Raw genomic sequence first — 62446 nt, forward strand, 5'->3', positions numbered from 1 at the left:
CTAGATAGGTACTGAATGATTGGTGAGCGAATGAATAAATGGGTGGATGAGCATCTTTGGGAACTTGAAGACACGGGCCCGGGTAGACAGCCTGGGAGAGAAACAGAGACTTGAGATTGGAGTCTCATCTGCTCCTCTCCATGGCTCTGTGATCTGAGCCCTCTTAACTTTTCTGAGCTTCTATTTCCTGCCCCATAAAATGGAAATGCGCATACCTATGCCATCGTCTTACATTGAGGGACTTTATAAGAAACATAAAGCTTGCATTCCCTGCATTTCACCAGGGTCCTTTTTTCAATGCCTGGGTGAAGGTTTTGCTGTCAGACTCAGTTCTGCCACCCTAAGAAAATTAGTTTGTCTTTCATATTCATAGGGTGAATCGTGTAACTGATGATACTTCTTGGAGTAGCTTCTAGAGAACCAGAGCGTGAATTTTAGCCTACGACCGGCAAAACAGGCAGGGCTGAGGCGTGCACTGAAGGGCTAGACCTCCTCCCTGCCATCATCTCTCACCCGGCTACTTTCCTTCTTACCAGTTACGTCAGGTAATTGGTTTCACTCTTAGGTTTGGCTATATTTTGGTGACTTGGCTCAAATTATCTTTGGAAAAAGACATTGGAGAGAGGGAAGGAAGGAAGAGAAAGAAGGGAGAGAGGGAGGGAGGAGGGAGGAAGGGGAGGTAAGAAAAGTCAGTAGCTAATACCTCCCAGGGGTTAATGTGTTTGTTTACACAGTTAAGAATTCAGCAGTTTCGGCTGGGTGTGGTGGTGAATGTCTGCAATCCCAGTACTTGTGAGGCTGAGACAAGAGGATTGCAGGTGTGAAGCCAGCCTCAGTAGCTTAGCAAGGCTCAGCGACTTAGCCAGACCCTGTTCCCAAATAAAAATTGAAATAGGGGTTAAAGGTAGAATATCTTTAGGTTCAATCTCTAGTACCAAAAAGAAGAAGAACCCAATGAATAAATACTTTTATAGATATACAAAGCAATAACGCTAAAACTTTAATTGATAGAAAAATGAATTATTAAATGAATTAAGATATAATAACATAATTCTGTGACTTTTCAAACCATGCTGTTTGGAGTTTCCGAAGATGAGTAAGGTTAGGAGGAGATAAGAGACCACAGCACAGGGGACGTTTGGAGTTTTTCAACCAATGACTCTGTTACTTTGTTTACTTTTTATTTTTGATGGTGCTAAGTATTTACATGTACAGTTTCGGTTAATAAGATTGCTTGGGAAATAAAAGTTTGAAAACACTGGCATTTGTATGTGGTGGGATATTTAGTTGGTGGGTAATGGATGTGGATTTGAAAACTGAATGTGATGTGATTTTGACCTGTAGATTTCAGTGTTAAAATCTTTCCTTTTTCTTGGTGTTTTTTTGCTGCCTTTGAGAACAAGTATGGCAACACAGAGTGATGTGAAAATATTTTTAAAAAGGAAATCAATTTAAAACATACTGTTGAATTTTTTTTTTCTTGTGGAACTGGGAATTGAACCCAGGGGCATTTTACCTCTGAGCTACATGCCCAGCCCTATTTTATTTTTATTTTGAAACAGGGTCTCACTAAACTGCAGAGGTCCCCAGTAAGCATGTACCACCATGCCTGGGAGCGTGTGTGTGTGTGTGTGTGTGTGTGTGTGTGTGTGTGTGTGTGGTGCTGGGGATTGAACCCAGGGGAATTCTACCACCAAGCTACACCCCCAGCCCTATTTTTATTCTTTATTTTGAAACAGGTCTCACTAAGTTGGAGAGGGCCTCACTAAGTGGCTGAGGCTGGCCACGAACCTACTATCCTCCTGTCTCAGCCTCCCAAGTACTGGGATTACAAGCGTGCACCACCACGCCCGGCTTGCAAATCTTAAAAATCTATAATTTTACTTAGATTCTCAAAATATAATTATATTCAGAAATATACCATCTTTCACACTTCTGCTCCACTATAACCTTTCCACCAGGAAACCTAGCTTCACTGAACTCCCAGATGACATGTGCTAAAGTGTCGAAATACCTAGGAACTAGAAGAATGTAACTCATTTTATATTTCGTATTTCATTCTCTTTCTTCCCGCTAGAGGGCAGCAATGATGCACAGGGACCAGGAAATACTGAAACACTAGCCTGTTTCTCAAAGAGTTTTTCTGAGAAAACATCTAGAAAGTGCCTCAGATTCTCATAAATGAATTACTAAAGGGTCAATTTCCTTTTCCCTATTCCTAAATATATAGAGAACTTAAATGAACTTTATAAAATGTATCTGTTGGAGCTGGCCATGGTAGCACACCCCTGTAATCCTAGTACTTGGAAGGCTGAAAGAGGTGGATAACAGGATCAAGGCCAGCCTTAGCAGCTTACTGAGACTCTCAGAAACCTATGAGACCCTTTTTCAAAACAAAGAATAAAATAAGTGCTGGTGGAGTATCTTAGAGATAGACTGCCTCTGGGTTCAACCCCCAGTGCCACAAAAAAAGAAAAAGAAAATGTATGTATTGGCTTGTCCAAACATATTAATTAACACATTAACATACTAATTAAACATCATAAACATTAATGAGCATAATCATAAAGATGTCCCTAAAAAGATTTTTTTTTGTACTGGGAATTGAAACCAGAGGCATTCTACCTCCAAGTTATATGCCCAACTCGATTTTATTTCCTATTTGGAAACAGGGTCTTGCTAAGTTACGGAGGGCCTTGCTAAATTGCTGAAGCTAGTTTTGAACCTGTGATCCTCCTGTCTTAGCCTCCCAAATACTGGGATTATAAGCATGCACCACCATGCCCAGCTTAAAAAGACATTTGAAGAAAAGCTAAGTGCGTTAGTAACAAGCTACTCCGAATCATAGTGGTTTTATCATCTCTTTTCTACTGGTTGACCAGTGCAGCTGAGCGGTCCTGTTCCTGGTGGTGCTGGCTGGGACCATGGTCACCTGGGATCTCAGATGGGAGCTCAGAAAGTCCAAAGTGGCCGTGGTTGATGCTGGCTGTCAGCACTCAGTCATTGGGTTTTTTATGTGGTTTAAACACCTCACAGCATGGCAGTTGGGTACCACAAGGGAGTTTCCCCGGGAAGGAAGCAGAAGTGCTGAGTCTTAGCATCCCTTCTACTACCTTCTGATGGTCAGAGCAATCTTGAAATTAGCCCACATTGTTCAGAATGGTGGTGCACACTTGTAATCCCCATACCTGGGAGGCTGAGACAGGAGGACCATAGGTTTGCTCCCAGCCTCAGCAGCTTGTGAGGCCTTCCACAACTTAATGAGACCCTGTTTCAAAATAAAGAATAAAAAAAAAAATTGCACTGGGAGTGGAGCTCAGAGGTAGAATGCCCCTAGGTTTAATCCCCGTATCACACACACGCGCGCGCGCACACACACACACACACAAGCCCTCATTCAAGAGAGGGAAACAAACAAACTCCACATCTTGATATAAAGAGTGGTGCATAGCCGGGCGTGGTGGCGCACGCTTGTAATCCCCGCGCTTGGGAGGCAGAGACAGGAGGATCGCGCAGGTTCGAAGCCAGCCGCGCGCACTGGCTTAGGAGACCCTGTTTCCAAATTTAAAAAATGTAAAAATAGGTCTGGGAGTGTAGCCTGGAGGTAGAAGGGCTTCCAGGAACCCCAGTACCACAAAAAAATAAAAATAAAAAATAAATAAAGAAAGAAATAAAGAATGGTGCATATACACAGAGACAAGAAAACACGGAGGGGAACCCTGGTAGACCACCACAAGACAAAGTGAGAAAAGGCCTATTTCTGACTTAACATTTTGAAAAGGCAGCTATGAATGCTGGGGAGATACAGGAGGACATTTCTTCATTTAATAAAAGGGATTTGTTAATAAACGTGGGACAAAAATAGTGAAGATGCACAAAAGTCATTCCTGCGTTCTCCTCCCCAGGTCTCCTAAATAAGGCAGTGGAAACATGGCGAGAGGATCGGTGTCCGACGAGGAGATGATGGAGCTCAGGGAGGCTTTCGCCAAAGTCGGTGAGTAGATGGGATTCTATGGAAGGGTAACAGGAGCAGAGCAGCGGCGACCGGGGAGCAGAGCAGCGGCGACCGGGGAGCACTGGGATGGGCGGAGGGCGTCAGGGAACTTAGTTCTGGAAGATATATTCTTTATTTTTATTTTTATTTTGGTGGTACTGGGGGTAGAACCCAGGGGCTTTCTGCCTCCGGGCTATACTCCCACACCTATTTTATAATTTATTTGGAAACAGGGTCTCACTAAGTTGCTGAGAGCCTCACTCAGTAGCTGAGGCTGGCTTCGAACCTGTGCGACCCTCCTGTCTCAGCCTCCCAAGCATGGCCACCTTACAAGCATGCACCACCACGCCCGGCTGGAAGATATGTGTTGAGAAAACTACTTTCCTTGGAGTCTGTCTCTTTCTCTCTCTCTCTCTCTCTCTCTCTCTCTCTCTCTCTCTCTCTCTCTCTCTCTCCTCTCTCCCTCTCCTCTCTCTCTCTCCCTTCTCTCTCTCCCTCTTCTCTCTCTCTCCCTCTCTCTTTGTGGTACTGGGAATTGAACCCAGGGGCATTCTACCTCTAAACTATACCCCCAATTCTATTTTATTTTTATTTTGAAACAAGGTCTTGCCAGGTTGATGAGAGTCTCACTACTTGCTGAGGCTGTGCTTGAATCTGCGCTCCTCATGTCTCAACCTTCCAAGTACTGGGATTACAGGTATGCTTCACCATGCCCGGCTTCCTTGGTCTCTTTCTCACTGGTAGCCTCTTCCTGAAAATGCATATACATCTATACATCTTTTATATATTGTCTGATTTCCTTTAAGAATATGACAGCCAGGTATAGTGGCTCATGCTTATAATCCCAGCATTTGGGAGACAAGAGACCAGAGGATTGTGGTTCACAGACAGCCGCAGCTACTTAGTGAGGCCCTTCACAACTCCGTGAGACCCTGTTTCAAAATAAAAATAAAAATAAAAATTACTAAAAAACAGAGCTGGGGGTATAGCTCAGTGGTAGAATGCCCCTGGGTCCCATCCCCAGTACCACACACACACACACACACACACACACACACACACACACACACACACACAGAATATGACATACTTTCTCTTAGTCTTTATCACTAAGCCCGAGATTTACTTAAGAGTTCTAACCAGTGTGGTGATACATGCCTCTAATCCCAGTACTTGGGAGGCTGATATAGGCCTCTGCAACAACTTTGTTCAACTAAACTTCAGCTGTTTAGTGAGACTCTGTTTCAAAATAGAAAATAGGGCTGAGTGTGGCTTGAAAGTAGAATGCTCCTGGAGTCAATTCCCAGTACAAAAAAAAAAAAGTTTCTATAAGACTTCCTTCAGATTCTGCTGCCAGAATCTCTGTTTCAAAATTATTCTTTTTTTTTTTTTTAACTGTGGATGTTGGAGGTGCTAGCATCTGTGTCCAATAGCAACAGGTCACTTGTGAGATCTTGACTCTGGTGCTCTCTCGCCTCTCTAGAGGCTGTGCCTGCATGGCCTGAAGCCTCGTTGTGTTGTTGTTTTTTTATAGATACCGATGGCAATGGATACATCAGCTGCAGTGAGCTGAATGACTTGTTCAAGGCTGCCTGCCTGCCCCTGCCTGGGTACAGAGTAAGAGAAATTGCAGAAAACCTGATGGCTACGGGTGATCTGGACCAAGATGGGAAGATCAGCTTTGATGAGTTTATCAAGGTATGATGCAGAATATAGGAGATGCCTTCGAAACTTGGAATTTTAATTCAGTTTTGAAAAATATCCAGAAAGCCGTTCTTACCCTCCTTCCTCCTCATCACATATTCTTGTCTTAGTGATTTTCTTAACCACTGCTTGAGTTTCTCAAAATAGATTTTTTGCAGGTTTTCCATGGCCTCAAAAGCACAGACATTGCCAAGACCTTTAGAAAAGCAATCAACAAGAAGGAAGGGATTTGTGCCATCGGCGGCACCTCTGAACAGTCCAGCATCGGCACTCAGCACTCCTACTCAGGTATGCTCTGCTGAGGGCTGGAGAGCAGACGTGGAGAGTGTTGAGTGACGAGAGAACTGAGGGTTGGAGGAGAAAGAAATGTGCAGCAGGATTCATGCTTTCTGTGGCTACAGACTCTAAACTTGGTGCTCAAACAAAGACAGAAGCAAACGGGATTTTATGATCTACTACCTTCTCTGGCCTGTTTTCCAACAACCTTCTCCTGTGTTCCTGGGCATAAGTGGGCCAGTTCGAGGTGGACAAATAATACCAGCACAGTCCTAGCTCCAGGCAGGATTCAGTAACAAATGATCTCATCAGCATTAGAAACAAATCTTTATAGGCTGCCAAAATTCCTTTGTAAACCTTATGGACACAATTAGCCAGTGAGCTCTTGTCTTCAATATAGTGATTATTCTTAACATCAGCGGAGAGGGCAAAACAAATGTGTTTTCATTGATTTGGAAGGAATTTGTATATTTGTTCCAAAGGCTGATATCTAAAAGCTTTAGTGGAAACTTTTACTAGCTCAAACAGTACAATTATTCAGCATTTCCCAAACTGAGTTCTTTAAAACTTTAATTGATCTTAAAGATAAGTTTGTCATTAAATACTGCCTATTGATGGTAAGACAAAGTTTAGCTATTTATTTATTTATTTATTTATTTATTTATTTATTTATTTTTGGTACTGAGGATTGAGCCCAGAGGCACTCTACCTCTGAGATATACCCTCAGTCCTATTTTATTTCTTAGTTGAAAACAGGGTATCACTATGTTGCTGAGAGCCTCACTCAGTTGCTGGGGCTGGCTTTGAACCTGCAGCCCTCCTGTCTCAGCCTCTCACATTACTGGGATTACAAGCATGCATCACCACACCTGACTAGCCTTTTATTTTTAGGTATAGGGATTTTCCAACAGCTTTGTCATGTCAAATGTGCACTATGAGTCTGCAAGAAGGTGGTTTGGTATGCAGTGTTTCTCAAACTTTGGTGATTCCGAATTCCTCTGAGGGACACTTGTTTTTGATGATACACGGTTTTGGAAGCAGTGTTAGGGTCTAAAACATAAATTGAGATTTTGTTAAAACTTTTAAGACCAACTCATGACAGCTTTAGTGATAAGAAAAAACGATTAGATCACAAATCACTTTATTTCATAACAACCTCATTATAATTACATAAAGAAGCTAAGGGATACTATAAAGATTGTCCCTAGTCATCCAAAATTTAAGTCAGCAGGACTACAGACAGAATCCTGAGTTTTATCCTGTAAGCATCAGACCATAGTTACATTTAAATTATACCTATGTGAAATATTTTTGTTTTTACAAATAGTAACATAAATATTTATATAACATAATTATATAAATGTTTGTATTTGCCTAAAGATATATATCTTCATTTTGTTATTCTGTTTTGTTCTGAACCTGCTTGCTTTATGTCTTATGACTTACAGTGAATGTAGATTCTGTTCCCAAATGATCAGAGATTTTTAAATATCAACAAGTATAAGATAATAAGATAATGGGCTGGGTGACCTTGTAAAGTCTCTCCCAGGCAAGAGAATCTAAGATCCATGTAGATAATTTTTCAGTATTACATAATTTTAATCATTGCCTCACAGAGGAAGAGAAGTATGCCTTTGTCAACTGGATAAACAAAGCCCTGGAACATGATCCTGACTGTCGACATGTCATCCCGATGAACCCAAACACCAATGACCTCTTCAGTGCTGTTGGGGACGGCATTGTCCTTTGGTAAGCAAAACTTCCTTCTTGGCTTCCAGAGAATTGCCCATTTTCTGAAGTGTTAGCAGTTAAGTGTGCTTATCCTGGGCTCACTTCTTTGAAAGCTCAGCTGTCCTGGGAATGCTCTTCTGGACTTTCACTTGGCCAGGTCCAGGAGAGCAAACTAATTTTAGATGCAATTTGTAGTGAAAAATATAAAACTAGTATTGTTTGGATAGAGAGGAGGGATGCACAACATAGAGATACTCATAAAGAGAGAGATGCTTTAAATTTGGGCATTACTATATTAACCTATTTGCCCTTTCTGCTAATCTTTCTTCCATTGTATAGATTCAGATTTCTATCTAGTATCGCCGGGCATGGTGGCACACGCTTGTAATCCCCGCGCTTGCGAGGCGGAGACAGGAGGATCTCAGGTTCAAAGCCAGTCACGCTGGTTTAGGAAACCCTGTTTCCAAATAATAGGTACTGGGAGTGTAGCCGGGAGGTAGAAGCGTTTCCAGGAACCCCAGGACCACCAAAAAAAAAAATTTCTATCTAATATCATTTTCCTTCTATCTGAAATATTTCTAACAGCTCAAATCTAGTAATGATTAAATCTTTCAAGCTGGGCATGGTCATGCATGCTTGTAATCCTAGTACTTGGGAGGCCGAGACAGAAGGATCACAGGTTTGTGGCCAGCCTCAGCTACTTGGTAAGGCCCTCTGCAACGTAATGAGACCTTATTTCAGAAATAAAAAATAAAAAATAGGACTGGAAGTTTATCTTGGAGGAAGAATGCCCCAGAGTAACACACACACACACACACACACACACACACACACACACGATAACTTTATTTTATTTTTATTTTTTATTTATTTTTATTTTTTTAACAATTTTTTATTGAACATAAGTAGTATACATTTATACTATATTTGGTGCCCTCTACCCCCCGCCCCCTTCCCCCCCCACCAATGGTTGTCCAGGTTAACCATGTCTTATTCATAATTTTACACATGTTCAGGTGTAGAACCTCATTAATCCAGATCGGCCTTTCTCCTCTCCTATCTTTCCATTAAAACTTAGCTAGTATTTCCCCTCTAATATCTGGGGTCCTACTGGTATCCTTTGTGTTTTCTAGTTTGGGCATATTAGAGGAAACATGTGTATCTTCTCCTTCTGTGCTTGGCTGATCTCACTTAACATGATGCTCTCCAGGGCTTTCCATCTTCTTGCAAATGATATAATTTTGTTCTTCTTTATGGCTGAATAGAATTCCATTGTGTGTATTTCCCACAGTTTTGCTCTCCATTCATCTGTTGATGGTGATCTGGGTTGGTTCCATATTTTGGCTATTACAAATTGTGCTGCTATGAACATAGGTTTGCATATGTTGCTGTATTTCTCTGAATTCAACCCCTTTGGAAAGATACCTAGGAGTGGTATAGCTGGATCATATGGTGGATCTATTCCCAACTTTCTCAGGAATCTCCACACAGATCTCCATAGTGGCTGAACTAGTTTGCACTCCCACCAACAGTGTAAAAGAGTTCCTCTTTCCCCACATCCTCGCCAGCATTTGTTGTTTGATTTCTTTATGCTTGCTACTCTGACTGGGGTTAGATGGAATCTCAGTGTAGTTTTGATTTGCATCTCCCTGATGGCCAGTGTTGTAGAACATCTATTCATGTATCTATTGGCCCTTTGTATCTCTTCTTTTGTGAAGTGTCTATTTAGTTCATTTGCCCATTTCTTGATTGGGTTGTTTGTTTTGCTAGTGTAAAGCCTTTTGAGCTCTTTGTATACTCTGGATATTAGCCCCCTATCAGAATGGTGGCTGGTAAAGATCCTTTCCCATTCTGTAGGCTTCCTCTTTAGGTTATTGATAGTTTCCTTTGATGAGAAGAAACTTTTTAGTTTGATGTTATCCCACTTGTTTATTCTTGCTTTAATTTCCTGAGCTTCGGAGGTTTTGTTGAGAAAGTTACTGCCTGTGCCAATATGTTGTAGTGTTGAACCTATGCTCTCCTCTACTAACTTCACAGTCTCAGGTCTAATTTCTAAGTCTTTAATCCATCTTGAGTTGATTCCTGTGTTAGGTGAGATATAGGGGTTTAGAGTCATCTTTTTACAAATGGTTAGCCAGTTCTCCCAGCACCACTTGTTGAAAAGGCTGTCTTTTCTCCAGCGTATGTGTTTGGCCCCTTTGTCAAAGATTAATTGACTAAAGATGTGTGGGTTTGTTTCTGTATCTTCTATTCTAATCCACTGGTCAGTATATCTGTTTTTGTGCCAGTACCATGCTGTTTTTACTACTATTGCTCTATAGTATAGTTTGAAGTCTGGGATTGTAATGCCTCCTGCGTGTTTCTTGTTATTGAGAATTGCTTTGGCTATTCTAGGTCTTTTCCTTCTCCATATGAAGTTCATGATTGATTTTTCTAGGTCTCTGAAGAATGTCACTGGTATTTTAATGGGAATTGCATTGAACATATAGATTGCATTGAACATATAGTTGAATTGCATTGAACATTTTTTGTGTGTGTTGGGATGAAACCCAGGGGCATTCTACCTCTGAGATACACCTCCACTCTGTTTTTTTTTTTTTTTTTATTCTTTATTTTGAAACAGGGTTTTACTAAGTTACGGAGTGCCTCACTAAGTAGCTGAGGCTGTCCGCAAACCATGATCCTCTGGTCTCAGCCTCCCAAATGCTGGGATTACAAGCATGTGCCACCACGCCCAGCCAAAAAATAACTTTAATGCAAGGACAGGAGCAATTTTTGTTGGAATATACTCCGGTTTGTTTTGTGTGAGCATAAGAGCAAATGGGCATGAGGATAACAGGAGCATAATTGAATCCATTGCAAGCTGTAGTCCTTAAGCAAGGAGCCTTTTGAGTGGCGCTTGTAAGTACATCACTTGCATATGGAGGGCACCTGGGAAAGGGGGAGTGCATTCTTTCCACGGGAGGCCTCTGAGCACAGTGCTGTGGGCTGCTCCGTGCCCTTGAAGCTGCTCCTGCCGCCCCTGCCTCTCTTGCTCCGGCAGCTTCTCCGTCATTTGGGCCAAGGTGCTGGTGTGGTGGCTGGAGATGCTGGGTATGTGATGAGCTTAGCAATCGAAGGGAAGGGTGGGTGGGCAAGATGGGTCTCTGTCCTCTGCTGCAACTGGAACATTCCTTTTATTTATTTATTTTTTGCAACACTGGGGGTGGAACCCAGAGGCATTCTACCTCTGAACTATACCCTCTGTCCTATTTTTTATTCTTTATTTTGAAACAGGGTCTCACTGAGTTGCAAAGGGCCACTCAGTAGCTGAGGCTGACCACGACCCCATATCCTCTTGTCTCAGCCTCCCAAATGCTGGGATTACAAGCGTGCACCACCATGCCTGGCTTCTGCTTTTTCTATTTTATTTATCAGAGTTAATCATGAGATTTCATATTTCAAAGGTGCCATTGCTATAGCTATATATATATATATATATATATATATATATATATATAATCCTAGCCTGCAGGACCAAGTCCTGCCTTCTTAGGTTGGCACCCAAGGCACCTCATGGTATTCCTTTCCTCTCCTACTAGTTTAACTTTCCAGCCATGGGACCCATAGGTGCCCAGCCCCGGGTAAATGACAGAAGACATCAGCAAACACGCACTCTCTTCTGTGCACCCTGCTTAAAACTTACTACTGTGGCTTTGTCTTTTATTTTCCTTTTTAAGAATTTCCTTTCCATTGGGCATAATTGCACATACCTGTAACCCCAGTGCTTGGAGGGCTGAAACATGAGGACCACAGGTTTCAGGACAGCATCAACAATGCAGTGAGACTCTTAACCACCTGGCAAGACCCTGTTTCAAAACAAAATAAAAAAGGGGTGGGAGGTGTAGCTTGGAAGTAGAATCTCCCTGAGTTCAACTTTTAGGAACACACATACACACACACACACACACACACACACACACACACACACACACAGTCCTTTCCCATCACCCTCTATCAATCTATTTACCAGGGCATTTTCTGGCCTATCCCATCCCCCAGTTATCTCTTCCTTTATTGAATTCCTAGAGAACATGTTACTGTAATAATTTGGGAACTATTACAGCATTTTACTTTGAACTATTATGTAACTTTTCATAGTCACACATTGGTCTCTGTAATGAACTATAAGCTTTGCAAGGAAAGAGATGTTTGCCAGTTCCTTCCCTTCACCACCACTCAGAGCTTCACTAGTTCACTACTAGTTTTATGTTTCTCAAATGATTATTTGAAGTGTGTTTTGCCTAAATTGTGCCTTTTATCCTTCCTTCCTTCCTTCCTTCCTTCCTTCCTTCCTTCCTGTTTTTCTTCCTCTTATGCTACTGAGATTTGAACCCAGAAGCATTCTACCTTTGAGCTACACCCCCAAATCAGTTTGCTTTGAACCAGTTTCTCACTAAGTACTAGAGGGCCTCACAAGGTTGCCAAGGCTGACCCTGAACCTTCAGTTCTCCTGCCTCAACCTCCCAAGTAGTGGGAGTAAAGGCATGCTCCACTGTGCCCAGCTGAAATTATCTTTAAAAATTAACCACACTTATAAAGGGTAGTGCTTTAAATTGTTAGGAAAATTTATTAATGCTGTTTTCTCTTCTCATTAAAAAGGAAATAGTCATAGTCACATTTGCCACTTTTAAAATTTTGTTGTTCCTCCTGTATACCTGTTTTCAACTTCTTTTCTTTAAATAAGATGAAGAGGCCAGGTGTGGTGATGCACACTTGTAATCCCAGTACTTTGGGAGGTCGAGACAGGAGGATCACAGGTTCGAAGCCAGTCTCAGCAACTTAGTGAGACCTTCTGCAACTTAATGAGACTCTATTTCAAAATAAAAAATAAAATAGGGCTGGGGGTCTACTTTAGAGGTAGAATTTCTTTGGGTTCAACCTCCAGCACCAAAAACTAAATAAGTAAGTAAGTAAATAAATAAATAAATAAGACAGATAATTTATTTGATAAGGAAACTTAAGTTTTTCAGGACCCTTGAAGGTTAAACCAGTACTAACCTGGATAAAATCAATTTTTCGTTAACAATAATTTGTTACTTTGAATGTCTGATAAATGTAGTAGATACTTACGTGAGGGAAATTTATAATGTACTGATGAAACAATGACTATAGAAAAATATGAAAAAAAAGTTGCCATATGACTAGTTAAAGATATTGATCTGGTTCAAATAGACACGTAGACACTGTTGGGGACAATTCTTATGTCTAAGAAAGTAGACCTGCTAATGGCAGATTTGCTTTGGTTATCTACTTAGACTCTCCTAATGTGCTAAGGGAACCTGGGTAATTTTCCCAGCCTTTTGAGCGAGTGGATGAAGTGGGATCCTCATTTCTCACTTCAGTATATTCTTATGCCTTCAGGAACATTATCCTTTCCCGCAGTTTGAGTCTAGTCAAAACAGCATAGCCAATTTTATATGTAAACACTTATTGCACATACTATGTTGCTAATGTGTTCAATTATGATGCTCCTAGAATTTAAATGTAATGTTACTGGGCTTGGTTACTCACCAGTTTGCTCTCGCCCATTTGTTCTCTCTCAGTAAAATGATCAACCTATCAGTGCCAGACACTATCGACGAAAGAACAATCAACAAAAAGAAACTCACACCTTTCACCATTCAGGTATGGCCCTGCTGCTACTGTGCAATGAAAGAACAGTACCTCTTGCTGGAGCTCAGAAATTATTTCCCGTAACAGGATGTGGTGGGGCATGCCTGTAATCCTAGAATGTGGGAGGCTGAGTTAGGAGGATCTCAGGTCCGAGGACAATCTCAGCAAGTAGTGAAACTCTCATCAACCTAGTGTTTCAAAATAAAAATAACAGCCGGGCGTGGTGGCGCACGCTTGTAATCCCCGCGCTTGGGAGGCGGAGACAGGGATCTCTCAGGTTCGAAGCCAGCCGTGCTGGCTTAAGAGACCCTGTTTCCAAATAAAAATATAAAAAATAGGTGTCTGGGAGTGTAGCCCGGAGGTAGAAGGGTTTCCAGGAACCCCAGTACCACCAAAAAATAAATAAGTAAAAATAAAATAGAGCTGGGGTATAGCTCAGAGGTAGAATGCTCCTGGGTTCAATCTCCAGTACCTAAAAAAAAAAAAAAAAAGAAAAAAAGAAATAAAAGAAATTATTCTCCAAACCTATGCTTTGAGATGGTAATCTGTTATCACTAGTGAAGATAAAAGGACACATTTCTGTCTTTTACAGCAGGTGGGAAAGGAGGTTTGTGAGGTGTTAGTAGCTGGAAAGGTTGTACGTTTGTTTTGACCACTTAGGAATAAAATTCACATTGGCTAATGTTTTAACTCCAACTTTTCCTAGCAATTTAACTTTGAATTGATGCCAAACTCGTATCATTTAGCTGAAAAGATAAGCCTTTCTAGGAAACGAGGGAGCGAAATGGGAAGAACCCTGGCAGCCTTCACGGTGATATTGGCCACAGTGGTGAATGTAATAAATATAACTTGCTTTCATTCCTTCCATTCGTTGATTAACTGGAACAGTTACCAGCAGGAAATAAGATATGTTTCTATCTTATGTTCCAATATTTATCATTAATTACCATAATTCTCTTGCTCAGAAACCATGTCTTCTTAAATCATGAGCAATATATTATCTCCTGTTTGGATTTAAAATGGTGGGCAAATTGAGAACAATGATTAAACATATAGGAATGTGCTTACTGTTAAATTTACTTATAATCTAGGCCATAAGAGCATTTTTTCATTAATTATTGGAGCTAAGGTAAGACCCCTCAATTCACCGGTGGCCTTTGTTTTGTTTTGAATTGATCATAAAAATAATTTTTATTCATCTCTGACACTGATCTCTTCTCAAGAATAGTCTTAGACTGAAAATTTTATTGACTATTCAAACTGTAAGTTACATTACATGCACTGTTGTTAGTCATAGGAGCATTTAATCTAAATACAGGTATGTCTGTGCACTCGAGTCCTGTAGTTATTATGGATCCCTAGTCAGTTGTCTTGTTAAAAACCCTTCATCGTTTCTAGAAATTTGATTTGTATGTTATTCATTCATTCCCATAATACCCAATCTGCAAATCAAAAAGCTATTGGTTGCTCTCTTTTCAATGACCTTAATTTACATCAGCAACTGTCTTCTTAATGACAGCCAGTGACAGGACAATGGCTTCCCTCAAATGTGCACCTTTGTTTCTACTAATCGACTTGCTGGATGTGGTGTAGGCTTTATGACAGAACAAAATGAACAGTTATGGGACCAGGATGACTTTAGAAGGATATGAAAAATGTTATCATATGATTAGTTAAAAGTATTGATACTAGGGTGCTATTTGATTGAGTAGGTAAGCTCAGTGTCTGGGTTACTGGATTTTCTCTTCTCATTAGTATTCACTGCTTTTCCTCGATGTCAGAACCAGGGAAGATTGTCCCTCTAGGCCTGTGAACATTCCCAAAGGAAAAGGCTGCTGTTGCCACTCAGTAATCAGCACTGTTCATCTGCAAAGAACCAAGTATGCGTATTTTTTCTCCCTCAGGAAAACTTGAACTTAGCTCTGAACTCTGCCTCGGCCATCGGGTGCCACGTGGTTAACATAGGAGCTGAGGACCTGAAGGAGGGGAAACCTTATCTGGTCCTGGGACTTTTGTGGCAAGTCATCAAGATTGGGTTGTTTGCTGACATTGAACTCAGTAGAAATGAAGGTAAGAGGCGAGTCTCAAATGAGGGGCCCAGTCCCATCAATGCCTGTGTTAGGGACTGTCGGGGGAGGAAGTCAGCAGTTCTCAAGTTCAGGAAACTGCACAGTTATATGGGATTGGTGGTAAGAGTTGTAGAAGATTCTAACCATACTGAGCAGACTTTCAAATGACAGAGCAAAAAACTTTTTTTTTTTTTTTTTATGGTCATACGAATTGAACCTAGGGGCATTCTTCCTCTGAGCTATACCCCCAGCCCTATTTTTTTTTTTGGAAACAGGGTCTCACTAAATTGATGTGAGCCTCACTGAATTGCTGAGGCTGGCTTTGAACCTGTAATCCTGTTTCAGCCTCTCGAGTACTGGAATTACAGGCATGTGCCACCACACCCAGTGAGCAAAAGCTTTTTAAGACCACAGACCAATAATAAAGCCTGTTTTGAGCTTGTAGCTCGGTCTTGCTCTCTCTGGGACTTCCATCCTCAAGAGATTCATTCAGAGCTCACTTTGCCTTCACATGCCGTGTAACAAATAGGACTAATTTATATTTTAGAAGCAAATCACATTTATATATTTCAGCATATGCAACAGATTAGGAGAAACATGGTTTATTTTTTACCAAGACTATAGAGGACTTTGTACTTCTGTAGGTCAAAAGTACAAAGATGCCGGGTATGTTGGCACATGCAACAGCAATTTAGCAAGACCCTGTTTCAAAATAAAAAATAAGCCAGGTGTTATGGTACATGCCTTTAATCCTAGTACTTGGGAGGCTGAGACAGGGGGATCACAGCCTCAGCAACTTAGCAAAACCCTGTTTCAAACTGAAAAACAAGACCCGTGCATGGTGGCACATGCTTGTAATCCCAGCATTTGGGAGGCTGAGACAGGAGGACTGCAATTCGTAGATAGCCTCAGCTACTACTAAGTGAGGCTCTTTGCAATTTAATGAGACCCTGTTTCAAAATAAAGAATAACAAAAAATAGAACTGGGGGTGTAGCTCGGAGGTAGAATGCCCCTGAGTTCAATCTCCAGTATGAAAAACGAAAGAAAGAAAGAAAGAAAGAAAGAAAGAAAGAAAGAAAGAAAGAAAGCAGGCAGGCGAAAAAAGGATAAGATAGAACTGGAGGTATAGTTCAGAGGCAGAATTCTCCTGGGTTTAATCTCCAGTACAAAAGGAAGAAAGAGAAAAAGGAAGAAAGAAAGGAGAGAAAGAGAGGGAAGAAGGGAGGGAGGAAGGAAGGAAGGAAGGAAGGAAGGAAGGAAGGAAGGAAGGAAGGAAGGAAGGAAAAAATAGGGCTGGAGATGTAACTCAGAGGTAGAATGCTCCTGGGTTCAATCTTCAGTACCAAAAATAAAATAAAGAAAAAAACAAAATAGGGCTGTGGCATAGTTTCGCGGTAGAATGCCTCTGGGTTCAGTACCAAAAAACATACAGAGCTATACTTATGTGAGATGAATGTGTCTAGAGATCTAGTATGAAGTATTAGGATTATAGTAAATAATATTGTATTCTGGTAATTTGCCAGTAAAGTAGATTTTAGGTACTCTTACCACCAAAAGAAAAGAGATAAAAAGGAAGATAGTTAGATGAGATGATGGGATATTAACCTGACTGTATCACCTCACTATTTGTATATCTAAAAAAGCATATGAACACATCATTATATATCTAAATTATACACAATATATATGAAAATTAGAAAAAGAGCATAGAAAATTACATTTAGGGTTTTAAAATTCTGAATTAAATATGCAGCTGCCAATCTGATTTGTGTTCCTTCTACGTGTGTGTGTGTGTGTGTGTGTGTGTGTGTGTGTGTGTGTGTGTGTGAAGAGAGAGAGAGAGAGAGAGAGAGAGAGAGAGAGAGAGAGAGAGAGAGAGAGAGATACTGGAGATTGCACCTAAGGGCATTCTACCTCCAAGTTAGTCTCCCAGCCCTATTTTATATTTTATTTTGAAATAGGGTCTCACTAAGCTTTGGAGGGCCTCACTAAGTTGCTGAGGCTGGCCTCGAACCTGAGATCCTCCTGTCTCAGCCTCCCAAGTACTGGGATTACAAGAGTGCGCCACCACGCCTGACTTCCTCTCTGCATTTAGTGATGGCCAAGTTGCTTAGATGAGGTAGGAGACCTTGACAGGTATTATACAAATCACAGTGTTGCCTTTTAGTGTTCAGGTGCAAATTCTACCAAGATGAAATCTGTAGCCAAATTCTAATATTCAGTTATACATATTTTTATATCATGATAACTGAAGTCAGGCATGGTGGTGCACACCTGGAATCCCAGTTCTTGGGAGGCTGAGATGGGAGCATTGCAGGTTTGGGGCAGTCTTAGCAATTTAGTGAGACCCTTTTTAAATATAAAAAATAAAATAGGTCTGGGGTTGTGGCTCAGAGATAGAATGCCACTGGGTTCAATCCTAGTACTAAAATATTGATAATAATATCCCAATAACAAATTAAAACTCTTGAGAACTCACTTTAAAACCAATATATTGAATATAATATAAAGAAGCATAAACAAAAAAAGCAAATAGAGATCTTAAAACCCACGAGAAAGAATATTGATTTACAGATTCAAATCAGCTAAATTTAAACCTTCTAACTGAGCAAAAAATAGTTTTTTCATCTGGAAAAACACAGAGGAGAATTGATGACATTGTTGAGTTGCTATAATTACGCAGGCGAGCATTCAAAGCATAAAACACTGCAGTAATAGACCGGAGAATGTTGTCATTTTCACAAAATCGATCTCTTACAAGCAGTAGTGTTGTCATGTCATAAAATGGGTCTGACAGACCAGGAAGAGCTTTCTGAGCCCAGAGTCTTGGTTATTTTTGTGACTCCATCCCATTGGGTTTAGGAGAAGTATGGCAATTCATTGGTGTCTTGTCTTCTCCATCTGAAAAATGGGAATAACAGTAAACTCACAGTAGAGAAGATTACCTTTAGGAAAGGATGGTGTTTATCGCATAGGAAGGCTATAAGAATATTTCAGAGAGATATGTTGCTATCTTTGGCTTCTAGCAGGGCTCCATGAAAATTATAACAGCTCCCCCCAAGCATCCCTGTGTTTATTTTTGTTTGGTTTCTGTCCTCTTCTTCAGCCCTGATTGCTCTGCTGAGGGAAGGGGAGAGCCTGGAGGATCTGATGAAGCTCTCCCCTGAAGAGCTCCTGCTGAGATGGGCCAACTACCACCTGGAGAACGCAGGCTGCAACAAAATCAGCAACTTCAGCACCGACATCAAGGTAGGAGGGATGTGGTTTGAACACGACTAACAGGAGCATGAAGGGGAATGTGGGCCTGTGCTTCCACAGCTCTAGGGCCAGTGTGGAGCCACTCACTGTCCTCGAGTCCATTTCCTCCAGTCCAGGCCCCACACACACCTCCCAAAGTCAGAGCAGTGTCCAAGGGGACCATTCTTGCCTCACGTCTCACTATCATGGAATAGAGGGACAAGGCTGAGACAGTGCAAAGGGCGAGAGATCAGATCGCTTTAGGTTGGGTTTGCATATGACTTTAATGTCTGCTTTTATAAACCGGGCCACCTAGTGGAGAAATTTTTTTTTTTTTTTTTTTTTTGCAGTATTGGGAATGGAACCCAGGGCCATTCTACCTCCTAGCTACAACCCCAGTCCTATTTTTTAGTCTTTATTTGAAACAGGGTCTCACTGAGTTGCAAAGGACCTCACTAAGTAGCTGAGGGTGTCTGCAAACTGCAAACCTCCTGTCTCAGACTCCCAAATGCTGGGATTACAAGCGTGTGCCACCATGCTCGGCTCTCCTAGTGGGGAATTTTTTTTTTTAATTACATGAGGTCAACTCTTCTAATTACACTATAAATAACAAAAATAGTGTCTGCTACATGCCAGGCATTGTTCTAACGGCTTTGTACAAATATTGGCCCATCTAATCCTCACAACAAGCCCTGAGGTTATTATTCTCTCGTTTTACAAATAAGGAAACTGAGATAAAGAGATCCGCAAAGGGGAAGACTGGGGACACACAGACAGTGGGTTTTAACTTTATGAAAAGTTCCGCGTCTTGGTAAGAGGAGATGGCTATTGGAGCTAATGGGGCCCCAAATGGAAAGCACTCAAGGAGCAGGTCAGGGACAGCAGAAAGTCGTTCCCATGGGGACCAGCGTGAGATGCTGAGATGCAACCCCAAGAAGATATTTCAGTCTTCACTTTCCCAAAAGTTAAGAAAACTTTCTGCAAAAAGAAAGAGTCAGAGGGAGGAGTGCATGACCTGCCAAGAGTCTACCAAGCTTACAGTTTTTGAATTACAGCTGCTGCTCACTGTGGACACAGTGGTGTCCAGCACTCAGGGGCTGCCAGGCACAGGACCAGAGTGAGATTATAGGTGAAAAGTTCCCCATTCCTTAGGATCTAAGTCAGATTCATTTTTCAAATATGCAACTGTCACTGGTTATCCACACATCTTCTAGCACTAGGCTGCTAGAAGCGTGTGGATAACCAGTGACAGTTGTATATTTGTGCCTAGCAGTTAATCCCTGCAATTGCTAAACAACTTTTCAGCCATTTAGGTCGCTTGATCTCAGCCATACATGGACCGGACTCCCTGTCACAAAAAGGCTGTGCTCTTTAGAATAATAACCATCCTGTCTGAAACAAGGAGTTGGCAAACTGAGCACTATTAATACAGTGGCTGTGTTCCTCGTGGAGTGGCGGAGAGCTGTGCTTCTGTGTGTGTGTGTGTGTGTGTGTGTGTGTGTGTGTGTGTGTGTCTGGGGAGGCAGCACTTGGAGATGTCTTTATGGAGAGAGTTTCAGGGTTTTTGTTTGGGCAGTATGGAAGATAGAACCTGGAGCCTCACACTAGGCGCTCTACAGCTGCGCTACATTTCCTGCTCCAAGGAGGTGTCTTTAAAGCAATAAAATCAGCAAGAATAGAGTCAGTAAGGTTTATTAGATTCATCTCATATGAAGTGATTCTTAGCAAAGTTAAAAAGACACAACACGTGGTAGGTAGATTTTATAGGTTCTTACCACCTACATGGAACTTTCATGGACTTCAAAAGGTAAAAAGCAAGAGGAAGGAGGGTAGAAAGATAAAAGGTGAGCATCCGTTTCCCCAGGTGCAGCACCAGTGGCTTCCATTCTCTTGTTCTCATTTGTCTATTACTATTTAGTGAGGCCCTTTGCAACTCAATGAGACCCTGTTTCAAAATAACAAATAAAAAACTAGGGCTGGGGTGTATCTCAGAGGTGGAATGCCCCTGGGTTCCATCCCTAGAGAAGAAGAAGGAGAAGGAGGAGGAGGAGGAGGAAGAGGAAGAGGAGGAGGAGGAGGAAGAACAGAGCAAGCCAGGCGTGGTGGTGCACGCTTGTAATCCCAGCTTTCGGGAGGCTGAGACCAGAGGATCGTGGTTCATGGACAGCCTCAGCTTTTAGTGAGGCCCTTCACAACTCAGCGAGACCCTGTTTCAAAAATAAAAAGACTAAAAAATAGGGCTTGGGGTGTAGCTCAGAGGTACAATGCCCTTGGGTTCCATCCTCGGTGCCGCAAAAAAGAAAAAAAAAAGGAAAAAAGAAACAAAAGAAAAGAAAAAAGAAAAGTAGTGAGCATACCTCTGCTCTTCCCAGACCCTACCCAGGCTGTAAAGTATTTAACAGGTGGGGGCCCACGCTTGTAATCTCAGCGTTTGGGAGGCTGAGGCAGGAGGATCACGGTTTACAGACAGCTAGTGAGGCCCTTTGCAACTCAGTGAGGCCCTATTTCAAAATAAACAATAAAAAATAGGGCTGGGGGTGTTGCTCAAAAGTAGAATGCCCTTAGGTTCCACCCCCAGTACCACAAAAATAAAAAATAAAAAATTAGTGAAAGAAAAACCTAAGATGCTTTTAGATGATTTGCATAAATTACTTGAAATTCTGTAGTGCTGTCATTGACTGAGAATAAATTTGTATTTTTAAGGCTGATTCTGACAGTTTCTTGTGTCAATAAGAATATTCCATAATTTAAAAAAAAACTTGAGAATTAAGTATTTACATCCAATCTGTTATAACTAAAGTTAACCATTTTTTTCTTGTTTTAGAGAAACATTAAGTTTACTTGTCATTGTAATACTTTTCCTTTTACAAAAAGACTTCTTATTAATGCTTTCACCTTATGTCTTTGAATCTCTTTTTCTTTTGCTTATTGTCCATTTAAATGTATTTTTAAACTCTGCTTTAAATTTCTGCTTCCTTTTTTGTCGCTTTTTAAAATTAAACCTTAGCTGACTGACTTCTACAGCAATATAAAGACATATACATATATACATATATATACACATACATATATACATATACACATTTCTTTTCATTCCTGTATACAATTTAATAATGTAAATAAGTTGTATTTCTTCCCCAAGGACAATGAAATAATATCTGCCTCTTTAGGTTGTCTCTTATGTATATCTGTATTTTTAATTGTTCAACACCTCTAAAGAGAAAAGCAAATGCAATATGCAACCAGGCAAATAGAACATGTAAATTAATGAATGTTTCTAGCTTTGTTAATTAAGTTACATTCTTGAATGATAGTGGAATAAAATATAAAATGCTTGCTTTTGGGAAATTGTTGTCATGCTAAGTATGTAATTAGCTATGCTATTTTAAAATTATGGTTTCTTAATTCTTCACAGGACTCGAAAGCTTATTACCACCTGCTTGAACAGGTGGCTCCAAAAGGAGATGAAGAAGGCATTCCTGCTGTCGTTATTGACATGTCTGGACTAAGGGTAAGGCCATGTGTTGAGCTGTGTTCCCCACTGCCTTTGTGTTGATTATCCCAATACAAAGGAAGACTTGCTCTCTGCAAGATGACTTCTCTGGAATTCTGTTAAAATCCCTGTCAAACTGTTGACAGTTATTAATAATAATTGTGGAAACGGAATCTAGAAACAAAGCATTAAAGAAAGAAACACCAGATGTCATACACCATGCTAAGCATTTCTTTGTATGCCCATCATTTCATAAGCTCTATAATACTAACAGAAGTCTGAATGTTAAAACAATTGTTTTATTTAGCCAAAATGGTAGTATTCTTGTTCATTTATTTCCAATCAATACATAATAATGGTACAAAGTTATGGGGTAGAAGTATGATATTTTGGTGCATGTACCCATTGGGTAATGTCCAAATCATGAACACACCCTTCAGTCTTGCCACCATTTTTAATATTGATCTTGAAAAGTTACCTTGTCCATTTTGTGTACCTCATTTAGTATCATTGGAATTAAATCCAATGAATTAATATTGAAGTCAGTTTATCCCAGAATGAGAAATAAAGTGAAAGCAAATAAGAAGTAAAGCTCATAAAATATATGATATATATAGTATTGACTAGAAAATCATCAGCTTAAATATTTCTAGTTTCAAAAGTCTATTTTCTGACAATTGGTAGTTTCATAGACTTTAAAAACAATCGGCCATATTTCAACAATATGTTGAACCATATTTCAACACAGTCTTGTTATAAAACCATGCTTACAACAAATACTGGAGATTCTTTAGAATTATTTGAGCACGTGAAATGAATGGTTCTCAATCTGAAGTCGACAAAAGCCAAACTGACAATATATTTTTTACTGGTGACAATATGCAGATAATCTAACTGATATTTATTTATTTTGTTTGTGTTGCAAGGATACCAACTCAGCATGGGAAAAGTGATTATCCTAGTCAATGTTCTTATTAACAGCTCTCTCTCTCTCTCTCTCTCTCTCTCTCTCTCTCTCTCTCTCTCTCCCTTGCACCAAGAATTGAATTCAGGAGCATTCTACCTCCAAGCCACACCCCCAGCCCTTTTTTTGTGTGTGTGGTACTGGGCTTCCTGGAAGCCCTTCTACCTCCAGGCTACACTCCTAGACCTATTTTATATTTTTGAAACAGGGTCTCTTAAGCCAGCGCGGCTGGCTTCGAACCTGCGCGATCCTCCTGTCTCCACGTCCCAAGCATGGGATTACAAGCGTGCGCCACCATGCCCGGCTAAATTTTTAAATTTTGAAACTGGGTCTCACTAAGTTGCTGAAACTGACCTCTAACCTGCAATCCACCTGTCTCAGCCTCCCAAGTCTTAAAATTACAAGTGTGTGTCACCATACCCAGATTATACATATATTTTATAAATTGGAAATAGGAATATACATTATTACTTAATAATATTTTCAATAGATAATATCTGATGAAATTTACGCAAAAATATAAAAAGTAAGATTGATGGCTAAAGTAAGATTAAAAAATATAAAAAGTAAGATTAATTAAGATGAATTCAATAAGAAGATTGTAGAAACCAGACATGGTGGTGCACACTTGTAATCCCAGTACTTGGGAGGCTGAGACAGAAGAATCACAGGTTCACAGCCAGCCTCAGCTGCTTATGAGGCCCTCTGAAACTTAGTGAGACCCTATTTAAAAATAAATAATAAAAAATAAGACTGGGTAGGTAGCTCAGAGGTAGAATGCCCTGGGGTTCAATAATCCCAGTACCACACACAAAAAATTGCAGAATATACTGATTTTATTTAAAAACAGCAAATAGCCATTCATATGAAATGATTATAGATAAAGATAAAAGATCTCAATAACCTAATTTTTCCTTCCTTCCTTCCTTCCTTCCTTCCTTCCTTTCTTTTTCTTTTTTGAGTGTGTATGGTACTGGGGATTAAACCCAGGGACATTCTACTTCTGAGCTACCCCCATTTTTATTTTAAAACAGGGTCTCAGCACAGACATGATGGTGCACGTTTGTAATCCCAGTATTTGGGAGACTGAGACAGGAGGATCATGGTTCTCGGACAGCCTCAGCTACTTAGTGAGGCCTTCCACAACTTAGTGAGACCTTGTTTCAAAATAAAGAATAAAAAATAGGACTGGGGGTGTAGCTCAGAGTAGACTGCCCCTTGGTTCCATCCCCAATACTGAAAAAAAATAGAAAAAATAAAACAGGGTCCCACTAGATTGATGAGAGTTTCACCATTTGCTGAGGCTGTCTTGGAACCAGCAATCCTCCTGTCTCAGCCTCTTAAGTACTAGGGTTAAAGTGTGCGCCACTACACCCAGTTCAATCGCTAATTGCTGAGATTTTTTACACTTGTGATGTTTTGATTCTGGTGCAGATACATGTGAGTAATAACGTGCCATAAATATGTGCCTACCTGTGATAAGTGCTAAGGATTTACACCGGATTCTCGTTTCGTTTTCACAGTATGCAGATCCCCTTTGTGCAGGGACAGCTCAGTCCTCACCTTAAGCCTCCTTTTATATTGCAGGAGAAGGATGAGATCCAGAGGGCAGAATGCATGCTGCAGCAGGCAGAGAGGCTGGGCTGCCGCCAGTTTGTCACCGCCACGGATGTTGTCCGAGGGAACCCCAAGTTGAACTTGGCTTTCATTGCCAACCTGTTTAACAGATACCCTGCCCTGCACAAGCCAGAGAACCAGGACATCGACTGGGGGGCTCTTGAAGGTAACTGTAAACCAGTTGCTTAAGATGTTCAGAAAAGAAATTCCCATTCCAGATCGATGGCAATTTAGAATCACCTCCTGAGTGGATACAAACTCTTCACGCTTGCAAAGAGGCCATCAATTTTCCGATTATAACAAAGGGAATAAATGAATAAGCCAAGTCAATTACAGCCAAGCAGAAATGATCAAATAGAAGTATATCATATCCATTATATATAGGCTTCATCCATTATCAGAATTAAATGTTTTGGAAAGACAATGTATTTAATTATTAGATAAAATAAATCCTGAGCTCTAAAACCCTAGTTTATGTATTTAATAGGCTATATTAATTTTTTTTTGGTGGTACTGGGGTTCCTGGAAGCCTGTCTACCTCAGGGCTACACTCCCAGACCTATTTTATAGGTTTTATTTGGAAACAGGGTCTCTTAAGCCAGCGTGGCTGGCTTCGAACCTGCGTGATCCTCCTGTCTCTGCCTCCCAAGCGCGGGGATTACAAGCGTGCGCCACCACGCCCGGCTAGGCTATATTAATTTCTAAAGGCAAGAAATGGCTACCACTCTCAATCTAAAAATGATATTTAATTTATACTAGGGTATGCTTACTGAATTTTTTTGTTTCTTTGATATGGCTTTCTGTATAATATCTATAGTATATACCGAAAATGTAAGGCAGAATGCTATAGAATTATAGAATACTACAATACATAAAAGTATCTTAAGGCAGAATCCTGACAGTTATGTTTTGTTATGTAGGTTAATGCCCTAAGATTGGACAAGGAGCACATAGTTGTAGTCAGCTTTTACGAGTAAAAGTGTCAGAACTATTTCCTTTTATTCATTATGAAATAGTCTCACTATTAAAAATAAAGTCAAAAGTAATGTTAAACGAGTAAAAGCAAAGCAGTCCATATTTAAAGTATTAGCTGTTCATTTCCCACAGTGCTTTCCTCTAGCTGGAAATGTGACCTCGATCCCTGTCTGACACTGCTACCACTGGCATCATCTGATAGATCGTGCTCAGGGGTCTATGTATCTTGCTGGTCTCTAATCTATATATCAAGTCCACTGATTTCCTATCTCCAGCTACTTATGGGACATCATTGTTTGGGTCCTTCACTCTTTTTTAAAATGAAACATATACAAAACAGAACTGGTCATTCTCCTGTCCCTCATTGCCTTTCCACTCCACCTCCCATCCCATCTGCTTCCCTTTGGAAATTCTCCATTTTCATTAATCATACCATTTGCGTTTCTTTAGTCACCAAAACTAAAGACCTTGGGTTCTACTGTATCTTCCTCTTCTTTACCCCTAAATCTACTAAGTCAACAAATGCCAATAATTTTTCATGTGGAATGCCTCCTGGATTTTTTTTTTTCTTTCTGCTCTTCTGGTCACAAACTGCCTTGTCCACTAATTATTTTAACAGGTCTCGGGGGCCTCTGTCCATCCATTCATCAGATATTTGCATGCGCCCCACATGCTGGTACACGCTTGATCTAAATGCATATTGCCTTCAGTAATTCTGCACACAGCTGCCAGACACATCACAGTACAGCTTTCATTATATCTCCACCTTGCTCAATAATTTACATAAGAATTTTTAAAAAAAGAGCCTATAATGACAGACATTGTCTAAAATACCAACCCAATTCTGCTCCCTGGCGTTCAAAGATCCCCAATTCTGGTTCCAGCCTCCAAAGAGCACTGCGCTCCACAGATCCCAGACTCATCAGTTCCTGGTATTCTCAGTGGAGACTTGTCTATTGCCTCCTTTGTGTTCAAATTTACACTATTTCCTGCTCCCACCCTTACCATCCACCAACCCCTGCATTCTTCTGTCGCAGCCACCTAGTTTCTACCAGCCCTACAAAGTTAGCCCCGCTGTTCTTTCTCCATCCAGATAGTGAATATACCTGCTTCCTCTGTGAGTCCTCCACTTGTGTGATCTCTGTTTGGTACCCCAAATCTTTCATTTTCTGCAAGAATGTCAGTCTTTGTGGGCCAACTCTGAACACTTCCCCTGCACAGGATCATGCGCACTAATAACAAATGCTATAGAACTATTTGTTGAGTTAAAATGGGAAAACAAAAATTAAACCAGAAGAGCAACCCTCATCCAAATCCTACAAGGTATATTTTATTTTATTTTTGAGGATCTGGGGCTAGAACCCAGGGGCATTTGACCTCCGAGCTACACCCCCTGCCCTATTTTTTTATTCTTTATTTTGAAACCGGGTCTCACTGAGTTGTAGAGGGCCTCACTAAGTAGCTGAGGCTGTCCGCGAACCGCAATCCTCCTGTCTCAGCCTCCCGAATGCTGGGATTACAAGCATGCGCCACCACGCCCGGCTTATTTTATTTTACTTTATTCATTTTACCTGTAGTTTTTACTGCAGCCTCTTTAGTTAAACTTAGATCATAAGAATGGCCTGTTTTCCAGGGATATAAAAATAACCAGTCTTTATTCATCTAGGCGAGACAAGGGAAGAACGGACATTTAGGAACTGGATGAACTCCCTGGGTGTTAACCCTCGTGTCAATCATTTGTACAGGTAAGAATATGGGGGAATTCATCCCTAATATGAGATATAGACACCACGACGATCATAGGATTTTAGGTTCCACTATGATGTACATTCTCTTCCAAACATGTACATATCTTGATATGGGGGAGGAAGAATGCCACATGGGGCTGCAGATGTTGAATATTCAGCTAAGAAACTCACCTCTGTGCCAGGCGTGGTGGTGCACACCTGTAATCCTGGTACTTGGGAGGCTGAGACAAGAGGATCGCAGGTTCACAACCAGCTTCAGCAGCTTAGTGAGAACTGTTTCAAAATGAAAAAATAAACTGGATGTGGTGGTACACTCCTATAACCCCAGTACTTGGGAGGCTAAGACAGGACAGCCTCAGCAAGATAGTAAGACTCAGCAAACTAGCAAGACCCTGTTTCAAAATAAAAAATAAAAAGGGCTGGGGTTATAACTCAGAGGTAGAATGCCCTAGGTCCAATCTCCAGTAATACACACGCACGCACACACATATACACACACGCACACATACACACACAATAAACTGTGTGGTGGTAGGTGCCTATAATCCCAGTACTTGGGGAGGGGGCTGAGATAGGAGGAGCCCAGGTTCTTAGACAACCTCAGCAACCTAGTACTGGCCCTTCTCAACATAGTGAGACCCTGCTTAAAAAAAATAAACTCTCATGGTGGCACACATTTGTAATCTCACTATTTGGGAGGCTGAGACAGGAGGGTTGTAGGTTCGAGGCCAGCCTTAGCTACTTAGTGAGGCCCTTCGCAACTTAGAGAGATCCTGTTTCAAAATAAAAAATAAAAAGCAGGGCTGGAGGTATAGCTCAGAGGTAGAATACCCCTGGATTTCATCCCCAGTAACGCAAAAATAAATAAATAAACTAATTAATTAATAAAAATATATCGTGGGGTATAGGTTGGAGGTAGAATACTCCTAGTTACAATCCCCAGTAACACACACACACACACGCACACATGCACACACATGCATGTGCACAATAATAATAATAAATAGAAATAAAATAAAATAGGGCTGGGGGTATAGCTTGGAGATAGAATACCCTTGAGTTCAGTCCCCAGTACCACAAAAAGAAAAGAAAAGAAAAGAAAAGAAAAGAAAAGAAAAGAAAAGAAAAGAAACTTACCTCCATGTACCAACTTCACTGTGTGTTTACTGTGTGCGTGTGCGTGTGTGTGTCTGTGTGTGGTACTGGGGACTGAATCCAGAGGCGTTCTACCTGTGAGCCACACACCTAGCCTGGATTTATTTCTTATTTTGAAACAGGGTCTCACTAGGTAGTCTCACTACTTGCTGGGACTGGCCTCGCATCTGAGATCCTCCCGTCTCAGCCTCCCAAATACTGGGATTAAAGGTGTGTGCCACCATGCCCGGCTCTCAGTGTGTTTAATACAAAAAAAGAATCATACCTCAGCAAAATGACAAGTTGACTATGTGTTGTAAGCCTATAACCTTCTCAAAATCAGGCAAAACAAAGGGAACTAACTTTGCAGTTAAATGTCTTAAGCTATTTGTGAAGCCGCAGTTCTCTTCCCGGAGGCGAGGTAGAGGCGTCTAGTCACGCCTGGGGAGGGGCAGTTCTGAGTTTCTTCACCTCTACAGATGGAGCTACTCCTACCAGTTTTGCAGGGTTACTGTGGATGTTACTGGAGCTAAATAAAATAAAGTACCTGGCCCCGAAATAAATGTTGGATATCTGAGGCTTCCTCTCTGTTTGTTTTGTCCAGTGACTTATCAGACGCCCAGATCATCTTCCAGCTGTATGAGAAGATTAAGGTCCCTGTTGACTGGAACAGAGTAAACAAACCGCCATACCCCAAACTGGGGGGCAACATGAAAAAGGTAAGCGGCCACTGTTCTGAGCGCTCCTTGAGAATGCTCTATCAGGATGTCAAGCTTAGATAAGTAATGTTTATCCAGGGATTAAATCATAGGACAGCAACCAGGAACTGGATTAATTCTATTAAAGTGAGTCATTACTTCAGTTGGTTACTTATTTATCATTCCATGCTGGATGTTTTTAAACATTATCACGCAAAAATCCTAATTAAGATAATTAGAGCAAGTGGAGCCACAGGGTTTTTTTTTTTTTTCCACCAGCAGGATCCTCGTCTAATTTTCTCAAGAATTGACTGGCGCAAATAGTTTGTGTATTGTGAACACAGGGGGAACGTTGTTTTGTAACAACAGGGGTTGACACAGCCATTTCTCACCATTTCTCTTCCGTGACTCTTAATGATCCATGAGTAGCCACAGGAATATCTGCCCTACGGGTCTATCTAATATATGCTCATTGGATGGAGAGTCCAAATTTTCCATGTCCATCTCGATGAATTCAGCTGTTTCAGAGATATTACAGATAGGTACCTGAGGATGGCTTTCCATTTACGTAGTATGGTATAGCCATGAGAATGTTCATAACAATGAATTCATTTTGCACTGAAGAGTAAACTATGAATATTTTTTGGTGGAAGCAAGGAGTTCTACATAAGGAAAGGTGGGAAATTCTTTAATTTAGAATCCTAGAGTTGCAGAACCACTTGAGACTTGAGAGATCATTCAGTCTTGCCTCATTTCATGTCTTTTTTTTTATTATTTCACCTGGTAGCCATCAAAATCAAGGTAGTGATATTAAATTGTCTCCCGTCTTGCACTTTAACAGCTTGAAAGCTGTAATTACGCCGTGGAGTTGGGGAAGAACCAAGCTAAATTTTCTCTGGTTGGCATTGGTGGACAAGATCTCAATGAAGGAAACCGAACTCTAACGTTGGCCTTGTTGTGGCAGCTCATGAGAAGGTAACATGACCCAGGAGAATGTTGAATGGGTTGATTATCTACTTATAAATATACTCGCAGCTGGGTGTGGGGGCACATGCCTGTAATCCCAGTACTTGGAAGGCTGAGACAGAAAGATTGCAGCAATTTAGCAAGGCTCTCAGTAACTTAGCTAGAGTCTAATTTTCCAAATTAAAAAAAAAAATAGAACTGGGGGTGTAACTCAGAGGTAAAATGTCCCTGGGTCCAATCCCCAGCACCAAAAAAAACAACTTTTTTAGTAAGAATGTTTTCTTTCTTTCTTTCTTTCTTTCTTTCTTTCTTTCTTTCTTTCTTTCTTTCTTTCTTTCTTTCTTTTTTGGTGGAACTGGGGTCTCTGGAAGCCCTTCTACCTCCGGGCTACACTCCCAGATCTATTTTTATATTTTTATTTGGAAACAGGGTCTCTTAAGCCAGCGCGACTGGCTTCCAGCCTGCGTGATAATCCTGTCTCCGCCTCCATAGCGCCAGGATTACAAGAGTGTGCCACCACCCCTGGGGAAGAATGTTTTCTAATTCAGCAAAACTATGATTTAAGTTAAACTTAGTAGCCAATGATGTACTTTTTGTTTTCTGGCTATTTTTTCTTTCTTCTAACACTTTTTGTTTCCACTATCTGTTATTATGTTTATACACATTCTCAGCTTTTGTTCTGTCTTAATGAACCACATATTTATCATTATAGAACGACTCTCTTTATACCTAGTGTTATTGTTTTCTCTGAAATTTACATTTTCTGGTATTAATATCAGAAAGCTCTGCTTCTCGATTTATGGTTAGCATGGCATATCTTTTTTCATCATTTTACTTTTAATTGATTTGTGTAAATAATAGCCAGTTGCCCTTGATAGGTATTTAAAAATAAAAGGAGGAGCTGGGCATGATAGCTCACGCTTGTCATCCCAGTACTTGGAGGCGGAAACAGGAGGATCGTGTGGGTTCAAAGCCAGCCTCAGCAATTTAGTGACGCCCTCAGCAACTTAGTGAGACCCTGTTTCCAAATATAGTGTATAAAATAGATCTGGGAGTATGGCCCCGAGGTAGAAAGCCCCTGGGTTCCATCCCCAGTACCATAAAAATAAAAAATAAAAGGAGAATTACTCTATTTACTTACCTATTTGCCATTTCTTTACTCTTTCTTACATTGTATAGATCTGGATTTCCAGCTAGTATCATTTTCATTCTCTCTGAAATATTTCTAACAGCACAAATCTAGTTATGATGGAATCTTTCAGCTTTTATATATCAGAAAAAGGTTTTATTTCATTTTATTTTTGAAAGATTTTCTCTGAGTATAGCATTCTAGGTTGGTAGTTGGGTTTTCTTTTTCAGTACTTCAGATACAGTTTTCACTGTCTTCTTGCCTGCAGTCATTTAAAAATTCTGTTCGTTCTTATTTTTGTTTCTCTCTATACACTATGCTCTTAAAACTTCCCTCTCAGCCAGGCATGGTGTTGCACGCTTATAGTCCCAGTACTTAGGAGGCTGAGACAGGAGGATAGCAAGTTTATCACCAGCCTCAGTTACTTAGTGATGCCCACTGAAACTTAGTGAGACCCTATTTTAAAATAAAGAATAATAATAAAAAAAAAAGACTGGGGTGTAACTTGGAGGTAGAATGCCCCTAGATTCAATCTCCAGTACCACACACACACAAAAATTCTCTCTCTCTTTCTCTCTCGATATGGTTGGGATTTAACCCAGAAGCACATTTACCTCTGAGCAACACCCCCTTTTGTATTTTGAAAGAGTTTCATTAAGTTGCTGAGGGTCTTACTAAGTTGCTGAGGCTGACTTCGAACCTTCTATCCTCCTGTCTCAGCCTCCCAAGTACTAGGATTACAGGTGTGTGCCCATATGCCTGGCAAGATTTCGATTTATCACTAGTTTTAAGCAATTTGATAATGACATGCATTGTTGCTTCTTGTGCTTGAGGTTTCTTGAGATGATTGGATTTGTGGGTTTAAACTTTTCATCAATTTTGGAGAACTTTTGGCATTTATGTCTTCAAATATGTCTTCTGTACTCTTTTGGGGGAGACTCCAAGTCCATTCATTTTGTCATTTGAAATCGTCTCTGAATTTATTTACGCTCTATTCATTTATTTTCTCTATGCTTCATTGTTTCTCTATTGTACCATGGATAATATGTACTGCTATACCTTCAGGTACACTAATCATCTATCTGTCTGTCTGTCTGTCTATCTCTCAACACCGTTTCCTATGCTTTTCATTGTATATCAGGTATTTAAGTCTTGTCTTACTTATTCCATCATAGCCCAAAGCAGAAGTACTTTTAACGAACTTTTAAAGTACTTTTAACCAACACTGAGATTTTCTATTAAAGTTTATCTCCATGAAGATTCTTAATGGAGATATTCTTTAATAGGGAGCTTTAAGTACCTTTTGAGGCTGAATATAAACTTGATTAATGTGAGAACTATATGATGATAATAGTTAAACAATAATAAGACGTAATAAGGCATATACATAGAAAATAGATTATAAGAAAAATAAACAATTGGGGTCATAAAACTATATATCTGAGAAGAAATTTGGATAGTTATTTACTTATAAATGCGTCCCCCTACTCTGAAACCTCTGGCCAGGCAGAAATCATAGCCTTCAGTCAGAGCCTATTGTTAGCATGACTTAATATTTTACCTGGAATGAAGTCCCCAGAAGCTGCACGTCACATTATGTTCTGTGCAGAAGGTCATGGCAAAGTCAAACTCTGCAGTATCCCAAGGCTCTTAGCTTTAGTCCCACTGTCTGCACACCCTAATATTCATGCTTGTTCTTGATGTAATTATGCCAGTGTTTCCAGATGATGTAAGATAATCAGCAGTGATCATAACAGACTCCACTACCCGCTTCACATTTGCATTACCAAGCATGAACTTCCGCTGCCCATCTTGAAACAGGGGTCTCCTTAACGATAGAAGGCAGATGCCTCTGGGAAGGTCCCTCTGACACAGCAAGCTCCAGCACTAAGGAAACCTCAGCTCTAGCTTCTATTTTATTGAATGTATTTAAACCATCACTGAAATTTCCTCAGGGCCATTCTCATAAACCTATTTTCACAAACTATTTATAAATGAGTTTCATTGTTTTTCACATGTATTTTATTTATTTGTTTGTTTGTTTGTTTACTTATTTATTTATTTTTGGTACTAGGGATTGCACCCAGAGACATTCTACCTCTGAGCTACAACCCCCGCCCCCCAACACCTCTGTATTTTTTATTTTGAGACAGGATCTTGCTAAGTTGCTGAGTCTGGTCTCAAACCTGCAATCCTCCGATCTCAGCCTCCCAAGTGAGTGCTGGGATTAGAGGCATGGGCCACCATGCCTGGTGTGTTTCTAATTTTTAACAAATTGTTTTTTGGCACTCATTGCTTTAAAAACCAAAGTGAGCTGGGCGTGGTGGCGTACGCGTGTAATCCCAGCATTTGGGAGCTGAGACAGGAGGATCGTGGTTCGTGAATGAATAGCCTCAGCTACTGAGGCCCGCTGCGACTCGGTGAGACCCTGTTTCAAAATAAAGAATAAAAACTAGGGCCGGGGGTGTAGCTCGGAGGAAGAATGCTCCTGTGTTCCATCTCCAGTCCAGCAAAACAAAACAAAACAAATCAACAACAACACAAAAACAAATTGAAAGTCTTTTGTTATAACACTTAGATTCACTCATGGCTTACAATACAATACAATCTTTGATACATTCTATTTTAGTGATTAAAAAATAAAGGCCAACTCTATTTTGTCTTAAATTTTATAATATATGAAAATCGCCTTGTAATATAATTTTTGTTCTAGAAGTTTTTATAAGAATGTGGCCCAGCCGAGCATGGTGGCTGGCAGATGCCTGAAATCACAGTACTTGGGAGGCTGCAGCAAGAGGCAAGTTCAAAGCCAGCCTCAGCAACTTGATGAGACTGTTAGAAATTTAGCAAGACCGTTTCTAATAGTAAGTAAAAAAATCAAAACAAAAAAACAACAACTGGGGGTTTGGCTCAGAGGTAGAATGCCTCTGGGTTCTATCCCCAACCACAAAAATAATTTTTTTTTCTAAATGTAGTCCAGCCGGGCGTGGTGGCACACGCTTGTAATCCCCGCACTTGGGAGGCTGAGACAGGAGGATCGCACGGGTTCGAAGCCAGCCTCAGCTACTTAGTGAGGCTCTCAGCAACTTATTGAGACCCTGTTTCCAAATAAAAAATATATATAAAGGTTTGGGAGTATAGCCCGGAGGTAGAAAGCCTCTGGGTTTCACCCCTAGTACCACCAAAAAAAAAATAATAATAATAATAATAAAATAAATAAATAAATAAATAAATAAATAAATAAATGTAATCCAAAGCCAGATCTCAGGACTTGCATATATGTGATAAAGTCTCATCTGCTGCTGAAGCCTTCAGTTGGTTAATAAGTCAACTATCTCATGAGTGTTTACTACCTAAGAGTTGTGCCTGTAAGAAATTAGACAGAGCCAGGTGTGGTGATGCATACTTGTAATCCCAGTACTTGGGAGGCTGAGACAGGAGGATCACAGGTTCGAGGTCAGCCTCAGCTACTTAATGAGGCCCTCCGCAACTTAGTGAGACCCTGTTTCAAATAAAAAAATAAAAAAATAGAATGCCCCTGGGTTCAATCCCTAGAACCACAAGAAAGAAAAGAGAAAAGAAAAGAAGGAAGGAAGGAAAGGAAAGGAAAGGAAGAAAGAAAGAAAGAAAGAAAGAAAGAAAGAAAGAAAGAAAGAAAGAAAGAAAGAAAGAAGACATAGTAATACATTACTGTTGAAGGGGAAGAAATGGCTGGTAATTATTTAAATGGCACCAGAAGGGATTTTTTTTCTTTTCTTTCTTTTTAAATTTTCTCTGCATGCCAGAAATTAACAGATCCATTAAATTTCCATCTAGTTCTAGCTGAAATTTATTTTACTGGATTGCACAGATGTGTTCATTTGGTCATTTATCTGGGCAATAAACGGCATGCCATTGTCCCCTCTAAGAATAAATAAGAGATCTGTGTTTAAACCTCCTTTCCCCTTCAGAAGCACGAAGATTTCTCTCAGATTGGACAGCTGGCAAATAGCGTGTGTATAAATTCGGAGACAAAAGCCTGAACAAATACGCCGCCAGCAGATGCTGATAATAGTGAGATTCCTGGACCGAGTGAGCAGAAGGAATCAAGGGCAGGCATGAAAGAACTCCCCCAGTGGAACAGGCGTGGGTGTGAAGTCAGGACAGGTCCTGGACAAAAAGAATTGTTGTAGAAGAGCGCTTCCCACAGCCGGCTCTCAGGGACAGGAGGAAGACTCCAGAGGCCAGAAGCAGGATATGCCGGTCCTTCTTTTAATCTGTAGCTGATGGCCCAGGCCAGCAACTTTCCCAACACTGGGCCTGAACAAAGGCATTACAACCTTCTTATATACTTGGCTACCTAACTTCTAAAGGAAAGGAAGGGAAGACAAAATTTATTACACCTAGCAGAAGCAGAAAGTGCTTGTTATTGTTATTGGAGGCCTCATCTCTCTCTCTCTCTCTCTCTCTCTCTCTCTCTCTCTCTCTCTCTCTCTCTCTCTCTCTCTCTCTCTGGGCCATGCTGCCTTGTTTGTGTTTAGAGAGCGTCCTGTCTCCCGGCACACAATAGGGAGGGACTAGTCCCATTGACTTGCATACACTGTTTTTCTTTATCGCTGACTCTCAGGACTCTCAGCTTGCTGACAGATAGGGGAGAGAACAGGGTCTTCTAATTTTCCCTAGCCTAAGTCTAAATTCCTAACTCAATATTTCTAGGGTGCTGACTGTTCTTTCTCATATCAAAACACTGGGCTGGGGCCCTCTCTGCCACTTAGGTGTGGGAAGCTCAAGAGAGGTGTAGGAACGTTGGCTTCCGCTTTTATGTCAGCAAAGCAGGGCTGGAGCCCTTGACCAGGGGAATGAGAATTACATCCTGAACACTGAAAGCTGCTAGAAGATTACACTTAGTTTGTTCCATCAGGTTATATGTAGACCAAGAAGACCTAGTGAAGCAAGCACTTATCTACTGTTTCTTACTGAGAAGTTTATTGGGTAGAAATTCTTAAATATTATGCTAAATGCTAATCATTTAACACGTATGCTAGCTATAAGGAAATAAGAGCCATTAGGCCAGAAAGCACAATCTTTATGAACAAATCAAAAGTGGGGCCTTTTTCTTTTTCTCTTATCTTTTTTTTTTCTATTTTTATTAGGGATTAAACCCAGGGCTTTGAGCATGCTAGGCAACTGATCCACCTCTGAGCTGCACCCTTAGTCCTTTTTTAAATTTAATTTAATTTATTTTATTTTATTTTACTTCAGTCCTGGGGATGGAACCCAGGGACATTCTACCTTTTAGCTACACCCCAGCCCTATTTTTATTCTTTATTTTTTAAACAGAGTCTCATTGAGTTGAAAAGTGTCTCACTAAGTAGCTGAGGCTGTCCTTGAACCATGATCCTCCTACCTCAGCCTCCCAAATGTTGAGATTACAAGTGTGTGCCACCACACCTGGCTTATTCTTTATTTCTTATTATGAGATAGGTTCTTGCTAAGTTTTCTAGGCTGGCCTCACACTTGGGATCCTCCAGACTCAACCTCTGGAGAGCAGCTGGAATTATAGGCATGTGCTACCACTCTTGTACACAGGGTCTTTTTCAAAGTAGGAATATTTTGAAAATCTGCCTGGGATGTATGCCATGTATGCTCATCATTCCTTAGCATTTTGGACCCATCTTTGAGCTAAAACAAACATTTTTTATCTTTATTGTCTCCTTGCTTTCCCAGGGAGAAAATCACTTTACTTTGCTCACCATTTTGCACTTCTATTTACTCCACACCCAGCATGTTGTAGACATGCTGCTCTCCATGAAAGCACCCTGGTGAGCCAGGAACATGGGCCTATCCAAGGGACTTGGTGGGCATCATTTTCATCAAAATTTCTGGGAAATATGCTGGAAGCAGGTGTAAAAATAATAATATTTGGTATGGATTATAAAAGTGGTGCTTGAGCTGGGGATTAGTCAATGGATTAGAAATTCACTACAGGCAGAGAGTATCACAGGCAGCAAATGCAGCTGAATGCTAAATGCTAATAATTTAATACATATGCTAGCTATCAGGAAATAAGAGGCCATTAGGCCAGAAAGCACAATCTGGCCTAATCCCTGGAAGCAGGAGGCAGGAGGATACATGGTTTGGTTGGGTAGCGCCGATAGTTCTGTGTGGTTGAAATACCAGTGTGTGTGTGGGGGGGGGGAGAAGCAAGGGTTGAGTGAGGAAGAGGGGAGGGAATAAGGAAATCAGAGATGTGCTGAAAAAGATGGATGAGTAGGGTCAAATTGTGACTTGCCTTGTACACCATACTAAGTTTGACCTGTATTCTTTGAGCCATGGAGGGTCACATTAAATGACCTGACCAGATGAACTGTACTTCAGAAGGGAAATTCTGTGACATGAAAAATGAAGAAGGGTCAGTTGACTTGGGGGAGACTTTGGAGGTATCATTAGGAGGATGTAACTACCAGTTTGGCTGTAGAGGCCATTTTCCTCCCCATCTACAAGGTTGGGAAGTTGCTTTAACCCAGAGGAAACAAGACATCATGCTTATCTCAGGAGTTAAACTCCAAATCCATGTGGGAAATCGTCGTGGGAAAATTTTGCTTTATAAAGGAGCAGTAACTGGAGGAAGATACCCAAGGGATTATGTAAGCCAAATCCTGGGGTTCCCAAGTGGAGGGTGACCTCCTTTAGACAGGCCCTTCCAAAGGAGTCAATCACAAGCTTCCTGGATTTCAGTTTGAAAAAAGCAAGTAACATAGCCCTGAAAGCTTTACTTGAGTAATATGACCCCTTCCTGCAGACTGACCAGGAGGTCTACAACCTTCCTGGGGCTCAACTGCTTGGTTTTCTTCTTTTATGAAATGGTGATTCTTCTCTGCTCTCTGGAATTTTTTTTTCTATTTGTACTGGGTATTGAACCCCAAGGGCATTCTACCTCTGAGCTACATCCCCCAGTCCTTTTAATTTTCATTTTTTATTTTGAAATAGGATCTTGCTAGGTTGCTGGGAGTCTAACTACTTTGCTGAGGCTGCCCTCAAACCTGTCTCAGCCTTCCAAGTATTGGTATTACAGGTGTTCACCGCCACATCATATTTGCTCCATAAAATTTTAAGGGGCTTGAAATATTATCTCAATAAATGTCCTTCCTCCTTAGAAAAAAATTCTAAAAACAGTGGTCAGTGTTCTCTTAACATTTCTACTTATATAAAAAATTATTTTACACTTTTCCTTTATTATGTTGGCTACTGGGGCTTTTCTTTTTTCTTGTTTTTTTTTTTTTTTTTTGTGTGTGTGTGTGTGTGAGTGTGTTTGTGGGGTGGGGACTGGGGATTGAACCCAAGTATGTTCTACCTCCGAGCTATACCCCCCAGCCCTATGTTGTTGTTGTTGTTGTTGTTATTATTATTATTATTATTATTATTATTATTATTATTTTGAAACAGGGTTTCACTAAGTTGCTGAAGCTGACTTCAAATCTGTGATCCTCATGTCTCAGCCTCCCAAGTACTGGGATTACAGGCGTGAGCTACCACACCCAGTTTACTAGTGCTGCAGGAGACTCATTTTCACCCTCTTCAGTTTCCCCATGATACCCAAGACAGGATTTCCAGAGAGTAAAATATTTACTGGGAAATGGCTCAGTTTACAAACTCAAGGAACTTAGCCTGGAACAAAGAGCTCACAAGACTCTTATACCCTTGATCTCTCACTTTGGAGAGGGGAGGGGTAAGTGTGAGATTTATTATACCTAGCAAAAGCAAAGTACTTAAGTTACATACCATCCCCACTCTCTCCATCCTTTTAACTGGCTCTCTCTTGTTTATGTTAGGAAGAGATTCTGGATAATGACTCTGGGTTGCCTTAAGAAATAACTCCCTAGCCAGGTGTGTTGACGCACACTTGTAATCCCAGCATTCAGGAGGCTGAGACAAGAGGATCATAGTTCGTGGACAGCCTCAGCTACTTAGTGAGACCCTGTTTCACATAAAAAATAGGGCAGGGGGTATAGTTCAGAGGTTGAATGTCTCTGAGTTTCATCCCTAGATCCTCAAAAAGAGAAAGAAAGAAAGAAAGAAAGAAAGAAAGAAAGAAAGAAAGAAAGAAAGAAAGAGAGAGAGAAAGAAAGAGTTCCCTTATCTTTTGGAAGTGTCTGCTTGGTTGCTTGCAGGCAACTGGGGGAAGGGTTGGGAAACTCTTACTTTTCCCCATATTAAGTCTACACTCCTAACAATTCTAAGGCTCTGACTGTGTTTCCTACCTCACTGGGGCTTTTCCAACATTGAGTTGTTCCTTACTAGTTGGGATGCTTTGCTTTATTTTTCTTTCCTCGAATTTCTTCTCCTCTGCTCACACTTCGTGACAGTGTATAGAGAGAAATATTTTCTTTGTGTTTCATTATAACAGCCACATGTTTACATTTGATGTTGATCTAAAAGGAACCAATGTCATTACATATTCTTTTTCTCCAAGGCAATGGTGTTCAGAGGCTCTCCTATGACATATTTAGAAAGAGAATTTCTACGCTACTTATAATTCTTTAGCAACTTCTCTCCAGAAATCAATCTTGATTTTGTTCAGGTACACGCTCAACATGCTCGAAGAAATTGGTGATGGGCAGAAGGTCAATGATGACATTATTGTCAACTGGGTGAATGAAACATTGAGGGACGCAGGGAAGTCCTCATCCATCTCCGGTTTCAAGGTAAAATTCTTAAGTCTTTGGTTGGAGGCCACCTGAACCTCATGCTTATCTTTATTGTTTCCATTATATATTAAGTGACCTTCAGTGTTAGAGATTTGAGGCTCCCCTTTCCATTTTGATTTTTCTTAAATGATTCATTAGTTTTAATGTTCATTGGCCATTTCACTGACAAATGTTTTATTACTTTCTTCCATAATAGTCAATTTTAAAAGCCCATCATTTCAACATTAACGTAAAATATGTTTTTACTTTAACATAAAATATGTTTACTTTCAAAGTAACATAAAATATGATTTTTAAAATATGCACACTTCCATGGTGAAGATTTTAAAAATAATTTTACTAGTGCATTGCAATTATACATCAGAGTGAGGTTCAATGTGATATAAAAAACCCTACCTGCACACGGCTCTTGGTATATTTCCCTCCATGTCCCACCCTGTTTCCCACTCCTCACTCCTCGTACATTTTAGTGAAATTGGTAGTGATGTCTTCATATACTGCCATAGTATAATTTGAACTCTTTCCTTTCTCAATCTTCCTCTTTCCCTTCCCTGACCAGTCCTTCCTCCAGTCTCCTTCTAGTATTCTATAGGTCTTTCTCCATTTTATCTACAGTTCATGATGCAGATTTTTAACATTATAATGGTGAAATGTAAAATGAAAAAAAATTCACATGCAATGTTTTTGGAAAAAAAGTGGTATACTTGTATCCAAATCCCATTTTTATTAGTGACAGCATTGTACTTTATTAAATTTCTTAACTCTTGATTTATATATTAGCCGGATACTTCCTCAGGGGAAATGCTCACATGATCTACATTATAATAACATCTATGCATTTTAACTACATTCTTCTAGTTTAAAGGTTAGGATTGGAGCTGGAGGTAGTAACATATGCCTCTAATCCCAGTACTTAGGAGGCTGAGATAGGAGGATCACAGGTTTGAGGCCAGCCACAAAAACTTGGCATAATTGTCAGCAACTTAAAGAGACCCTGTTTTAAAATTTAAAAAAAACTTTAAAAAAGGACTGAGCATGTAAACCTCCATCCTATGTCTTCCTTAGACATAGGATGTACCCTCACAGTATGAGGGGCTTGGACACAGTTGCACTCACAGGTCCCCCAGACTGTGCTCCCTGTTGAAGCAGGAGAGTAGAAAACTCACACTGCAGGGCGCTGTACTCTCACATCTGAGGAAAGTTTACATCTCTGGGCATGAACATCATAACCATTACAAATGCCAAAGAGCCCAAGGCTTTAAACCAAAAATTTAAGTTCAAATCCAAGCACTACCACTTCCCAGGATGTTACTACCCCTCAGAAACTCCTCTACTCATTTGTAAATTAAGCCCACATGTAAAGCCTGGGGTGTAGTTCATTGCTACACATGAGCTTAGCATGTGTGAGGCCCTGAGTCCAATTCCAGCACCAAAAAAAGTTAAAAAGATTAAATGTGCATATCAGATGTTCCCAACACACACACAAAAATGACAACTTGGTAAAGTAATACTTTCACTAATTATCTAAATTAAAGCATCCCATAAGGTATATATGTACCTATTATATATATATATATATATATATATATATATATATATATATAATGTGTGTGTATAAAGTACATATACTTCAAAACATGAGGTTGTAAATAATACATGGGTAATATTTTGTGTCAATTTAAAAAATAATCTTGGAAATAAAATTTGAGCCAAAAAAAAAAACCCCACAAAAACTAAAAACCAAAAAAAGAGAAAAGAAGAAAAATTAGATGCCTACATACTTATAAGGTTTGTGGCACCAATCAAGTGAGATAACCCACCAGACTGTACCGGGCAAACTGTGAGGTACCAATGAATGTTCGTTCCCAGCACTTGTGTTTGATTTTTAATTGCATTCTCACTGTTACTGTCTGCCTGGCAACAACAATTCTCTCTCCCCGAGATCTCCAGGAAAGGAGGCTCTGCTGGAGCCCAGGTCCATCAGCATCCCCATCACCATCCCTGTTTCTCACTCTGGGGTATTTCCCCTACATGAAGCACTGTTTTCCTGACATCTTTAGTCTCTTCTGATGGTTTCTCAATTAAATCATTCCTTCTTCTATGACATTACTGCATCACCACTAGTTGAAAGACATCATATTTCAACCTTGATATTTTTCTCTACTTGTGCTAACTTCCTTTCATCTATTATTTGAGAATGACTCCTGCTATCTACAGAAACTGCAAGCAGGTTTGAAGCATTCTCTGGACTACCCTGGCATTTTCCAGGCCAAGCTGTGTATATTTCATATATATATATATATATTTTTTAAAATTTTTTGGTGGTACTGGGGTTCCTGGAAGTCCTTCTACCTCCGGGCTACACCCCCACGGGCTACACTCCCAGACCTATTTTTTAACTTTTTTTTTTTTATGTGGAAATAGGGTCTCTTAAACCAGCAAGGCTGGCTCCGAACCAGCGCGATCCTCCTGTCTCCGCCTCCCAAGCGCGGGGATTACAAGCGTGCGCCACCACGCCCGGCTTATATTTCATATTTAAGAAGCAAGAGCCACCCACTTCTCTTCAGCCAAATGGAAGTAACCTTGGGACACGTTGATGAAACTTCCTTTCTCTCTGTGTAGGACCCAAAGATTAGTACAAGTCTTCCAGTTCTGGATCTCATTGATGCCATTCAACCAGGTTCTATTAACTATGACCTCCTGAAGACAGAAAACCTGAATGATGAGGAGAAACTCAACAATGCGAAGTACGTAAATAAACCTGAGGTCGGGAGGGAAAGGCCCAACTGGTGACTAAAGTGTTAGATTCGAAGTCTAACACTTGTGCCTTTGTGCAAACACTATTACATTATTCATGCTTTTTTTCCCCTCATGATTCAGTATGGCCTCATCGTCAGTATTTTAGATATGGTGCAATGGCAGTTTACACCCCTCATGTTTGAATGGGGAGCAAGACAAAAAGAATATTCTGTGTCTCTTCTCTTCTTGTCTCGTCTCATAAGGATGTCAGCTGTATAAGATTAGGCCCCCACCAGCATGACCTCTTCTTAACTAATTACATCTGCAACAATCCTGTTTCCAATAAGGTCACAACTAGAGGTACTGGAACTTAAGAACTTCAACATACCTATTCTGGTGAAGAGACACAATCGAGGCCAAAGCATAGTTCAGTTCACAAGTGTCTGGCGTCCTGTATCCCTGCTCTATAAGGCCAAGGGTGGCCTTCTTTCTGTTTCCATTTGGGAAGTGGGGACCTATGCTCACAGTATGATGTTTAGTACAATCTAACGAAGAGACTAAATACTGTGATTACAACAGAGCATGATGGGTGGTGTGGAAAGGAGGTTATGTGAGTTCATGGGAGGGACAGGAAGGAACTGAAGTTCTTCAGAGCAAATGACATCTAACCTGAGCTACATTGAAAGGATAAGCAAGAAGGAGGTAGACAGGAAGAGGAGATAGAATATTCTGGATAAAAAAAACACATGTGGAAACTCAGAAATTAAAAAAAATTAAACATTAAGCCCAGCTGGTCAAGGGATGTGTGATTAGGTTTACAGAATTTGGGGGTCATGCAATTTTTAAGCTGTGCAGCTGAGATTCAAAATCTGGCTTTAGAGGCCAAGTTCCAGATCACCCCCCTCTATGGGCATGGCACAAAATGACTTAGAAAAATGGGTAAAAGGAGTCCCATGCAGTGCTATGAATGATTATACATGTGATCATGGTAAGATTTGTGGAGTATGGGGGGTACTGGGGATTGAACTGAAGGGCATCTACCTCTGAGCTATACCCCACCCCTATTTTATTTTTATTTTAAAACAAGCTTTCACTAGATTGCTAAGTCTCAGGACTTGCTGAGGCTGTTCTTGAATCCACAATCATCCTGTATCAGCCTCCCAAGTACTGAGATTACATGTGTGTACTACCATGCCTGGCTATGATTTGTGGTTTTTGAAACTTATTTATGGCTTTTTTTTAATGGTACTGGGGTTCCCAGAAACCCTTCTACCTCAGGGCTACACTCCCAGACCTATTTTTATATTTTTATTTGGTAACAGGGTCTCTTAAGCCAGCACGGCTGGCTTTGAACCTGCACTATCCTCCTGTCTCTGCTTCCCAAGTGCGGGGATTACAAGCACGTGCCACCACGCCTGGCTTATTTATGGCTTTTAAAATAACTTTTTAAATTTTTTTTGCAGTGCTGGGATGGAACCCACATGCATTTTACCTTCAAGCTACACCCACAGCCTGATTTTTGTTCTTAATTTTGAAACAGGGTCTCACTGAGTTGCAAAATACCTCACTAAGTAGCTGAGGCTGGCCTTGAACTGCGATCCTCCTGTCTCGGCCTCCCGAATGCTGAGATTACAAGTATGCACCACCATGCCCGGCTATTTTTTAATTTTCATAATGGAAAATTTAATCTTACTTCACTAACAACTAATATAGAGGAAGTTACTAAAAGGTAGAAAAGGAGAAAGCAGGGACTATTCTTGCTCTTTATTTAAGAGTAAGTTTTTTTAGGAGAGCAGGACAGAGTAATGAGGCCTTGGGTGTTATGGAAAATCTCTGGAGCAGTCATAGTAAGAGGTTATTAGGAGGGAAATGAGGCAGAGAAAAACTGATGGTGAGTAGTGTGGGAACATTTGAAAATAGATTGCAACTAAAAAAATTATCTTTATATAGCTACATATAAAGCAAAAATGTCCTAATGCAGCCATCGTAATTTTATGTGAAAAATATGGGCTATAAAGCTTTGGCTATTTCTAATAGTATAGCCCCATGAATAAAAATGTATATATATATATATATATATATATATATATATATATATATATATATATATATGGTTAAGAGTTGATAAATAAGATCAACTAGCACAAATTCTCGTTCAGTTCTCAGACTTCCTCTGTGATGCTCAGTTTCCCAGGAGATTACTCCTGGTGTGGGTATCAAAAGTAGCGGGAACCCAAGAGGTCTCCAGGGACAGAGAGTACATTCGGCAATCATCATGAGGCTAGACGGCAAGACCAATGCTTCGCTGGGAGCTTTAGCCAGCCAGGATTTGTTTGCAAACACGAGATGCATGCTGGTGGCTGGAACCAGCGATTCCACAGCTGGCTTCTGTCCAGACTGTGGTGTGACTGTAACCAGGGCCCTGCGGGGCCCCCTTCACACACTGCTGCTCAGCCTCTCTTCATTTGTCCTCTCTTTTCCCTTTTAGGTATGCCATCTCTATGGCTCGAAAGATCGGAGCCAGAGTGTACGCCCTTCCGGAAGACTTGGTTGAAGTGAACCCCAAAATGGTCATGACAGTGTTTGCCTGCCTTATGGGGAAAGGCATGAAGAAGGTGTAAGGCCCCGTGAGACAGGCTAGGAGGCCACATGCTCGGTCCTGAGGGCCCCGCGTAGGATGTGCCCAGGATGCATAAGGACCAATCAAGCCATTCCAGAGTTTTCACCTTGGTGACTTTATATTATACAAGATTCCAAAAAGTGCATATTTGTTCAGCCAAATAGCCTCTCCTGTATGTAACCAAAAATATACTTCATTTATTTTCAGAAGACCCAATCTCCTAAGAAAAATTATTTTATTATTACTGATTTTTTTTTCTGCTTCCTTGAAAATCTAGAGGGGAAAAAAAATGTTATTTTCCAGGCACTCTTCCTGCTTTTGCCATTAGTCAAGGATAGAACTGCATGCAGTGTTAATAATTTTGACATAATCTTTCAAACCAGTTTAGTTTGGTTGCCTTTTCCTAGCTCAGGACTAGAAGGGAGAAATCATCAAAGCTGTCCTAAAGCCTGTTGGTAGAGAGAGACATTTGATCTGTTTACAGTCTCTTTCTGTCCCCTTCTTCTACTCTAGTCCCAATGATTTTGGTCCACTCCCTCTCAGAACCATACCTCTTTTATGGACCACCTCCTCCTGCCATCCTTGTCCACGGGTCTCTTGGAGCCTACGGCAAATCAGTCAGGCTTCTTGGGTCCAAGGGTCTCTGGTATCTTAAAGAAATAAGCCTTATAATCAGAGCCTTTCCTCATAACTGGGGTCCCAGATGTCATCTCCTTTCTCCCACCCATCTCTGTTTTTAATTTTTTAACTCTAGGATTCGAACTCAGACCAGATCTAACATCTTGAATACTGTACCCTCAGGTAGATTCTGAACTCCTTGGCAGAAGTCTGGACCCAGGGCAGGTGTAATAGAAAAGAGAAGCACTAGGGGGCAGCATGGAGCTATCACTAAGCATCCATCCTTTATGGTGCTGCCTTTCCATATATTTATCCCAGCTTGTTAGATATGTAGTTAATGTAATGTGACTAAATATCTGGTGACATTTAGAAACAATCCTGCTCAGCTTTCATTTGTTCTTACATATCAGCTTATCTGATTGCTGCCAAGCCATATTACCAATGTTTACTTTTTTGGTACTACAAAGCTTTTTGCCACTCCTAGTCCCCCAGAGAGGGCAATATGTGCCAAGGAATAGCACCCCTGCCCCACTCCACATGCACACACACTCATGCAAGCCAGAGGTCAAGAACTACCAGAACTGCTTTGGAAAGAGCTAATTTACTGGACATTTAAAGAATTTCAAAGCAAAGCCTGAAGAACAGTATGAATTTGAATAGTTCTAATAAATTAAGCAATTTCCATGAGAACCTACCTACCCAAGCAACGTTTGAACCAACACTGGATTCCTTTGTCATGGTGAAAGGGCTCGCTAATGAGCTATCTTCTTTAGGGGTTGAATGTAAAGGAACTTAGCCATTTTCCCAAGCAATTGAAATGCATCAACCTGGATCCATTCCTTGGCAGTTAGCTTAGGAAGCCAACAGAGGGCTTCTTCCAGCTCATAAGCAGTATTTCTGCTGCATCTGAATGCAAAGTGGTTGGCTTTGACTTTAGTCTGAACTTGATATAGCCTCAGATGATCTCACCCCCCCCCCCATCTGCTTCCAGGAAGGAAGAATGCTACTGCCTTAATGTAAAATGAAGATAATATAATGCTCAAGAACTTTCCAAATAAAGTATTCCCATTATTGGGTGTCTCTGGATATTTACTTTTGAAAGTTTAATAATGGTATACTGTGACTCATTCATTAATTCATTCAGTCAACACTCATTGAGTGGCTAATATGTTCAAGACACTGCCAGGTTCTAGGAATATGCGTAAAATGAGACAGCCTTTGCACCCAGTGGATGAGGACAGATGTTCCACAATTAAAATGCCAGGTGTGGCAAACAGGAAAGAATTGCAAGGTGAGATGTGAGCTTATGGCAAGAAACTAACAGTTTAAGCTGGAAACTAAGGAATAATGTTGTAATTGGTTAGGCGAGGAAGGTTGAGACACGAATTCTCAGAAACACATTGAACTCAATTATAAAGATCGATCAGACTTGGGGATCGGGTCTGCGTGCGTGTGTGGTGGGGGTGACGGGTTTCAGAGGAGGCGCAGGGGGCCTTGGCTTCCATGGCAGAAAAGAATTTCAGCATGCGCCAGTCAGAGACAATGGCAGAGATTTATTTAGGTAAGTGGAAGATATACGTTCAAAGGAGAACACAGGCCATCTCAAAAGGGAGAGAGTACCTTCTGGGTCTCACGGTTATTTTATAGGGGACTCCACTGAGGGGCAGGTAGGGCACACATCAGGGGTGGAGGTCTGGGCTGGGTGGCACCTGAGCTTGTTCTTCCTTATGGATCCTTTATTCACTGAGCATCTCAGGAATCTCAGGTGGGGAGAGAGGCCATTATGATTAAGGGTATGGGCCTAATGAGGATTTTTGCCTAAGAAGGAAGCAGGCCCTAAAGGGTACAGGTAAAGATTATGAAGTTTCTAGATTTTATAACCATAATTTTTTATTTTTTTCAGTTTGTCTCCTTTTTTACCTATTATTTTCTATTTTTTCTATCCTACTTTAGGTCTACATGACTTCTAGAGTAAATTGAGAAGAGATCTGGGGTTGACAGTGCTTGGGTCTTCTCTTCCTCCTGGCTGGGCCACACTTCAGCAGGTGCACAAGGGGGCATGCTGAGGGATCCAGTGGCAGCTAGTATGGGCTAGAGAGAGGAGCAAGCCTGCTACCGACTTGGCATGGTCAAACCTTGACCTGCAGAGGAGCCACACCTCTACTACCCCAGCTGGGAAGATGGGTTTTTTTATCTAAGCTGCATGTCCCAGCCTCTCTGGCAGTTCATTTTTGAAGGTGATTCTTTCCTGGCCAGAACATACCTGCAGCTTCTACATATCAGGAGACTACAGATATTAGAGATTAGGTCTGATAACATTATAAATCTCATAAATAAAAAAGACTGGTCGGGTGTAGTGGCACACATCTAAAATCTCAGAATTTGGAAGGTGTGAAACAGGAGGATCACAGGTTGGATGGAGGCCAGCCTCAGCAACTTAGCAAGGACCTCAGCAACTTAGTGAGGCCCTCTTTAAAACAATAAAAAGATAACTTAAAAATAGGGCTGCGGTTGTAGCTCAGAGGTAGAATGTTCCTGGGTTTAATCCCCAATTAGTACCCCAAAATACACACACACACACACACACACACACACACACACACACACACACACTTTTATTACACATATTAGTTTATAATGTACATTATTCTTCATCTCACTTTTTCACATAACACCTTATCTTAGAGATTGTTCGATAGATCTGCCTCAATCTTTTCAAAAGATGCATAACATTCCAACTTATAGGCTTGCCAAACTGTATTTATCCAGTGACCCGTAAGTGCACATTTAGGGTGTTTCAGGGTTTTTTTTTCCCCACAGCAAATAAAGCCACTAGGAATAATACCATTCCTACTTCTTAAGCACAGGATATTAATTTTAATCCAAAAGATCCTTATCAAGTTTCTGCTGTAGCAAAGCTATTGCACTGTTTGGTAGTAAAACACAGATTCTTTTAACTGTCCTGAGATTATTTTATGAGGAACTTAAAACTGGGACAAATGCTTGAGCTAATTCCAGCTTCTCCATTTCATATGTAAAGGAGAATGTTAATTCAGCAAAGAGAGAACGTGCACACACACAGGGCCATAATGAAAAGCAGAAGGTGATAAATGCAATAGAAAATTCATAAATGAAATATTATGATAGCTCAGGGGGGAAATCAATTCTGAATGAAGAAGCAACAAACGTCTGCTGATGCACTCAGGTCTGATGAATGAGACATGGGCAGAAACCATGACTTCCCCACGTTGATATCCTGCAGAGCCAGGAGCATTTCTAGATTTTTAATAAGATCTCAATAACCATTTAGAAATTGATTTATATTAGTTAAACAAAAGTTACCTGACTCTAGGAAACACTGAACAGCGTGAAGAAATAGAAAATCTGTGAAACACTTACCTGGAGAGTTTTTAGAAGAAAATGGATTGCTGTCTTGTCTGTCCTGGAGCCATGACATTGGAGCCTGCGTGATGCAGTGCATTGAGTCAAATGACCTCGAGAGCCTCAGCCAACGTAGTCATTCTACCCGCTTGGACATGGGCCTGTACACGCCTACACACACAGCTAGTCTGTCCCCAGAAGCACAAATATGGTCTCTATTGTAAAGACTATGTAAGCGCTTAGCCCACCAAAGACCAGCTCATCTCAGGCTGCCGCTTAACGTATGGGAGATGTGTTCGTGTGTCCCCAGCGTCCCTGGGACAACGCCCCAATCTTTCCTTAATGTAACCATATCTGCTGTCATTGACCTTTGTTCTCTGTCCAACCCAGTGTACCAAGAGGCTTGGAGTAAAGGGCAGTGCTCTCCTGGTCAACTTGACATTGTTTTTTCCCAGCATGTCCCTGCCAGCCTCATGGTCCAGAAAGCACATCGGATGCTCAGAACAAGCATTAGCAGTGTTGACTGATCCTCTTGTGAAATCACATCAGTTTGACAGTTTCCTAATAAAATTCCTTTAACTAAGCCCTTACCTGCTTAAGATAACTTATTATTCAACATCCTTCCTCACTTGTATGTATACATGTGTGTGTGCATGTGCATGTGCATGTGTGTGTGTGTTACTGTAGATTGAACTCAGCAACATTCTACCTCTGAGCTACACCCCAGCCCTACTTTATTTTATTTTTTTGAAACAGAGTCTCACTAGGTTGCTGGGGCTGGCCTCAAACCTGTTATTCTCCTGTCTTAGCCTCTCAGGTACTGGGATTGCAGGTGTGCGCCACTACTCCAGCTCCTCCTTACTATTTCTAAGTGTACCAATTGCATCTGTGGGTGAATGAAAAAAGAATATGCCTAAAGTCTACATATGCTTAATAACCAATCTTATGTCAGGCACAAAAACATAGATGATCTATCTAATTAACATCTGTTATCTCAGCATTAACAGCCTAGACACAGGTAAGCCAAACTGTGATAATGTTAATGTATCTCATGTTTCAAAATTGGGAAGTTATATTTAAACAAGTGTACTAGTTAATAGAGAGTTATCACACATTGTTTTGGGAATGAAGATCTTTAGAGAATTAGAGCCAGGCATGGTGGCATAGGCTTTTAATCTCAGTACTCGGCGGCTAAGCAGGAGTATTGCAGGTTCAAAGCCAGCCTCAGCAGCTTAGTAAGGCTCTCAGCAACTTATTGAGACCCAAATAAAATATAAAAAATAGGGCTGAAGGTAAATCCTGGAGGTAGAAGACCCCTGGGTTCCGTTGCTATATGGAATTTAAACTAAAATTTGATGATTTTTGTACATGTTTCTGGATTCAGCTACAACACAGGCCCACTGTTCTAAATCCCAATATTTAATACTCCTGATTCTAAATATGGTGCTCCGAGCAGGGGAATCCAGAAGCTTGATAGAAATGCCTAATGTCAACCCCAACCCTAGACCTACCCAATTAGAAGCATTTTTATAAGATCTAGTTGATTTGTGCTATGGTTTGATCTTCCCCCATGATTCATATATTAGAAATTTAATTCCAAAGGTTAAGGTGGTTTGGAGCTGAGACCTTTGGGAGATGACTTGGGCAGAGCACTCATGAATGGGTTAATCTATTTGTGGATAAAGGGTGATCGTGGGAGTGGCCTTGTTATAAAAGCAAACTCTCAGCCTGGAGTGGTGGCATGTGCTTGTAATCCTAGTACTTGGGAGGCTGACATAGGAGAATAACAGGTTCATAGCCAGCCTCCACTACTTTGTGAGTCCCTTTGTTACTTAGTGGGGCCCAGTTCCAAAATAAAGAATAAAAAAATGGGGCTGGGGTATAACTCGGAGGTAGAATGTCCCTGGGTTCAATCCTCAGTACCACAAAAGTAAATTAATTAATTATATCATATAAATAAATAAATACGTTCTCTGGCACACTTGTTCTGTCTCACCATGGCCCTGCATCATCCTAGGACTCTGCAGTGTTTCCACAAGTGAGAACGTTCTTATCAGTTGTAGCCCCTGACCCTGGACTCCTCAGCCTCCAGAACTACAGGAAATATATTTCTTCTCTTATAATTACCCAAGTGGTTGTATTCAAATATATCAACAGAAAATGGACCAAGACAATTTATATGCACATTAAAGTTTGAAAAACACTGTCCTAGAGGAATAGAGATCTCATTAAAAGATCTATGGTTGATAGAAAACTAAATTACCTAGCTTCAAATTACACTTTCCCAATTACACTAGGCTTGAGGGATTAAAATAACTTTCCTCTAACATTTTTTCCATCATCAGTATTCATTTGAGATATCCAGGGTACCTCTTACCTCCATTTGGGTGCATCCTCCATCACCCAGCATTGGCCTTTGATGTCCTTTACTCCTTGGTCTCTCCCTTCCAGCATTACACACTCCTTGGCACAGTTATAAGGAAGTACATCTTCTGGTCCTGTTGGGTATGTTCGAGGCATCTCTTGGCAAGACCTTCCCCTAGTGCCTGTTCAGGGATGCCTCTTTAATGAATCTCATCCAGTTGGTCCACATCCCTGAAGTGTTCCATTCTGTCCCTCCACCACCCACATCCAACCTACTGGCTTTTCTCCCACCATCTCCAGAGCAATCTTTCAATGGTTTCCAGTGACAGATAGGTAACTTAGTAAAGCAAACTTTCCCAAGAGCTGTCAGTGTTATTCTTTCCTCCAAAACACACATTTTGCAATGACTTCCTGGAGTTAAAACTTCATCATTGTTATCTCTGTCAAATTCCTAATGGCAAAAATAGAGAGGAAAGCCGGGCGTGGTGGCGCATGCTTGTAATTCCCGCGCTTGGGAGGCGGAGACAGGAGGATCGCGCAGGTTCGAGGCCAGCCGTGCTGGCGTAAGAGACCCTGTTTCAAAAGTATAAAATAGGTCTGGGAGTGTAGCCCGGAGGAAGAAGGGCTTCCAGGAACCCCAGTACCACCGAAAAAAAAAATAGAGAGGAAAGTGTCTATCAAGTATGGTGACTAGAACGGGCAGAGAGTCTGAGGACAAAAGAAGATTTTGATATCTTTGAGAACTAAAAGACCAGTATGGAGCCAGACACAATGGCACAAGCCTGTAATCTCAGTATTTGGGGAGTTGAGACAGGAGCATTGCAGGTTCAAGGCCAGCCTTGGCAACTTGGCAAGAACTTGTTTAAAAAAATTTTTAAAGGGGTGGGAGGATAGTCAAGTGTGGTGGCATATACCTCTAATCCCAATATGTAGGAGGTTGGAACCAGAGGATTGCAGGTTTGTGGCCAGCCTTAGCAATGCAGTGAGAGAAAAAGAAAAAGAAAAAAGAAAAATATTGGAGAGGGGTCAAGAAGGCCGAGGCGGATGCCAGGATACTAGAGATGCAGATAAAACTTATCCAAATGATCTAGAATTTTTGGAAAAATTCCCCGTGAAGGAAGACTGCTTCTTCTCTACATTGTTAGGAATCTTGGACATCACCTGTAAGGAGAGAGGTTAGTGGAGACCAAGGAGAAAGGCGGTGTTGAAAGCGGTCTCCGCGATGGTGGTGGAGACTTGTATTCAGAAGAAGCAGAAATCATATCCTACCAACCTTATTTTTTTGGAGAAATTACACCAAATGTCGAATGCTACTGTCACACATGCTTAGAAACACTGGACAACATTAAAAAAAAAAAAAAGAGCTTGGGAAAGATTTGAATTGGTGGAGGCAGTGGCAATGGCAGTGGCCAGTACTCAGGGGAGGCAGAGATCTGATGCATTACACCTGGAACCTTTGAAGTAACAACCCCAGAGGCAGAATGCTACCACCACGCACCCTCGAGAATGGGAGACAAATCGCTGGGCGAAGAGGGTGCTCGGATTGGAGCCTGCCGAGGGGTGAGGCCAGTGCCGGGGCCAGCAGGCCAGGATCAGAGCCTGCCATGAGGCAAGGCTGGTGCTGGAGCCTCCGAGGCCGGAATCAGAGCCTGCCAAGGGGTTAGGCCAGTGCCGGGGCCAATGGCTGACATTGGAGCCTGCCGTGAGGCAAGGCCATTAATGGGGCCTCCAAGGCCGGGATCAGAGCCTGCCGAGGGGTTAGGCCGATGCTGGGGCCAGTGAGACTGGGATTGGAGCCTTCTGTGAGGCAAGGTCGCTACTGGGGCCTCTGAGGCCAGGATAGGAGCCTGCCGAGGGGTTAGGCCATTGCTGGGGCCAGCAAGGCTGGGATTGGAGCTTACCGTGAGGCAAGGCTGGTGCTGGGGCCTCCAAGGCTGGGATGGGAGCCTGCTGAGGGGTTAGCCCGGTGCCGGGGCCAGCGGCCAGCATCGGAGCCTTCCGTGAGGCAAGGTCGTTACTGAGGCCTCCGAGGCCAGGATCAGAGCCTGCCGAGGAGTTAGGCTAGTGCTGGGGTCTCCGAGGCCGGTATCAGAGCCTGCTGAAGGGTTAGGCAGATGCCGGGGCCAGCGAGGCCAGGATTGGAGCCTGCCATAAGGCTAGGCTGGTGCTGGGGCCTCCGAGGCCAGGATTGGAGCCTGCAGAGGGGTTAGGCCGGTGCCGGGGCCAACGGTCAGCATCAGAGCCTGCCGTAAGGCAAGGCCAGTGCTGGGGCCTCTGAGGCCAGGATTGGAGCCTGCCAATGGGTTAGGATGATGCCGGGACCAACGGCTGGCATTGGAGCCTGCCAGGAAGCAAGGCTGCTACTGAGGACTCCGAGGCCGAGATCGGAGCCAGCTGAGGGGTTAGGCTGTGACAAGGCCAGCGAGGCCAGAATTGGGGCCTCCCATTAGGCAAGGCCGCTGCTTGAGCCAGTGAGGTCTGGATCAGTCTACTGGGTGGCCAGGCCACTACTGAGGCCATCAAGAGTGGGATCGGTACTTGCAACACAGCATGCACAGAGAAATATTGCAGGGAAAAAAAAAAACAGATGCTTCCCCTAATCAGCAATAACTAGGAGGAAAGGGGCAACAGGAAGAGGTTGAGCTATAGAAAGGGCCCTATAGTGAAGCAATTAAGGTGACTGATCAGAGGGTATGGAATAGGGGAGGATGGAGCCTCTTTAAAAAGCAAGAGGTACATAAACAAATGTATCAGAGTTAATCACCAAACAACCATGGGATTGAGGGAGGGGGAGGGAATGGGATGGGGGCTGGATTAGGGCTAATTGGATGATGTGTGCTTGTATATCCTCTCAAGTCTTGTATTCTAATGTGATGTATGATTACAATGCACCAATAAAAATAAATTTAAAAAATAGAAAATAAAAATAAGGCTTGGGGGTGTAGCTCAGAGGTAGAACATCCCTAAGTTTGATCCTCAATACCAAAAAAAGGAGGTAGAGTGAGGATGTAGGTCAGAAGTAGAATGCCCCTGGGTTCCATCCCCAGTACAAAAATTTTAAAAGTCCATTATGGATGATAGGGAATAAGAGCTGTTTACCATGAGACACAAGTGGACTGGTGAAAGGCTTAGGATTATTTTCAGACATTAGGATGCTTGAGAATAACCTGGGGAGCTTGTCACAACAAATGCTCCAGATCCCACACCCAGACTCAGTACATATAGGGTTCATGGGTCCAGATTCTGCATTTTTCCACGAACACTCTATCAGAGTCTGTGTCCTGTGATTCAGACCACACTAGAAGGACTGGTCCAAACCAGCTCTTTTCCATCCTGGCTGCATGCTGCTATCATCTCAGGAGCTTTAGGAATGATGATTCCTAAACTCGGCCCTGACTTCATATCCAAGATTCTAATATAGGTCATCTGATGTACAGTCAGGGCAGCTGAATATTTAAAATATCCCCAAGTAACTCTAATATGCAGTCAAGTTTGAGAACTGCTGGTTGATAGCCTGGAGCACTTCTCTAAAGGACAGGCCTGAGTGCAACATCTTAGCAAGTAGGTAAAATAGTAAAATGGCGGGAAGATGGCGACTGAGAAAAGCAGTGTTTACAAGTCCCACTAACAATTGATCTCTATTGCCACAAAATCAGCACTTTTCATAGCCAGAAAACATCATCAGCAGAGAAATAAAAACTGTAAATAAAAGGGACAGGGAAAGAGAAGGCCAGAAGAACAACCAGAGACAAGAAAAGAAACCAGTCTTCATTACAGCGGTGGAGCCACGCCAGCACCATTTTGCCTTGCAGCACCACACTCCAGAGAAGAAAGGCACTCAGAACAGAGCTCAAAACCAGAAAAGAAATATGCCAGCCTCATGGCCGAGGGTGCAGCAGCAGCGCCATATTGCCAGAAGCGGCGGTGAGTTCACCACATCCACAACAGCTCCAGATCAGTGCACTCAACAACCCACCAGGCTCCAGAGAAGAAAGGTAAACAACGAGCTGAAGTGAGCAGCTGGATCATTCGGGTGTAATTCACCAGATTTTCTCAGTTCAAAGAACGTCTAAAACTCCCAGTGGCCAAGCTCATCACGCTCTCCAGGGACTCAGAACAGAGCTCAAAACCAGAAAAGAAATAGGCCAGCCTCACGCCTGCTGGGGCGTTGCATTAGCACCATATTGCCAGAGGCAGCAGGGAGTTCACTGCACCAGCAACAGCTCCAGATCAGCGCACTCAATAACTGTAAGTGAAATTGCGGCCCCTAAAGGAGAAATTTCAGTACTGCACCCCCAGGAACTTGCGCAGCAAGGGGTGGGTCTGAGAGTCTGCAGTCCAACCCAATGAAGGAGTAGGGGTGGCAGAGATACCACATGCTAGTCGCAGCTCCTCGTGAGAAAACACCCAGCTGGGTACCCCCATGGTCTCATGCAGCCTTGATTAACTACCTGGGTCTGAGACTTTGTGATACAACCCAGTAAAGGAGTAGTGGTGACTGAGATTACCACAGACTCGAGATCCAGAGCACCCTAAGTGAAGTTGTAGTGACCCAAGGAAGAACCCAGAGAAGGCACAACCTTCTGAAATCATGGGAAAGAGGAATAACAATGAAACAATGAACACCCACAACCCCACAACATCAGAACCTGATAACACAGAAATTCAGAGATCTCCAGATGATCAAATCAGGAATATAACTGTAGAAATAATACAGGACCTTCAAAAAGAATTTAGAGAGAGTTTAAAGGAAATAAAGGATGCAATCATTAAAGTAAAGGCCTCAATTCAAAATATAAACAATCGATTATACCACATGGAGAATAGAATCTCGCTCATAGAAGATGATCACTCCAAAAATGAATGCATAGTTTATAATTTAGAAAAAAAATCCGACAGCAGGAATTTGACATTGAAGAAATATGGGCTTATTTTAAGAGAGCTAACCTAAGAATAATTGGAGTAAAGGAGGGAAAAGAAGGTGAAACCAAAGGGATCAATAATCTCTTCAAGGAAGTAATAGCAGAAAATGTTCCAAACATAGAGCAAGAGGTCGATACACAGGTCCAGGAAACTTACAGAACTCCCTTTAGACAGGATCGGAGAAGAGTATCCCATGCCACATAATTGTCAAAATGACAAATGTGGAAGCCAAGCAGAGAATCTTAAAGCCAACAAAAACAAAGGGCCAAGTGACATTCAGAGGCAAACCAATTAGAATCACTCCAGACTTCCCAAACTAAGTCATGAAAGCCAGAAGGGCTTGTAGTAACATATTCCATGTTCATGGATTGACAGAATAAATATCATTAAAATGACCATCCTTCCAAAAGTGATCTACATATTCAATGCAATTCCAATTAAACTACAAAGATCATTCCTCACAAACATAGAAAAATCAGTCCTTAAATTTATCTGGAATAACAAAAAGCCAAGAATAGCCAAAGTAGTTCTCAACAACAAAAACCAGGCAGGAGGAATCACAATACCTGACTTTAAACTATACTACAAAGCCATTGTAATAAAAACAGCATGGTACTGGCACAAAAACAGATACATAGACCAATGGAGCAGAATAGAAGACCCAGAAACAAGTCCAGACACTTTCAGCCAATTGATTTTTGACAAAGGGGCCAAAAGCATACACTGGAAAAAAGATAGCCTGTTAAAACAAATGGTGTTGGCAAAACTGGTTAACCATATGCAGAAAATTAAAAATTAACCCCACTTTCTCACCCTGCACAAGAGTCCATTCAAGATGGATCAAAGACTTGGAAATCAAATCAGAGACCTTAAAGCTCCTGGAAGAGAGCATAGGTCCAACACTGCAACACAAAGGCACAGGTAAACACTTTCTCAACAAGACCCCAAAGGCACAACAAATTAAAAGGAGAATCAATACATGGGATTGCATGAAACTGAAGAGCTTCTGTTCAGCAAAGGAAACTGTCATGAACCTCAACCAAGAGCCAACAGAATGGGAAAGATTTTTACTACCTACACCTTTGATAGAGGACTAATATATAGAATATACAGAGAACTCAAGAAACTCAACACTAAGAAAACAAAACATCCAATAACAAAATGGGCAAATGAACTAAATAGACACTTCATGAAAGAAGAAATTCAAATGGCCAATAAATGCATGAAAAATGCTCAACATCACTGGCAATCAGAGAGATGCAAATCAAAACTACCCTGAAATTTCACCTAACTCCAACTAGAATGGCAATCATTCAAAACACAAACAACAACAGATGCTGGCGAGGATGTGGAGAAGTGGGAACCTCTAAAACACTGTTGGTGGGATTGCAAATTAGTGCAAGCACTTTGGAAAACAGTATGGAGGATCCTCAGAAGAATGGGAACAAATCTACCATTTGATCCAGCAATACCACTTCTGGGTATCTACCCAAAAGAAAAGAAACCAAACTACCAAACTAATGCATGTTTATCTATATTCATAGCTGCACAATTCACCATAGCCAAACTATGGAACCAGCCAAGATGTCCATCAACAGATGAATGGATTACAAAACTGTGAGATATGTACACAATGGAATTTTACTCAGCCATTCAAAAAAAACTCAATTACATCATTTTCAGGGAAATGGATGGAACTGGAGGACATTATGCTAAGTGAGATTAGTCAGTCACAAAAAAATAAGAAATCAGATGCTTTCCCTAATATGTGAAAGCTAAGGAGAAATGGGTCATAGGAGGAACCCAGATGAAAAAGGAAATCCTATAGAGGAGCAAACAAGGCAACTTAAAGGAGGGGATGGGAGGGGGAAGAAGGAAATTCTCTAAAACACACAATGTACTTAAACATATCAAAGTCAGCCACTAAGCCGCAAGGGAAGGAGGGATGAGGAGGGAAAGGGGTGGGAATTGGGTAGGGGTTATATTATTTTTTTATTTTTTTTATTTTTTGGTGGTACTGGGGTTCCTGGAAGCCCTTCTACCTTTGGGCTACACTCCCAGACCTATTTTTTACATTTTTATTTGGAAACAGGGTCTCCTAAGCCAGCGCACGCGGCTGGCTTCGAACCTGCGCGATCCTCCTGTCTCTGCCTCCCAAGCGCAGGGATTACAAGCGTGCGCCACCACACCCGGCATGGGTAGGGGTTAAATCAGTGATATATACATGTATGTACACACAAGTTCTTTACCGCAACATGATGTATGAATATAATGCACCAATAAAAAATTTAAAAAATTAAGAATAAAATAAAATCAGGTCTAAAAATAATTAAAAAATAAAATAGTAAAAGGGAATGTTGATTCAGAACGGGGAAATTAAGGCATGGAACTATTTCAAAGATAAGCCTTGCTTTCTTCATAATATATCTGTCCCATCAACGAGCACTTATCATTGTAGTACCATGCGGTGTCACGGGTCTCCAGCCCAGTCTTGCATTGCTAAGTCAGAGTATCAGGATAGAGCTCTTTGCATCCAGGCCTTGAATATCTCTTTCAAATGGCTTCTGAGACCATGACATTTTCTCTCCTCCTTAGAAATAAAGGAGGCCAGATACCCCAAGACTTCGTGTAAATTATAAGATGGATTCACTTTTCATGAATAAACATGAGAGAAAATGTGTGAAGGGAAAAAAGATTTATCAATTATGTGTCTTCAAAGCCTCCCAAGATTATGCAGCTTTAATGGCTGAATGATTTTGAAAGGAAAGCTTGCAAATTGAGCTGCATCTGGACTCATAATAAAGAGGCATTAAATTAATTGACTCTCTCAGTGCTTACCTAACAGTAAGCCTGGACTGCATAACCAAGTGGATCCCAGCTACAGCCACAGGAGCATTTGCCTTTATTCTCAGGCTGCTCTACAGTGTGAGAAACTCCAAGGTGAACATCTCATGGCAGAGGTTATCTTCAGAGGCACAGCCTAAATACAGGGCAGGGTTTGTCATGGAATTCTCCCCATATTATTTTTGCTACCTAATATTCCAAATTAGCTAAAGAACCAATGTTCAGATTAGCTGGGTCCCAGGGGTATGATTCAATTAGAGATTCACCAGAGCTAGATTGCCTCTTGGGGCCACTGATTATCACTCATCTCTCAGAACATAGCTGAGGAAGACTAGCTGTTCCCAAGATCACGATGAGCTAGGTGAGATCTTCTGCACACTTCTGTCACAGGAGAAAGGGAGGGTCACAGGAGTTCTCAGAGAGAGGGGAAAAGAACTCTATTCAGGACCAAAGGCATCCTTGGCTTACATGGTAGAAAGGAACTTCACATGCCAAAAGCCTAGAAAGGGATTTATTTAGGAAAGCAAGGAATACTCATGTGATGGCAAATGTGAGTCATTTCAACAGAGATACATTTGAGTAAACTCAGGAATATATATTTAAGAGAAAATGCTGGCCATTTCCAGAGTGAGAGCTACGGTTTGGGGATTCACAGTTTTTCTTGTAAGAGAAACTTGGTGAGGTGTAGATATGGAAAGGTATGTAAGGATGACATCAGCTCTGTGATCACAGATCGTTTATGGCGGTCTGTGACATGATCTCCATTGTCTGATTGACAGATGCACTAGAAAGCCAAGACACCAGCCAGGCACGGTGGTGTACACCTATAATTCCGATACTTGGGAGGCCAAGACAGGCAGATTCCATGTTCAAGACCAGCCTCCGCAATGTAGTGAGACTCTCAGCAACCTAGTAGGACCCTGTTTCTAAACAAAAAATAAAAAGACTAGGTTTATATCTCAGAGATAAACACCCCTGAGTTCAATCCCCAATAGCCCTCTACACACACAGTCAAGAATCATCTCTCTCTTGCTTAAACTATTCATTTTTGTGGTAATCAAAACTGCATGAAATAATTATCACAAGTGAGAACATTTTCAATAACTTTCAGATTGTGAATAAAGATGTGTAGATTTTCCAGAAATTTGGGAGTGACAGGCCTGACTTTGGAAGTAAAGATATGGACAACTTTAACATCGGCTTTTATATTAAAATTATATCTTCTTTGTTCTTCCTGTATCTATTATCTACTTCTCTTTTGTGTGTGTGTGGTACTGGGGTTCCTGGAAGCCCTTCTACCTCCAGGCTACACTCACAGACCTATTTTATATTTTTAAATTTGGAAACAGGGTCTCTTAAGCCAGCACGGCTGGCTTCGAACCTGCACGATCCTCCTGTCTCTGCCTCACAAGCACAGGGATTACAAGTGTGTGCCACCACGCCCGGCTTTCTACTTCTCTTATTTCACTTCATTTCTCCTGCCTCTAACATTTTATTTGCATGCATGTGTGTGTGTGCATGCATGTGTGTGTGTGTGTGTGTGTGTGTGTGTGTGTGCGCGTATGTGTGTGTGTATGTGTGTGTGTCTGTGTGTCACTGGGGACTGAACCCTGGGATATTCTACTTACAAGCTACATCCCCAGCCCTATTTTTATTTTTATTTTGAAACAGAGTCTTGTTACGTTGATGAGAGTCTCACTACTTGGTGAGGTGGCCCTTGAACCTGTGATCCTCCTGTCTTAGCCTCCCAAGTACTGGGATTACAAGAATGTATCACCACGCCCCATTTCTCCAAGACTTTCATCCCTTAATCTTAAGGATTGGTGAGGGGTGAATTCTGTCTTCTATGGATGCTTCAAGCTGTCAAGGGGCAGTGACCATCCTTAGCCAGGGATCAAAAGCTTCATCCTCTCTAAGTTAAAGAAAACAGGAAGAAACTAGCCTCAGTGCCACAGCAATTTCATGTAGATCTTGAGAAAGCTCGATCAGGGATCCGAAACGGCGTAGATCCCCCATGAAGTATGTCTGGCATTCCTTTCTTTCGTAAAATTATTTTAGGATTATTTGGATTAATATGTATAATTGGAATTTTATGTATAAACATTTATAACTAAAACTGATGGGCAGCAGCTTGTGAGAGACTCAGACAGCAAAGCCCAAGGACAATGTTATTAGGCCAAATATTAAGTTCAAACTGACCTTAGTTTGAGCCACTGTACCAGATTAGGTTTGAGTCAGCTTTGTGAAGTGAGACAAAGCATACTATGACTAATCAAATGTCTGACACCCGCCCTGATGTATGTAAATAATAACATTTCCTGTCCTTGAAGATCCTGCTTGCATGACTAAGCACTTGCTTTTCTGCCAACAAAAGAAGTATAAAAGTTGTAACAAATCCTGAATAAAACGGAGAAGTTCGAATCTGGATCGTGTGTCGTCTTCTCTCATCGGCCTCGGTTTTTCCCCCTCACCTTCACACGAACCCCGACTCTGCTAGGTCTAGACCTCGGCACCTCAGTTTTTGGGATGGGTTGGAATCCTTACACTGTCATCCTCTCAACATGGAATTATCATTTGGAATATAGAAGCCCCAAGGGGCATGTATAAGAAGGTGAGGAGTAAAAGGATTAGGGTTGCCAAGAGAAAGCAGAATCCCTAGCAACAGGACTGGTTTCTGGTGAAGCAGATAAATACCTTACCCCAAAAGGAAAAAAAAATCCCACAGATGGAAAAGGAATAAAATTCCTAGTATGTAGTACACAGGGGAATTTTACTTAAACAGGTTATCATTATTATTAATAAGGAGAACTTGTAGGTTCTTTAGTGGCTTATAGTAGATTTTTTTTCCTTTTTGTGATGCCATGTGGTCCTGGACCTGC

At 41.3% G+C, this 62446-nt stretch overlaps 1 protein-coding gene across 1 annotated transcript; it reads left to right on the forward strand.

The window, feature by feature from the left end:
- Positions 1 to 3930: 3930 nt before the first annotated feature.
- On the forward strand, positions 3931 to 45606 carry LCP1 (lymphocyte cytosolic protein 1; the record flags this gene model as incomplete). Its single annotated transcript, XM_080688959.1, has 15 exons — positions 3931 to 3994; positions 5529 to 5692; positions 5857 to 5986; positions 7591 to 7723; positions 13291 to 13372; positions 15265 to 15430; positions 18537 to 18679; positions 22083 to 22178; positions 24712 to 24907; positions 27383 to 27461; positions 29203 to 29317; positions 30138 to 30271; positions 39952 to 40075; positions 42701 to 42825; positions 45306 to 45606. 15 exons carry the CDS (start codon positions 3931 to 3933, stop codon positions 45436 to 45438), a joined length of 1884 nt encoding a protein of 627 aa, XP_080545085.1. The 3' UTR covers positions 45439 to 45606.
- Between the last annotated feature and the right edge of the window lie 16840 nt (positions 45607 to 62446).

The sequence above is a fragment of the Muscardinus avellanarius genome, assembly GCF_963383645.1.
Source record: "Muscardinus avellanarius genome assembly, chromosome: 2".
NCBI classification, from domain to species: Eukaryota; Metazoa; Chordata; class Mammalia; order Rodentia; family Gliridae; genus Muscardinus; species Muscardinus avellanarius.